Source organism: Toxotes jaculatrix, chromosome 12, assembly GCF_017976425.1.
Source record: "Toxotes jaculatrix isolate fToxJac2 chromosome 12, fToxJac2.pri, whole genome shotgun sequence".
Classification (NCBI taxonomy): domain Eukaryota; kingdom Metazoa; phylum Chordata; class Actinopteri; family Toxotidae; genus Toxotes; species Toxotes jaculatrix.
In genome coordinates this window covers 24,844,350-24,916,438 of record NC_054405.1, presented here as the reverse complement: position 1 = coordinate 24,916,438, position 72,089 = coordinate 24,844,350, and the positions used below count along the sequence as shown (strand labels likewise).

At 42.6% G+C, this 72,089-nt stretch overlaps 1 protein-coding gene and 1 non-coding gene across 2 annotated transcripts; one reads left to right on the top strand and one right to left on the bottom strand.

Moving 5' to 3' along the window:
* Positions 1–23,620: 23,620 nt before the first annotated feature.
* Positions 23,621–23,693, bottom strand: trnav-cac. The gene has a single exon. It is a non-coding gene; the product is annotated as a tRNA-Val (tRNA).
* Positions 23,694–25,844: 2,151 nt separating this feature from the next.
* On the top strand, positions 25,845–70,677 carry LOC121190762 (polypeptide N-acetylgalactosaminyltransferase 10-like). The gene is given in 15 exon segments (XM_041051752.1): positions 25,845–26,014; positions 26,377–26,399; positions 32,441–32,490; positions 37,135–37,143; positions 39,679–39,744; positions 41,761–41,899; positions 45,594–45,760; positions 59,230–59,415; positions 60,265–60,448; positions 62,656–62,773; positions 66,386–66,493; positions 68,613–68,834; positions 69,386–69,502; positions 69,751–69,900; positions 70,513–70,677. Coding segments are annotated over 15 exon segments (1,830 nt in total). The 5' UTR covers positions 25,845–25,888.
* Positions 70,678–72,089: the final 1,412 nt, after the last annotated feature.

Here is a 72,089-nt window from a genome sequence, read left to right as displayed (position 1 = left end):
TAGAACAGCTGCTTCAGGCGGCAGCTGATTAAATTATTACCTGCATGATCTGACCTGCCTGCTGCTTTGTAGTTTACCAGCTACTCGAGGTAAACAAATCCTGGAAAACAACCGCTGCTCCCACGACTCTGACGTGAGTTTCAGTTTGTGAGAAGAAAAAACGTGGGACAGAAATTACAATCATACAAAGAACAGAAATTTTTTGCCTGGTGGTTCTCAGTGTTTTTTTTTTTTTTTTTTGGATGGATTGTTATGTTACCCTAACGAATCATTAGTGAGCGTGTTGCACTGGTGATTTCTTACCAAAACACACTGTGCGTATCTTGAGTTTAACCAAAATACACAGCATCCATGCTGCTCTATGGGAAGCACTGTTATTTTGACTGGACTGTTGTTGTGATTATTAATTCATTCATCAGATTGTTAATGGGGTGAGAGGTAACACATTTGACGTGTTATTCACAACAGGCTATTATCACCAGAGTGAAAAGAGAAACAAACAGTCAAAGCCAGACAGATGCACCTCAGACTTCAACCTTGCACTTTGAAAACTAGTTTAAAGTTCAGCGATGAAACAGCTGTTCCATGTTAAAGTGTTTTCCTCCCTTCCAGCAGCGACGCTGATTACACTCGGAGGTGAGCAGTGGGCCTAGCTGCCGATACAACTCATTTAATAGCACACTCTATGCCTTCATGGTCCCATTTAGATGATTGATTCTGGGTATCTGAACCAGCTCAGCTATGCATTAGTGATGAATGGCGCTGTGATTTAATGTTCTCTTGTGGAGGCACTTGGCAATCAGCTAATTCTGTAAACAACACAACACCTGTGTTCTAGAAAAAAGAAACACTGAATGTCACAATTAACATGATTCCACAGAGGAATTAGTGCCGAGGTGTTTCAAATATTTTCTGAACATGAATCCTTCATATGTTTTTTTTTTTTTTTTGGCATCTGTCTCTCCCTCGTGGTTGAGCTCCTACTCACTTTGGAATCTCACACACTGGTTTGTTACGAAACATGAAATTTAGAGGTTTACATGGCTGGCTGTCACATGAAATATATTCGACGAAGTCTCTCTTCATGTAAGGTATTTGTGGGTTAAATGGCTGCATGCTTGGAGGAGATTTCTATAATCTCCTTTGATACAAATGGGATGCAGGATGAGCCACAGAGCCCTCGGGGCACAATGACATAAATCCCCTGTTGCCTCGGTCACAGCGCGCAGTTGTGTGATTTGTCGTTAAACCATCATAGAGGACATTGTGTTGCATGGATTGTCAACATTAGTATTTGTATCAACACACATCATTCCTTCAAGCATCAAGGACAAAAGAATGTGTCCTATTTTCTCCGTCTCCTGCACAGGCAGATGGATAAAGGCCCCCGGAGCAGGAATTCTGATGAAACTTGAGCTTAACACACTGTTCTAAATGAACTGGTTGAAATAGCATCTCCACACAAACTGGTGTGCAGAGCAGGCAGGTGTAACTGAGAAAAGAAAAAAAAAAAAACGTACAATTTTCAGTTTCTTGATTAACTTTAGTAACTCTCTGTATATTGTATCTATAAACCTTTGATAAACACCTCCGGCTGTCACTGTTTTGATTTAATAAATCTGACATTCTCCACCATTTAACTCTGGACTTAATGAAATGATTAGCACTGCGCTGATCCATTAACACCTGAGCTGTTACAATATTATTAGAAAACAGACTGAGATCGCTGATCCTTGCAAGACAAAGACCGGGAGCAAGGTCATTATCAAAGTTATGAGCCACATTTATTGCTGGTAATTAATACGACTTTTGAAGTGTTCTTCAGGCAAGAGCACATAAGGGCTCAATCTATTATCCAAGGGCATTTTAGGAATATATCAGCATATTAAGTGGCTGACATTACAATTTATCATCAGCGCTGATTAGCACCTGCATCTCACAATACATTTGGAAGTCACAAGAGATGTCATTAAACTACAATTTGAATTTTGAGGCAAAGAAAAAATACCAGGGAGGATGCAGCATTAACATTGACCTCTCCCAACAAATTACCTCTTATTTCTCCTGAAAGCCTCGTTATTCATATTTGAACTTCAATTGAAGGATTCTCTGCACCTCTGTAGACTAATACTACTGAAACGCCTCCAGGCTCAGCTAGTTGACTGGGAAATACACTGTCGGCATACTAAAAGCCAGACTGCGTGTTGCTAACGAGCTACCCTTCTGAATAATTTGGTTTGATGCTAGCATCAGGCTAACAATAACAATAACCGTTAGAGACCGACCTGCGAGCTAAACCGTGTGTTCAAAGACTGCGGCTGAATTTCGTGGCGCTTTAATCTGTTTGTTGCAAACTGAAAGTACAGCTGACGAGCAATGAAGGGGAAGGAAGTACTTCCTGGAGGCGGGGCCACAGCTACAGCTACAGTGTGTCACGGTTTTCATTAATATCATGAACATATTGTTATTATATCCAACAAATTTCCAAGAACTGGTCAAGTTAGTGTAGTTTTCTGATGTATAAAAGTTACATTAAGAATCTGCAGGTTAAACAAATGATCAAACATCATGCATGGAGGACTTTGGAGAGTAGATCCCCAGAGACACTGTAGTTTTATCCCTCTTAATCTCTAGGCCAACAGGTGTTAAGGTCTTATTTTGGCAAGTTTGTCTTAACAGCCAGTACGACTGCATCCTCATGCTTCACAGCATTTTTCTGTTACCATCATCATTATACATTTATCTGGACTTGGAGGAGTTAGATGAGATCACCATTCCTCACACCTACAAATCTCTAATTGGTTGTTTGTCCAAATGGGGATGATTTATCCAATCAGTTTAATTTTAGAAATCTAAACCTTTAAAACCAGGTCTGCAGCCTGTAAGAATCTGAGCAGCTGTATTTTCCGTTGTTTTGACTTTGTGTTTATCTCCAGCGTGTTGGATATGAAATGAACTGAGCTTAAAGGCATGAATTGAATTTCACTCAGCAACAGTACTCACTGGAGAAAGTCCTCACATGGCTGCGAGTGAGGGTGGGGGCGATGGTAAGCAGCAGGTGCATAAAGATCCAATGGGAATAACTGACAAAATTAGAATTATCTCCCTGCAAAATCTTTTTAATGTGCTTTTTATGTGACAACGGTGTGATGGATCATGGCCTTTAGGGTCTCTGTGGGAACAGGAGAAGTCTTGTTAAATCAAAGACTCAAAGCACATGGACCCGAGACTCTGCTGCATACAGTCAACCAGGCAGAATAACAAGGAGCAGAAGTAAACACATGATAACCACAGAGGAGATAATGGAGGGAGTAGGGAGTGAGAGAGGGAGCAGAGGACGCACTGGAAATGTCATTAGGGCAAAGACAAAGGTTTGCTTTAGAGCCGCATCTTGAAAATAAATGGACCTTCAAAGTCTGCACGGCTGAGGAGACTGTTTACACAATTTGCTTACGTGTAGCCAATATAATGACTCACAGCCTGAATCAACACCATCGTTTCTCACATGGGCAGAAGCCGCTGAGATTAAAGCCCTTTCTAATGACGAATGCTCTTTGTTTTAAATCGTACAGAATCAATAACTTGTGAGACATGAGCTAATTTTGTTGCTTCTTCATCTAAATTATCAACCAAGTCTGCCATCTGTGTTTCATTAGGCTCTATAAAAACCACTTCCACAGCAATATGTAAAAGATGAAAGGAAGCTTAATCAACATGTGGTCATGTGATGTGTAGAACAGAAAGCGGCTCTTTTCACGGTGGCTCTGGTTCACGGAGGCGTGGAAAGTGATTGGATTTGCCTTTCAGCGTGTTGTGGAAACAAAGCTGTCAGTTGCCTGGGGACGCACTGCGCTTTGTAACATAATTCAGTCACATACATGCACACGTGCTTTGATCCGGTGAACTCCAGCGCTGACGCTAACAAGACGACAGAACTCATCAGGTTGAATTAAAGAGAGAAACTAATGTATGGATGTGTGCAGCTTACATCTCCCAGAAGCCACTGGGAGATCTAAGTCCTCACGCGACTCGCACTTTACATGATTAAAACTCATGTGCAAAACTTTGGCTTTGGCAGAGCGTAAAAAGTACAGAGAGACAGAAAGATGTAAAGACTGTAGCGCTGAACTGTCCAAGGGCCCAAAGGATCGGAAGCCCCAGAATGTGGGCCCCGGTGGGAACTGTCCGACTGTGTCTACTGGACAATTGAATTTACATACAACTTAACTGCAACAGCAAATATGTTTTGTAGGAAACGTCACCTGTGGCCGGAACACGTACAGAGGCAACAAACTCGTTGAATGAATGAAGCTGCAGGTTTTTTCTAAAGCTGGTTGTCGGGGATGAGGATGAGAGCTGTTCAAAGCACAGACTGGGGCTCACATCCACAGTCCCATCCCTGGTAAATTAACAACATGTCCCAGTCATATTAATAGAGAATGTGATCTGGATGCAATTACTTTTCTTACAAAATGCTTTTTGTTGCTGTGGCAGTTCAGTTAAATGTACTTTCTGGGAGACAGAGTTTGTTACTGACATTTCTCATCGCAGGGTCAAACAGCTGAAATCTGCTGCCGCCTCAGCAGCCTTCACTCCTCTGGTTTCAGCCTTTCCACAAGATTTTGGGAACCTGGCTGCAGGGATTTGCTCCCATCTGCCCACAAGAGCATTAGCGAGGTCACCCGCCGACTGGCATGGCTCACAGTCGGAGTTCCAGTTCACCCTGAAGGTGTTGGATGGGGCTGAGTCTGCGGCTCTGTGCAGAACCGCCATGTTCCTCCACACCAAAATGGCCAAACTTTTTATGGACCTGACATTGTGCACGGGAGCATGACCACGCTCGAACAGGAAGGATCTTCTCAAAACTTTTGCCACAAAGTTGGAAGCACACTATTCTCTGTATTAACTGTATTAATGTCACAATATTCCTTTCATATTTGATCTAAATATATCCTGCAAAACAAAATGAACATTACAAATTAAGGGTGTGTGACAGAGTAAAGAGTCACTCACACCCACACTGTGTCTCTGCTGCTTTGGAAAAATCTTCGCTCACCTACGAAAATCAAAGATGAAGTCCCCGTTTTTAGCACCTGCACTCGTACAGTCGCACTCCACCACAATCACTGCTCACATCTCTGCCAATTTTCACTTCTGCTCGCTTCACTTTCCTCCCCCACACCAGCTATCTGTCCGTCTGTCTCCATGAAAGCAGCATCATCGCGAGCTCGGGCTGCCTCCAAATCTGTTGTGATGGAGCACTTCATCATCCCACACACACTAATGGAGGGAGAGAGAAAGAGACAGACAGGGACCAATTACCGTCTCGGTGCCAGACTTAAACCCCAGAGAGTCTGGGGTTGTCTCAGGTTTTTCATTATGCAGAAGATCTTGTTCTTTTCATCGAACTTGCTTCAGCTCAACTCGAGAACTCTCATAACTTCCTCTAAGAAAAGTAAAATCATGAGGAGAAAAACTGTAAATCAGCACCAAGTGGCGTGTGTTAAATCTATTTCCCCCCTGTATTAACAAGTGTAGTTGTTGTGTCAGAAATACACACCTAATTATACTGTCTAACACAACACTATTAAAGAATTCAGCTGTGAAGGCTGCAGCCTTTATTCCTTTTTTGTGTCTTTTTTTTTTGTGAGGCATTGAAATCTCTCGACTAAATAGTTCAATCAAAAGGAAGCAAAAAAACACAGGAGTTGTCAAACAGCATGAATCATTGTTGGAAACTTATTTTCAGCCCATGTTTCCTGCACAGGTAATTGTTTTGTCAAATTCTTGGGAAAAATCAACACAACATCAAAAAACATATTTCATTTTCCTGATGTATGGTGCACAAACATCAGTCGCACCATTAGAAACATCTGCTGTGCAAACATTTAAGGTTCTAATGTTTCTGTTAATTCTTCTAGAAAATAATTTTATAAAAAGAACAAAGCCTGGCAGGTAAACCATCTGAGCCGCAGCTGCTGACGATGTTCAGATAGAATTGTTGAAAAGGTTAGCGAGTTGTTTATCAGACACCCACTGACTGAAAAATAATCCACAGTCTTTCTCTCGCAGAAAACAAATGAGTGTGTGGTGAGAAGGGACACTCCAAACTCCCCTGCTGGATGAGTCCACCCCTGCAATCACACTGGCGTTCACACACTTGTTATCAGAGCCTTGTATTTAATGTCATGCAACTAAATTGACCAATCTATCAATCAGAGTTGTTATGTTGTGAGATGCTGCTCATTCACCGTGTGCTCTGTGTATAACTCAAAAAAATAAAAATAAATACATAAATAATCCACTTTTGTTTTTTCCAGCTCCGCTCAGTCGGGGTCTCGATTCACGTCCTGGGTTCCACATTTGGTCGGATCTTCAACATTATAACAAGAACACGAGCACGTTCCTCAAACTTGATCAATGCTTGGAGAGCCTTAAAAACAGCACAGAAAAAAAAAAAGTTGTTTTTGTGCCAAAATGATAAATGTTTTTTTTTTTCCCCAAATCTTTCTCAGCTTCTGATCAGAAACTGACTCGTAGAAATGATTTTTGTGATGGATTTTGGAAAACAACGACGTTCTCCTGTGTCAGATCACAAAACGTTGGTCGTTTTGGAAAAAAGTGACAAACATCACATTTAGTTTTTCAGTTTTGAAGAGTTGTTGACGTGAACACACATTACCTGTGATATATTTAAAACAAAGCATTCATCTTCAACCTGCTGTAATCCTGCGTCATGCTGTGATGATATTGTTTCTAAAACAGTAAAACTGAACAGCAGGTCACAGTCAGGCTTCCTTCAGTGTCGGCGTTTAGTTTGACAGTGGAGGCAGAATTAACTCTGCGGGCGGAAAAATAATAACAACTGTACAGAAAATTGGTATCAAACCTGTTGAACTCTCTGCTGCTTAACTGCACAAAATAATTGACAGATTACATCTGCAACAAGATCCGACATCCATCAGATAAACGACACCACACTGCCGGCAAACACGGCCCCAAAAGCGTTTCATTATCCTCTGATTTTCCTCCTAACTGTGAAAAGACAGGAGCCGAGTTTGTCAAAGACGGCATCAGAGCTAAAAATGGAACATGATTGACGTACATGTGCATATGGGTACGATAAGACGTAACCTCCACCACGAAGTGAACAGGAATCTAAACGAGAAAAATGAAATTTCCTCTGCCTGAACAGATGTTTCTCACAGGGCCTGTCTCCCTTTTTACCCTCAGAAATCTTCCTCTTCCTTCCTCTAACTTCCTCTCGCCTCTTCTATTCCATCACTCTCCTTCTTTCATTCATCTTTTGCACCCATTTCTCTCTCTCTCGCTCCCCTTCATTATCAGTCTCCTTGTCTTCTTGTCTTTCTTCCTCACTCACTACATTTGCTCCTCTCCCATCATTTCATCTATTGTCCTCATGCAAATGAATCTTTTTATACTTTCATACAGCATGTCTACACACTACATCACTTAGCTTCCTTTATTCTTTTGTCATGCATTTGTTTTATTATTGTGCACAGCTTCATAATTCAAAATATGTTTTCAACATGTTTAGTTAAAGAAAGATTTGTGGAACATTGGATACAGAGAGAGTTCACATGAGAGAGGACGCTCAGTGTTTAGAGTCAAACTTCTGAGAGCAAACACAAAAACCATGGTGAAACTGCAGAACTGTGCACACACTGTATGTACTGTACTGAAAACTTTATTTAAACCTTAGCTGTATGTGTGGGCGGCTCCCTTGGTAACGGCTGACTGACAATTGAGCCGACGTTGCTAGGAGACGTGCTGTCAGCTTCCGTGGTGTTTCACCGACTGGAGGAAGTCAAGTCTCTTTGCGATGCTTCAGCTCACAGCTCTCACTCTCTCACTTGTAAAAACTTAGGAGGTAAAATCGTAGAGAAGCTGGAAAAAAAAAATTTTTTGTCAGAGTTGGTGATTTGGTTAATGTGTGCTCACAAATTACAGAAATAAAAGCCGCTGGTCCACAACATACATATGTCCTGTGCACTTGAACCAACTGAAAGAAAAGCACCAGTTCTGCACCATCGGACGAGCTCAGCATAATCACACGCTTTGAAATATTTATGAGTCGGATGGCACCATCCATTTTGCACTTTTGGACTATTTTTGTGGCTGCACCTCTGCTCTGAAGTTTTTTTTTTTCTTTCTCTAAGTACAAGAAAGTAAAGATGTCAGTAAAGTAAGAGAGGGAATTCAACTTGACATTACAGCACCATCACAAAGCGACTCTTCGGGCTCTCTGACTGTAGTGAGCTCTTGAATTTTCAAAACGAACATTGTCATGACCTTCAAACTTTTCCTGCGTTTTTCTGCCGCTCTGAGCTGAGCAGTTTTTTCCTCATAATTCTTTTTAAACTTCTCTCACACATGATGTTGAGGACGCAGCTTCTCTTGTTGGGACTCTCTGTCACGCTGAAGCTTTTTTCCCCCGGAAAACAACTCGGTTATTTCTCTATGCATGCAGATATGAAGGTGACCGTGAAGTTCACTCCACATTTCCACGGCAGAGATGAGTTGCTTCTCTCGTCTCTCATCCGCAGCCATATAAGGAGACGGGACACACTGAAGATGTTCTATAAGCTGAATCTTTTTCCTGTCGACTCTGCTGATTGTATTTTCCCGTCAGTAAATATTCATCCACATTGCGATGAGCAGAGATTCTCAAATGGGTGAACCCGGAGCCCCCATCCCTCCCACTCTGCAACCAGCCCTTTGCTGTTGAGTATGATACATGCTGGATGAGCTCCAGTGCCCTCTATTTCTCTTCCTTCCACCCCCCAATCCTCCTCTTTCCCTCTCCCTCTCTCTGCCCCCACGTCCCCTCTCTCCATCTGTTAGTCAGATGAAAAATTGGAGAAACATTGTTCTCACCATTTCCCATAACCCAAAATAGACCTGGCCTACTAAAATGGCCCCTTCTTCACCTTCCCATCAGGATCAAGCCAAGAATATCTCCTCGGAAAAAAAAAAAAATCTTTCTTTCTCTATTTTTTTTTCTTATTAACTTTCCATCGTATAATTAAAAGACGTTTACTCAGTGGACAATGTTTAACAGTGGTAGTTACTTCGTTCTCTACCAGTAGAAATACTTAAAAAAAAAAAAAGTACATTCACTACATAAATGTATTACTGTGTCCAAACATGGATACTGAGGAAAAACAGTAAGATTACGCTTCACTCTGACAATCAGGAGGGTTCATGAAAGGTGTATATGTTGAGACACTGTCCAAATATTAATGTGCAGAATAAACAAAAAATGTATTTGTCTCTCCCTCAATTTGTCAGTCTTCCTGTATGACTATCCTGTCTCCCCCCAAACAAAATGTAACCACAACCAGAATGTCACAGCCCTCGAATTCAATTCCCATAACAGAGAAACACAGCAAGAATACAGAACAATACATTTTCTCCAGAAGCTTCACAAGTGACTCACGGGCTTTTTGTGCATTTAGCTTGCTCTGTCGTCTTGAGTAGAGAAAACCCAGCACTGAACCCGAGCAGTAAAACAAGACGAAACATAAACACGGGAAATAAACATTTCATTAATAAGCTACAGAAAGAAGAGTTCTGAGAATCAGAACTAAGTGTTTCCTTAAACCTTAACTATGTGAAACACACTGTAACCAAAGCTTCCTGACATGACCGCAGTCTAACCTGAAACCTTAACCACTTAAAAGCCATTCCACCACATCACAGCATGAAATAAAGAGAATGGAGGACAGATAAGAACATGATGCCTCACAAACTACATGAATTTTGATGTCAATAAAAGTTGAAGAAGAGTGCAAAAGAAGGATCCAAAAAAAAGAAAATAATGCAGAAAAAACAGCGTGTGAAAGAAATGTCGGATCTAAATCAAATTTCAGTGTTTGTTTGCAAACGTTCACCACAAAGTAAATTATTCAATAAATCCTCTGAAAGGCGGCAAAGTTGTCGTCTTTAAAAGTTAATTCCCTACACTGACAGACTCACACATATACATGCTCAGTCTGGCATATACTCATACATATTCACCACCTGCAGTCCTTGTATAGAAGCAGCGGACCTAATCTCTGCCACATACTGTTGGGTGTAACACGGCATGAAAGATGCATGCACGACATTTTGGAAAGAGGTTACACCCCAGGAGGGAATGACTTTCATTCTGTTTTGTTCTGATTGGATCGTTGTTCTTTTTTAAAAGTAGTAGATTCCTCTCTGCAGGGCCGCAGAGTCTGAATGTGAAGCGAAGGTCGTCCTGTTGGTCCAGAACTGAGTCTTGCACTGTTTTAAAATAATTGAGCTATATCAGCAGAGCTCTGATGGGTTTTAGTGTAGAGGGAAGGTTATTTTCTGGTTTCTAAATAGGTTTGCTGAGTAATGAAGGTCATTCTGTATCTTCTCTGTGACAAGGCGTGGAGTTTTATCTCTGAATTGCAAATGGGAATGATTGTGGAATTAAGGTCACCCTCTGGGTCCATAATAATGTGTTGTAATGTTAAAATAAATCGAGTGCTTCTCCCAGGGACCTGGATCTGTTTGGTGGTCGAATCGAATCCATTCGGTTGAAAATATCTAAATCAAATCAACATTTTTCTGTCCAAATGCATTATTGTGCTAAATTCTGCAGGAGGCAGAGAGAAAACCTGGGCTCAGGCTGTGTTTAACCGTGGGAATCACACGTATGTTTTGTCACATGCTCCACTGTGATGATTTATTCTTCCACAGTTATTAAGGCATGAAGATACTAAACCAAAGCTCCAGTTTATTTCAGCGACTGTTTTCATCCTGCAGACTTTTGATTGTCTGGCCATTAAAATGCAGATGGGAACGTCAGGCAGGGCTGGATTAAGCAGAGGGCCTGTGTGATTTCTACGACTTCGCCACAAAGCACACATTGCGTATGTATTATTTCATCTCATCGGAATTCAGCTTGGCGTTTTCAACAAGGTTCATCGAGTGATTTTGAACCTCCTACAATTTTAATGTCAACCGGGTAACGTGTATTAAAGGATAAGTCAAAAGAATCCCCACATGCCATTTGCACTGGTCACTGTAATCATTCCTCCTCTTCATACGGGCAGTGAAGAGATGCGTCTGTGGCACAGCTCTGCGGTTTGAAACGAGGAACAAACTCTGCAGCCCTCATTCAGTGCACTGACGCATACGAAATGTCAGCCGAATAAATCAGTATGTATAAAGCCAAGCTACTGGGCCGGACAAACCATGATTCTGGAGTGTGTGTGAGTGTCGAAACAGACCTTTAACAATTTGAATACATCATTTAAATCTTTTCTCCAAATTGCAAATGTTATTGTGAAGAACTAATGGCAACAGAACAACTTGAAAAATAAAACAGGGATGTAATAATATCACATTTCTACTGTACGAGAAACACAAACACAAAAGGCTGGCAAAAGTCAGCTGGAAACCCTCATAGAAGTGCGTTCTACACTATGTGGTGTACACTATGTATGTACTATTTAAGAGAACTTCAGTCTCTGTGTTGGAAAACTAGATTTTAATTTAGACATGTTTAAAACAGGTGAAAGAAATTTTAAACCTACTATAAGAGCTTCCCCTGAGCAGCCACATAATCACAACAGAACTAATATGTCATCACTGTTTTCTGAGCCCTTTTCGTTATGTTCTGATCTCTTTTGTGGACATTTGGACCTTTTCAGACTCAGTTAGTTAAGTTTTGTTTATAGTTTCTGTTTTATTTTGAAATATTGCCCTTGTGTATCTTGTCTTGTTCTACTTCTTGTCTTTGTCTTGTTTCCCGCCTTTGTGATTGTCTGCCCTGCCCTAATTGGTTTCACCTGTTGCCCATTGCCTTGTGTATTTAAGTCTCGTCGTTATTGTCAGTTCGTTTTTGTCTCTTGTCTCGTCTCTAGTCCAGTGATCTAGTGTGTTTTCATAAGTCATTGTGTCTCAAGTCAGGTTGCGTGTTATTTGTTACTTTGCTTCTTGTTCGTTTTTGGTTTCTCAGGTTGTCCAGTCTTTTTCCTCACAAGAGTCATTTTTGTTTTTGTGCCTTTTTCCCCTTTATGGGTGATCCTTGTTTAAACACTATGATTTTTGATTACGTCCGTGGGGTTGTGCGTTTGGGTCCAAGTCTTTGCTCTAGCCGTGACATAATATTAATATTCTCCTGTAGTTTCAGGAGAATATTGGGAAACACACTGAAGCTCTCTGTGTGGCAGCTTTGTGTGGATTCACCGGTCAGAGGCAGCGGATTGGAGGAATAAACTGAAGGCTCAGCAGTACATTGCTTTTGTGTCCATCAGTTAAGTGAACCTTTTTTTACATGGCAGCAAACATCAGCCAGAAAGTAGCAGCCACTTAAATACTGCAATCTGGTGACTCTGAAAAGATATGTCCATTTCATTATGGCAATGACCAATAGACATACACACCCACTCATACATCTCTCTATGATGGTCCAATTAACGTAATGCTCTCTGGCGTGATGTGCCGCCCTTGCTATATTGCAAAATGAAACAATAAAACAAGAATAATGTTTTTTGTCCCACACAAACAAATCTTTTGGCTTGGCTATAAACCGACACGGCGCAGCCAAATACTTGTCTGCCAGTGAATCTGTGGCTCGAAGGCCAGTGTGAACATAAAACAGAACCAGCCGGCTTGTAGCATTTACAGGCCACTACCCTGGCTCAAAAAAAAAAAAAAAAGAATTTAATGAATAATAAATTCTTGGACAGATGTAGTCTTCACACTAACCAAAGTCCCACGATTGGACTGGGAAAGCCATGATGGGCTTTCTTTCTTTCAGATGACATAAAGTTGATTCGGTGCATCATGCTTGTCCCTGCACCTCCTGACTCAGTGTTCGGCAGGTACAGGAGAAATTCAAGTTGGCCGACCAAATATGAAGCTAGCACACACAGTATTATCACAGAGGCTGGCTGCTCATCATTTTTACTGTATTGTCAGTGTAAAAGAAATATAGCTGAGACCTGCATGGGTCCAAGAATATGTATTTATAGCAGCGAACAGTGTCCATGGCAACAAGCGTCATCGTGCCCTCTTTCAATACGGCACTAATGACCTATCTAAACCGGTGTATGTATATATGTACATGTACAATGACAGCATGAAAGAGAAAGGGCTGCTACATCTGCCAGTACCAGAGAAAAGGGCACGGAAAGCTCAAGAAAACCATAAAGCACAAACGTTTAAACCTGAGACGCGTAGAATTTAAAATCTGGTGACTCTGATGTCAGTTGTTAGCATGCACAGCAACAGTGTTCCTCCTTCTAGTCCTGGTCCAGGACTCTCGAATGTGTCACAGCTTTCAAAGGGAACCTGAACATTTCAGTCACTCAGGCGTCAACTCATAGAGACGAGTCTTCATATCGATCCCCGCTGCCAAGTATGAGCTATGTAGTATGACCTGGATCATGTCAAGGTGCATACAGGACTTCTTCTACTTCATGTCATGCCACTGAACATAAGGTGTGGATTATAGGAAGATAAGATGGCAAACATTGGTTAGGTAACTAGCATTAGCTAGTTCTTCTTCCAGTGTAGCTGCTCGCTGAAGAAACACCAGAGAAAGACGCAATGTTTTTTTTAAGAGCTAATTTCAACAAAACTAAGTCTGAACACATCATAAAAGCTGCAGCGAGGTTGGTAGCTGTGCACACAGATGGGGAGTGTGTGGCCCATACACCCGCCCATCTGCGGATGCATCGTGTGCACCTTTCTCTTTGAATTTGTCGGCACATGAACACATTACTGCCGCCAGTGAACAGGAAAACTGTTGCATCAGTTACTCTTCCTCACATCAGAGCCTTCTCTTTGTGTTTTACTGTAGATGGTTACAGTTGCCGGTTGTGTTTGTGTTTACAGACATTTTAAAACTGTCTCTTCGGAGTGAGGCAATCTTGGATGTTCACCCTGCGCGGTCTGCATTCAGGGACCCATGAACACGCAGAATGAACCCATTTTCTTGGCAATCTGGTCGACTTTTTATGTCAGTGTACCATGCTATCGAAATTAATTAGACAATGTTGTCTTTAGTGCTCTACGTGTTGCAGTCTTCAACGTATCAAACACACATTTGCATAAATCCAGGACTCTGGAGAGAAGCTTGTTATTTACAGCCTCCATATCAATACATAATTACATACTCACAATGCAGTTTTTCTGATGCAACGCCAACCCAATCGCTGTCTGTCAATTACTTCTCCACTTTTACTTATTTCTCCCCTCAGTGGCTGTAGGTTGTGATTCGTCTCTCTGCTCTCTGAGCCCCGCTGGCTTCCAGCTATCAGTCATTTATTCTCTAATCTCTCCATCCAGGAGCAGCCTTGGTCTGGCTCCATGTGGCAGAGAGCTGAGGTGGCAGCTGGCCCTTTATCACAGCACAGAACCCGGCCAGGTTACACACCAACACACACACACACACAAGCAGTACAAAGCACACAGATACAGTGCAGAAGGCAGCAGCACCTGCACTGTTGCAGGCCCCGGCCAGATTACACACTGCGAGACAACCACACACATGCAGTTTAAAATGTACATGGAGGCTAACATGCACTGGAACAACAACACGGGTTGTCCAGGGCAAACACAAGCATTAGTGGACACACAGATTGTCAGAAGAAGTGGCACAAACAGTAGACACCAGTGCCGAACACAGACAAAAAAGGAATTAGAAGATGGACTGGGCTTTGAGCACAGTTTGGTGACAAATCTGTGAAGGAAGCACAAAACAAATCCAACCGTAATCAAGATATAAGTGGGAATGAGAAAACACACAAAGACAGAGTTTTACATTCTGAGCACAAAGTCCTGATTCTGAGTGCAGTCAGTTCAAAATCTGCCCTCACGTTTTTTTTTTTTTTCTGCAGCTCTGTCACCGTCCTCCTCCATCAAAGGTTTCCCTTTGCATTTTATTGAAGAGGGTACAGCTGTTGGAAGTTGAGTGCCTTCTATGGTTGGCCCCTCTGTCATTTTGAGCAGCTCCACATTGTTCATTCAGAGTGATGCAGTGCTCTTCATGTCTCGGTTAGAAGTCGCTTCCTCTGTCAGCTCTGCACAGCTCGCTGGAAATCCAACAAGCGACACATTCTTTGGCCTTGGTATCAACAATTTTTCATTATCAGATCAGTTTCAGAGTTTCATGATCTTCTGTGGGTTAATTGTTTATTTTTTAATTTGCACCTCAAACCAGTTTAAAAATGGTTTATATGGAAATACTTTGTAAATGAGCTGAAAGCAACAGCTAATTAATATTTTAGAAAATAATTAACGTTAACGTTTCTCATCATATTTACTTTCACTGGACAATAAAACCTATTCTTAAATCCATACAAGGATGATGTTACATTACTTTATTAACAGCTCTGAGATCTTGGCAAAGCATCTGTACATGTTTATGAAATGTTAGAGATAAAACGCCTCGTGACGGTGCATGACAGCAGGTAAAAGACGTCTGAGCAGAGCTGTTTTTACGTCCACATCCTCCTTGTAAATACCAAGAGGATGAATATTTTCTCTGACATGGACACGTTGGCTTGTTTTCAAAGTCAGTCGGTCCATTCATGAATCCAGCAGCCTGGTCCAGTCCAGTCTCACTGACTGCTCTGGATGGATGGGACAGAAGCTGGATCATCCAGCGGTCTAATGTATTATCAATTACTTGATTTCTGTCTGCTCTGGGTCAGATGCATTGATACAGTGTGGGCTGACAGTGAAAGCTCCATTGTCCAGCCTGTCGATGCAGCTCAGCTAGAAGCCAAGCTGGCATCAGTAATCTATGTAATGTATGTGGTGACTTGGGCCTGTGTAAGGGCAGCTCATTAATCAGGTCCAATAATCTACTGTGTTATCAATACGCTGTTGGCCAGTCTGAGCCAAATCTATTGATACAGCAGTGGTTTCTGCTCTAATATGTAATGAATGGGGAGTGTGTGAGTTGGAGGAAAGTAGACTGTAACGTGGATCCATAAAGGCCTCGTTTGTAACACTGTTCTCCATTTCTGCTTGAAGGTAATGATAAGATCATTTCCTCCTGCAGGCTGCTAGAAAAAAAAGTGATGTAAGTTAAAGCTACATTAATGGATTGTTCAGCCATTTGGGGAGAGAGAGGAACGCTGTAAACACAGTGACACCTTACAAAGTTATTATGGTGAATCTGTTGGCAAAACTGTTCTTCCTGCAGACACAGAGAAACACTATGATTCATCTGGAGTCATATTTCTGTCCACCTGAAAAATGTAAACACGATATTCATTCTCCTTTTATCAGTTTTGTTCTCCAACTACTGGAGGAAATGTTTTCCTCTTCAGCTGTTTGATGTTTCCCCAACTAGTCACAAACATTGTCTGCGCACATTGTTTAACACACAAACAGGAAACTGATTCATTGTCAACACAAAAGTATTGATTAGTGCGGCTTTAAAGAAGAAATCTAAGATGTAAGAATAGGAAAATGGTAGGAAAGTTATCCCTCCGTGTTTCACCAGTAGTTTTACTTTCTGGTTATCATTACAGCAATGCACACACAAATGTACATGAGGACACACACACACAGACGTATTTTACCACCGCATTAACACGTGCATTCATGTTTACATCAGAGTTAAATCCATAGAACTACACACACACACAGAAGGCATTGTGAAACTGCTTCCACTGATGGTATCTGTTGAAGCTGTGAGGATTCTTGTGTCTGCAGAATGAATTGCATGAACTTATTCAATCATTTCCGCCTATTTCACTGGAATAAGTAGTTAAAGCAGCAATCTGAAAATCAGTCCAGTCAATATGGAAACGATCGCTTTGCTCAGCTTTCATGAAGAAAAATCACGAGGGAAATAAAGGCAAAAAGAAGGAGATGGAACGGGAAAAATCCCTCATTTATGAATTCATTTTGACCATATCTCTGTGCGCCTGAGTAGTTCATATCTCTGCTTAATGTGGTTTCATTCAGACGAGGACTTGAAGCTGTTAAATGCAAAAGAAGCCTCACAATGACAGATACTGTGAGAGTCTTTCCTGGTCTCAGTCAGAAGGAAAAGGAGACTTAAGGAAATCTATAAAGACGGAACAAAGAAACAAAAAGCAATCGTGTGAAATGTTATCAAACTAAAACGTGCAAACTCTGATCCCTGATAATTACTGGAAACTGCCTGCAGATTTGGAAAATTCCACATATTTCAACAATGGATCAGGAAATCAATAAATGCAAATAACGGTAAAAAAGGGACGGAAATTCAATAAACAAATAACACATGTAATGATCATTTGATTAGACTGCACCAGAAACTACAGACTACAGGTCACATCAATGAAGGCGGGGAAGACAATCATAAAAGGAGGGAAACCACACAAAGATAGTAAAACAATAAAACTGAGTCCGAAGGATGCTATAAAGAGTTTAACAAAAAAGTCCAAAGAGTTCAAAAAGTCCATCAGGCTTTCTAAATGTCCACTAAGAGTTCAAAACATTGAAAACAGCCCCTTTAGCGTAAAACAGATTTATGTTTTACCACGGCTGGCTTTGACAAACTCAGCACTCCACTCAACATTAGCTGAATTAGCCACTTAGCCACCGTTTATTTCTGTCGATAACTGATTCCACTTGGCAAAACTGACAATGTTTTGTGGAAGAATGAAGGATTGACAGGTGTGGAGTTGATACAGTTTCTTATCCCTGGGATAAAACGTCCAAAACCATCCGCGTCGTCCTTTATTTATAGCCATTATCGTCCTTGAAGGTCAAATCTCTTTGAACGATTATTACTGCCTTCATCTCTCCATCTCAGGGAAATTCACGGTCCTCCAGTTGATGGATTGGCGGCACCATCTGCTAAACTCATTAAGGCTGCTGTTTGTATAGAGGCTGATGAAGGTATTAAGGTAGCGGTGGGGAGAAAATAAGTCAGAAAATGAGAGGAAAAGTGGATGGGCTGGCTGTGTTTACGGGAGAGAGCAAAGCTTTATGAAGGTGTTTGGATTGAGAGGAAATGAACATAGTTGGCCGGCTGCGTATGATCACCACTTAGAGTGGTTGATGGAGCATCAGAGGGAGATGGACCAAACCATGGCAGAGAGACCGACAAACAGAGGAAGATCAAAGTACTGGGTCATTTTTGTTTTGCTTTTATTGTGTGTGTATGTTTTGTAATTTTGAAAATGGGGATGGAGGATTTAGATAATAAACAGCCGAGAGAAACCGAGCTGCGGAGTGACTGCAGAACCGTATTGTTGGATGTAGATACTTTCACTTTTGTTCCTAATGGAATCAGACAAAGACGTTCACATCAAACTCAAGGTCTGCTATTGTCAGAGGTGACACTCAGACCCACACTGGTGCCTGTAGCAGTGAGTTAAAAGCAGGAAAAGCTCTCAGTATCACTGAGAACAGGTAATTACAAAGCTGTTTAAGTGAAGAGCTCTAAGACACCACTGTAAGGGAAACACCTGTTTGATGGCTGATGCATCGACGCTCTCATCTCCTGTCATATATTACTGTGAGGTGCAAAATTCAAACACTACAAAGGATGACGGTTTTTGAAGCAGACTATAGCTGTGATTACTGAAGTGTTTTAGGCCCATTACCTGGAGATCATAAATTCAGTACTGAAACGTATCTGATATTTAGATCATACATCACGGCATCTTTAACAGAGCAAAAATGCCAGAAGGTAAAGTAAACAAGTTTACGTGTAATATTAATCTCACAGCCACAGTACGGCTGCCATTCATTATCCTGACACGGAGAGAAAATGGCTGGCATGTCTTGAGATAAAAAGATGTGTGTTAAAAAATAAATGAAAATGAAATACAGCACCACAAAAACACGATTCCTTATCTGATGATTTTTAAATGATGAAAGTTGTAGCCCCTAAGATTTTCATTATGTCAAATCACATTAATGAATTTCTGAGCAGCAATACAAATGCAGTGCTTTCAGTGCATCCATCGCATGCTTTTGTTGCCTCTCCGTTTAACAGACAGTCTGCACTGATGATGAATTTCACAGTTTGTCAGACTGTGCTGCAAACAGAACAGCTAAATTAGCTGCTCGGGTGTTTATACTGTATGCTGCACTACGCAAACGCCATTTGTGCTGCCACCTGTAAGCATGGGTGATGCCAAAACAACCAGGACTGAAATCTAAAACATGCGACATCTAATTTTATGGCAAGCCATTAAAACAACATTGGCATTTTATCACCTTTTTTAGCTGATTTAGCCAAATTGTTCTGAAACAGTTACCTGTCTTAAAGAGGTGTCTTTTTCTTTGTGTAAGAGACAGAGAAGAGTCAAACAAACAAAGATCTGTATACAACCGGGCAGCAATGACAAAACATAAGGAGGGGTCATGAAAAACATGCCAAACTCCAAAGAAATAAAGAGCAAAACTGACAATAGGAATAAAACCGGTATCATATCCAACATTTTGGTGCATCGTCTGTAACAGAACATGCTTTGGAGAGACCGGCTGAGCCTTTGCTGCGCAGCAATGGGGACATAAAATAGAGTAAAAGGTGACTTCTGAAACACACACTCATGCAAGTAAACAACAAGTCTGCCAGAAACTGGAGGTTGGCAATTTCACATCACTGCAAGAGAGACGAGCGCATTATGAACCGCTCGGGGGTCGGAACTGACACATCAGAGACCAACAAAAACCAACAAGAGGCAAGAGAAGTCTGAAAATGGGCACAGCAGATTTTAAACTGGGATGATGGGGCCTATCTACTGTCCCACAGGTGGGATTTTATCCTGGACAAGCTTCGAGGTAACAACAGAAGATACTCTGGGAAAGATAGATATCACAGAAACTTCCAGGTAGCCATACACCTAAGGAATGCAGCTAAGCTACAGCCAAAGCTTTCAGCATAAATAAAATATGGAGAGAGAGTTAATTTAATGTAAGGGATGTAGAAAGTACTGCAGGACTGGAGGTGACAGATTTACAGAGGGCACTGGTCCAGGAACAGCTCTGGGAATGTAACAGCCTAATCTTTCTTTCTCTGCCAGTTACACCAAGAGTCTGTGGGAATACTGATTGTGTATAATTAACTTAAACACAAAGAGAGCAGGCTCCATTGTATTTAACACAGAAGGATCCCTGGATGGAAAATGTTTAATTTGGCAGGTACACACCACCAAACAGAGAGATGGTGTTTTTATAACAGAGTGATTTGAGTGACAAATATAATTTTAATCTGTGACATTCAGTGTATTCCAGCACTGATCAAAAGATGTAATGATGTTACTTTCATTCAACCTGCTTTCCTTCCTTTATCACAATGACTCCTGACAAAATTAATAAATAAAATAGAATAACAATAAATAAAACAACAAAAGACCCCAACACTGATTGTACCACAGTGATTTCATAGATGACTAATTACCAACAAGCACACAAATAAACCTTTGAGACTCAGTTCAGTGACTCACTGTCAGTGTGGCTTTCCAATCTGACCTGGGTATGTATTCAAAACATTAACGGGGCTAAGAGTTTATAGCCAAAGCCCCTTTAAGATGGTTCAGCATGTTAGCATGCTAACGTTTGCTAATTAGCTATAATACTAAATTTCTTGGCAATCCATCCAACTGTTGTCAGTATATTTCACGATATACCACACGTGTCGATCTAGTGCTGGCACGAGATGAAAAGTCAGAGGTTTGTCAAAGTTGGTCGATATCCAATAGTTATTTGAAATTTGAGTCTGGACGGATTCTCAGACTGACAGACCACTTTGAAAGACGAAAGTAGTTTGTTCCCTTGTCAAACAGATTCCAGATATGGTGACAACATTTTTGGTTGACCTTTGGCCTCAGTTCAAAATGGACATGAACAGAAAACCAATTTCACATGAAGTTGTCCGTTTAAAGCAGGTAGAGCTTTTATGGCTTCCTCTGTGGAATGAATCTCCTTCCTAAACTCTCCTGTGTTTACCCACATGATAGATTGCTGTTCTACAGTTTCAGCCAGAAAAGCAGAGCAATTATATAGAAAGCATCAGATGAGAAGGGTAAAGTGGAACCATAAAATAATTCTGCTTCAGTTCCACTCCTCCACTCAGCACACCAGTCATGATGGGTATTATTTCCCTCAGTCTTTCCATGTGCAATGATAATTTCTCTGGTGAATTACCACTTCTTGACCTTTCATGGCATTAAGAAAGGGCACTTTCAGACATAAATTGTGTATGGAGTGTGCCTCCAGCCTCTTTATCGCCAACAGAAAGTAAGCAAAGGCAGCAGGAGTTTCACGATGGGAGTTTTTTTTTCCGAGTCATGTCGGCTGTTTTTCCCCCTCTGCCTTGGATTTGCTTACCACCAACTGTAATACAGCATTTTAATAATAAAGCATTTGTCACTGACATTCATTAAAACATAACTGATTAGACACAACACTGAGACTGATAACCGAAGCGCATCCTGACTCAGAGGGAGTTTTTCCACTTTTTAAATTTTAAATCTAAAATAATTTGTCATTTTCCAGTGTTTAATATATATATACATATACATATATTCCCTAATTCTCTTCAAGCAAGTGATGTTATGCTTCACTGTAAAAAAGAAAAAAAAAGTTTCCTGTTGTGTTGTGTCCAGTTCCTAAATGATACCCAGATGTCTGCACTGTACACCAACAGTGTGTTTTTACACTCTATTGGCCCTTCATGCTCAGTTTTGTATTCACATGTGTTTGTGCTCGAGGCACCAAAGCCTGACCGGTGGTGAGGTCTGAGAGGTCGCCGAGGCCAAAGCATCATTCGGCTTCACTCGCTCAGTTCAAAGGTGAAAATTCATGCATTCAAGTGAGGCAAATGAAATTTTGTAAAAGTAATTTTCACCCACTTTGTTTGCAAAGTCTGACTGTCACTCACGGCAAGGAAAATGCCGACCTCCCCTCCTTGACCTCAGACTGCTCCGTGATTCATTACTGTTTCATGTGGCAGCTGATTTTCCTTTTTTTTCTGTAACCTCTGACACACACAATGAACAAATCCTAATTTCTAAACCAGTCAAGCATCACCCTAATCTCCTGTAACCCTTGTATTTGACAGGCATGCATACACAGAGCAGAATGAATGAGTGTGGGTTAACTGAAGATTAGCCACATTGTTTAACAGAGTGGACTTGAACCCGGGATGGGCTGGACTCTCTCCCCCTGCTAATCCTGCTCTTTCTATTCCTGCTCTGGACGCTGAGAGAGAGAGCGACAGAGCACAGCTCATTCCTCTCTCGGTCCCTCCATCTGTACCAGCCCGAGTTGTGACAATTCAATCTGTTCAGCGTCCTCCTGCATGAATTATGGATAAACCCTGCAACCTCTGAATGTGGCGGGGATTTACGCTTTATAACTCCTCCTGCTCGTGTCACAGCCTCGGTGTGCATTTGAAAAGGGGTTGGAAAAAAATCAAGGTAATTCGTGGAGCACAGAGCAGAGGAAATGCCAGTATTATTATCATCTGATGGCAGACCACTGATTGACTCTTCTGTGCTGAAAGCCATTAGCGCAGCTCATTCAGAGGGGGCCAGGCCTTCACTTCCCTGATAAGCAATTACTGAACCGTCATTCTGTCCCAATGAGCCGAGCTGCAAAATCTGCTCCGTCAGGTCAAATGAACAGAAAGACGTCGCCCGAAAAAAAAACGAACAGCGGAAGTGTACACCTGCAAAAAAATAAACACGGGAGCTGAGTTTGAAAGGAACACCATGCGTTTGGCCATGAGCCGGTGTCAAGGGCGACGCGAATATAAAGCGAACACGCGTGCGCGAAGGGTCAAAACGTTTCAACCTGGCGCGAAAACGTCGCGTGACGCTGTGTCGCAAAAGCCTATCCGCGTCGAGATTTCCCCTGACGTCACCAAAAAAAAAAAAAAAAAAAATGGAGGTTAAACTTTATCGTCGCCGTCTGTGGAAATCCCGAACTGGACTTAATTTACACACAGAGCAAACAAGGAGAGGGTTTGGAGAACAATCGGCGAGGCATGTAGGACGGCCAGGTAAGTTCACCTGTATGTGTTACCTGATTCCAGCTACTGGTTGTACTTACCCACGAGCCAAGTTAGGACCAGCTGCTAGCTTCTTTTCCCAGTTAGCAAACATTAGCACAGCAGTGTTTCCGGAAATAAATGCTGCTATGGTGCGTGTGGTTTGTATGGAGACAATATCCTATCTTCCGAAAGCAGCACTCCCAGTGGTTAGCGTAGTAAGCCCAGTGGTTATTGTTAGCCGTGAACATTTGCGTATTGCGAACAGTGCAGCAGCCATGTTGGCGCCTTGAGGCTAATATTCGCGGCAGTGAGCTCTGAACGCACCATAAGGCTCTCTTTTTTTTTTTTTTTTTTTTAATCATTGAACTCCAAAATGGCGAACATCAGGCAAATACTGCACTCAGTAACAAGTAATCATATTAATAAATATGGAATCAAGTAATGAACTTTGCAATAATTTTATAAATCGTAAAAATTAATTTGTAAAGATTTCGCTGTGTATGAGGAACAAAGAGAAAGAAAACCATTAATTAAAGAAATCATTTTGCTCCACAGTGCTGTCCAGTAATTTCGTTAGAAGTTGTTCACTTTATTCATCCCTAATGGAAATTCACATAATATTGTTTCCGCCCGGTTTCGAACCGGGGACCTTTCGCGTGTGAGGCGAACGTGATAACCACTACACTACGGAAACGGCTATAACTGAAAATCGTGCATGCAAAATATCATAACACGTGTGTAATTTGGCATGTGGTGTATGCTATGAAAATTATTGGGCTAAAAATAAGTGATCCAAATAAGGTAGAGAAACAGTCTATCTTGTACTCAGCCATCCAGCTTTCAGCTGTAATAATATTCAGTAAAAGCTCTTATTCAGATTCTAGACTGAAGCGTCAGTGGTGTTATTTAAGCAAGAAGCGAGGAACACAGTGACAGTCTGCTTTATAATGAAGTAATTATGTTTACTGTCTCTGCCTGCAAGTGTAGCCTTGAGAAAGTCTGCATGAGAGAGGGAGGCAGTGGAGACGGGCTGGGATTAAACGAGGACGGTGACACACATTGGAACAACGGTAACAAAATGACACAAAACAACTGTCACTACTGGTCTGTTTAGTTTCCCTTTAAAGACTAACTCAACACCAAGCTGAATATCAGTGCTTTGCTGCCCTCTCTGGTTCAAAGTTTCCTGTTTGTCTGATCTTTGTTGGTTTTAGTCAGAAGTCTGCTCGAGTGTGTTTGTAACCACAGCTGTCAGCATCGTGTCGTGGAGTACACCTGTACGTCACTGCAGCACAGGTGAAAGACTTTCAGCTGCTGTTAAGTGGCACTTTACTGGTCTTTGTTGCATGTTTCAGCCTATTTACAATGAATGATTAATATTTACTGACATTCGCAGCATGTTTTAGACTTTTCATTGTGATTTGTGGTTTTGATTAATTAAAAAAATATGAAATTAGTCATGATGGATCATCTTAAGGCTTTTCGTTTAGACTGTGGTTGATTTTCACATCACATGGAAATTTATGGAAATCTGCTATCTGGATGGTACTGCATGGAAATAGCAGCATGCTTTGGAAAGAGGTCATCAGTAATTGTGTCCACATCTGTTCTGTCGGGATGATCAGAAATAGTTTACAACTCTCCAAGCAGAAAGCGCCACTTGTGAACTTGAAGCCTCTCAGTGTCATTCTTTCAGTCCCATTGTGCATAGAGCTGCTGCATGGTTTGGTTACTGTGTCACACCTTCACTCAGCAGGTATCTGAACGTGTTTTGGATTTTAGTAACGCAGCAGGACCACAGCAGCAGGAGGACACAATTTTCCAGTTTATGAAAGCACTTCATTCAGCAACTGTCAGACGTGACATCGTCGCTGTTATCCCGCCAAGTCTGCTTTCAAAATGATAAACTGTGTCAAGCTGCTGTAGAGAAAATCTGAAAACCACAAGAGGATAGCTGTTTTACCCTTCAAAACAAAAGCATCAGTTCTGTCATTGGCAAAACACTCAAGTGAGAAACTGAAAATAGAAACTGGAACAGAATGTGAGCTTTGCAGAACCTTCTCTCCTTCCAAATTGCAGGGCAGAAATCTTCTTGGTGACTTCCCACAGCTTAATTACTCACAGTGCACAGGATGTGTTCACACTGTATAATCTGAAGGATTATCTAAGCTCCCATTTTACAGCCTTTTAGAATAATCATGGTTAAGCTTAAGCTTTAAATAGACCTTTTACAGAGAGTAGACATTTTCAAGAGTATTTTAGTTATTTACATTTTTTTTAAATTTATAATTTTGAGTCAATTTTTCAATGAAATATGCTACTTTTATCTCTCATGACAGGATCCTACCTTTTCTACTTCTCTAAGACAAAACGTATTGAATGTTTGCGTGTGTGATTTGGTTTCTGTTTTCTCATCCTGATAAATGTTGGTCGACCGTGAAAACACTAGGATCATTGGCTTTGCATACAGGCAGTTTCACTTGATTTCAAATCATGTAACTGACTTAAACGTGGCTGTGAATGTGAAGAACTAAATCCTGAATGTTGGGCATATTTTGCATGTATTTGTATATATGCATGTTTATATACGTATGTCATTTCATGAGGATTTTGTGAAAATTTAAACGTCTCTTTGATTGTAAATCTGGAAGCTACATAATGGAGTTTTTTTTTTTAATTGAACTTTATAATTGTTAAAGGAACTTGTGAGTCTAAGGGATCTTATTTTGAAAGTTCTGACCGGACGTCGCTCATGTGTGGCTATTCCCTCCAGCTCGAATGCAGTCCGTCCCCCCCAGTCAGAGTGAAAGTTGTCTCCGCTAAGAAAAGCTGGGAGCCTGGACTCGTCAGTTTCCACCGCCGCTGCTTCGCACGCTTTCTCCCGCAGAGATGAGGCGGAAGGAGAAGAGGCTGCTGCAGTTCGCCGGGCTGCTCATAGCGGCTCTTCTTTTCCTCCCAAACGTCGGGCTGTGGTCTTTGTACAGGGACCGAGTGTTCGACAACTCGCCCGACACGGTGGACGGTCCGGGCGGCGTTCCCCCGATACAGGTAAGGGGAGCTCGGTTATTTTACTTCTCAAGTATTGTTTCTCAGTCGGGGGTCCTGGGACCTGCAGGGGGTCTTAGGAAACCGTAGGTGTGCCATATTTTTGTTCGTGGTTTTCTCGTTTTCTTTCGAATTCAAGAGACTCCCGAGGTGGAGTGGGGCACTAATAGACTTTGCTCAGTACAATCAGAAACAAAGATGAATGAAATTCTTCATTCAGACTTCAGAAGCGACAGTAATTACAGCGGAAATCGGTTCAGATCGGTAGATGTAAATGTATTTTACGCGGATTCTTCCGCACGTCGACCGCATCCACAGTACGGGGCGCAGAGTCAGGACCGCGGAGAGCGCCTTCGTACTTTGAGCACTGCCCGGGATCAGCACCACGGAGAGCGCCGAGGCGTCTCGGTCTGAAAAAGTGCAGAGCTGAAGCGTGGAAATGTGTTTTCGACACAGCTTCATATTTTATTGCCTCAATCTGTGCGTGGTGCAATTTTTTTTAGGTGTACAGCGATGGAAGAGGCTGTAGATGCACTGAAAGGGAAGAAGTTAGGCGTTCAGGTCAGCTCCAGTGGAATCATTTGTGGTGTTAGCTTTGTTTGCTGCTCGGCAGTTTAATTCTCTGCTCCAAACAGGGGATTTTTGCCTTTGATTTATTGTATTCAGCAATGTAATTTCTTTTCTTTATGTTAAGCAATGGTAGATTTAGTGATCATGCTTTAATTGATCTTAGAGCCCTGCAGTATTTGGGTTGTAGCTGTTGCCATGGGGAACAACTAAGGCTGCCACTGGCAATTTGCATTAGCGGTAAATGTAAAGATACACCTGTTATTTTAGAGTGTGAAATGTCAAAAATAATGAGAAACAAACAAACAAACAGTTATCAGCTCATAAAGTGATGTCAAGCTGTTTATTTTATCTGAGCAACTAAAAACAAGCTGCAACCTGGAGTAATTTATTGTAATTGTAGTTAATTAATTAACTAAAAATGACATTACAACTGTGCTATGTAACTAGAAATGTATTTTACAGCTAACTATCCAGTCCGCATCAAATAGTCACAAAGTACTTTGTGTCTTTGTCAGTGGTGTTTACACTTGATGTCTCCGGCATCTCCCTTCAGCAGCACAGTGCTTTGAAACCACTCGTGGTAATCATTTGTCTACTGAATCAATGACATCGCACCAAGCTGTCGTCAGGTGTCTGGCGAGGAAAAGCCACCCTGAACTCCAAATCTGATTTGTAGTCAAAGCATGAAACAAACACTTTTCCACTTTAAATGAGCTCAGAATGATAAAGATTTCAATTTGTCTGAGGGATTAAACACAGATTCAACAGCCTGGTTATTAAAGGCAGGTCATTTAGTGTGATTTATGCACAAATTCATGCGTTTCCAGTCTTATTACATTCAAATGGTGATTCACCATCACAAATATGACAAAGCAGCAGGTTCATACAAAGGTTCCCTATCACGAATTTCCTCTTAGAAGACCGACTGGCCATCAGATTTACTGAGTGATGTAAAACAGGTCTTTTTTGACCTCAGATGAAAACATGGAAACGGTTTGATTCACCTGTTTATGTCTGTTGTTCTCCTTGTTGGGGAAAACAGTCCTCACTGTCGCTCTGAAAATCGGTTACACTGACGATTAGTTTTAGCCTTTCAATTGATTTTTACTCCATTTTCTGCAATTAGAGTCCTCAGTCATTTGTCCCTAAGAGCCCCTTCATGGCACAGCGTTATGTTTTGAAGAAAATCAAAACAGATTGCTTCTGTACAGTAACTCTCAGATGTTTTTTGACGTGGAACAAATTTCTCTTGATTTCATCCTGAGAGAGTATTTTGCATAGAATGCCCTTAATGTCCCTCAAGCTTTCAACAACAACATAAGAGCTAGTTATATACAGTTTATCAGTGCAACTCTGACTCCTGGAAATTATACTGCCATGCACCTATTATGTTCAGAGGCAACATTTTTTAAAATGAATGAAACAGAACATTTATTAACAGGAGCAGAGTCGACAGGAGGTGGGTGGGGTGGATTTCTGACTTGCAAAGCACACGACTGTCACACCAGAGACCAGGTTTTGCTTTTTTTGTATAAAGTTTTACAAATTGAACCATTTGGAACAATCCAAGTCATAAGACGTAAAGTAGGAAATTGGAATTTTACTCCCACATGATATTAGCATGCCATTATTTCAGTATCATGCAGGTACAGACGGGTCTCTCCGTGTGCACTGGGTGAAAAGCAGTGAAACACCTTGGAGAGGCGGTCTGTCGTTAGCCGGCGCGAACATTTGTCTTATTTTAGCTTCTAATATGACACAGGAGCCATTTTACACTGCGGGAAACTGGCTGCAAGCTTTCATCTTTTCTTCAGCTTCTTTCTTGTAAACTTTTATTAGTGAAAGACAAATGGAACAAAGGACAAATGAGGAGAAAGGAAGGAACAATATTTGTGACTGTGTTCTGTGTTTGAGTGCTCCCTGTGGGCAGTTATGGCTTCACTGAAGTAGATAAAAATCAATACCCTAATCCTATTCAGCCTTTTCCCACATAAGTCTTGTTAGAGACGTTTGTAGCAGATTTTTTCTTCCCCTTGTTGGTTTCTGTCTGTTCCACTTGTAGAAGACACAGTTCTTAAACCATCAGAATAAGATCAGAGCGGATTAAATACAAGCAGTATGATCTGCAGTCTCATTCATACACAGTCTCTCCCACTGATGTGTTAGATAAGATAGAATATAAATGAATAACATTCATACATGTTGTTATTTAAAAATTCATTTACCCAGGGAGGAAGGCGAGAAGGCTCTTCTTCAACAGCCTCCTTGTTTACATTTATTTGGTTGCACGTGTTCACAACCAGATTCTGCCCCGGGGCATTTTAGTTCCACGAATTTGCGGTTCTTTTTACTGAGTACTGATCGTTAAACAAACACCAGACAGACACGCTGAAGGGATTCTGATCTTATTCTTATTGGTCAAAAACCTCCATGTAGCATACATCAGTGATTCCCGTCTCCAAAGTCCTCTGAAGCCTTTTTCCCAGGCGCAGAGATGGGAGGATGAATAATTAGCTGAATGAAAAGCACTCATTGTTGAGCCTGTTGAACTTCAGGCCACACGCTCCAATCAGTGAAATGAAACCAGGTGTTTTCGAATGTCTGTCTGTCTGTGGCCACTGATTAAGTTGTGGTCTGAAGTGGAAAATGGTTTGAGGTTTGAGCCCAGGCAGAGCCGAGCGACAGCACTTTATGTGTCCTGTGTGACTCAGAGCTGAGTCTCCACCGTTACCTCACGGTAAATGTCTGATATTTACAAATTTTGCGGTGAAACGGGGCAAAAAGGGACGAAGCAAAAAGCTGGCTTTGCTCCCTTTTATCTAAAAATAAAATGGCCTTGGGGTAAGTCGCCCGGCAGCTTGCACACCAGTGTGGCTAAATGCCTTTCAGCAGCACACTGACAGTTCTTTGTGTTAAATCAATGGATTTGATCCTCTTAACCATATTGAGAATTGATCGCCGTAGTAGAGGGAAGGAGCCACCTGTCTCATCAACCACAGTGTGAATCAGGCCCAGCAGAGCAGGGCGAGTCTGTTTTAGATGGGCTCTTGTACAGTATGGAGGGATGCTGGGAGGAGGGGGGGGGGGGGGGCAGTGAAAGCCACATCTGTCCCTTAGTAGTCCCACGTCGAACGGAGCCAAGCTCAGAAGCAACAAGCAGAGACAAGTCACTCATCTGTGGTCTGAATTCTGCTGACAGAGAAACACTCACACTGCAGGGCTGCTGCTGCTGCTTCTGCCGGCCATGTGACCATAGAGGTTCATCTGTGGCTCTAAAACAAAGAGATGCGGTTTGTTGGTGGCCTTCGTCTTTGCGACAGGCTCTTTGTCTCGACTCGGTTTGGAATTCTGTTGCGTGTCCATGTTGTCTAAGTTATTTCATAATGTATTTTTTTTTTATTAAAATAATTATTGTTATTTTAACAGTAGAAATACTGCTGCTCCTCATAATGTGAAGTCAAGCACCAGATCCTCATACCTAAACCACAAAATCGGTCCCTTGGCAGTGTCCTCCAAAACAAACCATGTGACTCAGATTAGTGTTTTCTGATCTTCTGCCTCTGTGGTTACGTTTTAGGAAACTGCAATACTTGGTTAAAGTTAGAGAAATGTTTTTGTCATAGTTACAGGAAACCAGGAGACAGCATCTTAACCAGGCCTCCACTGTAAAGTCAGGCGCCCCAGCCTCTCTTAGATATTTTGCCGTGGTAAACTGTCAGGCTACTTCCACACTTGCTGCTTAGAGAGTATAGAAATTACACTCGCAGTTGCAAGAGGTCACTTGTCAGTAAAACATAAACATAAATTAATTTAAGTTTTTGAACAAATGACAAATGCTTTTGTTTTTCTGGTGTCTCACTGACTTCAATGATGCTTTTTTTCCATTTTCACTTCCTTTTAACTTCATTTAATTAACCAGAACAGTTTTATTGTAAAATTGAATTATTGCCCAGTTCCATATGTAATGTGAAGAATATGATGTTGATTTTTTTTTTCTCCCTTCAGCTTAAAGCTCAGTGCACCTCTGAGCTTTGAAGCTGGTTTGTGCAGAGCAGTGAATCAGGGACTGACAGCGGCGCCTGTCTGTCAGCTTTGCCTTTAGCTGGGATGGGACAGGAAGCTGCTCTTTGTACTGGTGGCACCACAACTCAGCACTTAATGGTCATCATACAGTATTACTGTGCCGTTACTCCCCTGGTTTCCTCTCCCTCAGACATGATAATAAGCAGCTTATTTGAAGAGCTCAGATGGGTTTGGACTGGAGCCAGTGGAGGCTGTGATTCCTGCAGCTCCAGCGCAGATGTAAATTAGCACTGAAACCCCCAGCAGGTCCATCACAGTATGCTTATAGCTCACAACGTGTTGTGTTCCTTTGTTAGCAAATCAGAATGCTGCCCGAGAGTCCTTAAAAGCTTCTTTTTTTTTTCTTTTTTCACCTTCAGGGTTTGTTCACCCGAATACAAAAACATATTTTCTATCTTACCTCTAGTCCTGTCTGGCCCCACAGAAATGTTTGGTTCTGTGTGCTGAGGTTTTGAGATAAACACCTCTACCACAACCCCAATACAATGAAGGTGAATGGAATTTAGTATGTGTCCTTCAAAATGGCCCTTTGAAAAAAAAAAAAGAGGAGATCCTGGTTTCTCTGAATAACCCACAGATCAGTGTCAGCAGTTTTCATAAAGGGACTGTTTGGTAGAAAGCAGGCAGGACAGTCACATGGTGTAAGTGTGCATCTCAGCCCTTCTGCAAATTAAAGAGGACTGAAGTTTGCCTTGACTGCACCTGAGACACTTCAGAGAACAACAACAACAAAAAAAAACACAAAAAGCAAAGAAACAAACCAAAAACCCTGCAGCACTGAGTTTGATCACCGTGTTTCGTGGTGATTACAGCGGGAGGAAGGGAGCTCTGAAGCGTTTTGTCAGCCTCGTTTTATGTACTTAACAGGCTTTTAAAAACAAAACAAACTCTCAGTTAGCAGCAGTGTGTGCGTATGTATTAAAGTATTCAGTAGCAGTAATGTGAGTTTAAATTCCGATATCTGCATGTTTCCCAGCCGTATCTGTCAAGAGTTTTTATTAATATCCTTTAGCTGTTTGGGAGTCTCTGCAGTCGGCTGTTGCAGGGTGATAGCAGGATTGCTTTTAGCTGGAGGTGTGTTTGTGTACAGTTGTGCGGCTTGCCCTCCTTAGTGTGTGTGTCAGCGATGTGTTCTCTGTTTATTTGTGCACATATACAGCTGCAAGTGTGTGTGTCTGTCCTGGCAGTGTGTTCTTCTCAGTGTGTACTTTTACTTGTTAGTTTTTGTGTTTGTTTGTTTAAGATGTGTGCGTGCGTGTGTGTACATGCAGATCAGAGCACCGCAGAGAGAAAGGATAAATACACGACATAATCATGATAATCAAAAACATGTCGACACATTAGCATTACATTAGCAGATTTGTCTTTGGTTTCAGACTCTCCGCAGGATTTTGGAACCTGGCTGCAGAGACACATGAGCATCAGTGAGTTTGGTCACTAAGGCCTGACTCACACTCGGTATTCCAGTCCATCCCACAGGTGCATGAACAGCTCAGGGCTCCAGCCTGTACCAGGGAAAACAGTTCTTTATGGTTAATAAATATCGAGTAGAATGCAGTGTTTGAATAGGAGCTGTAACTAAGCACACCTCGCCATACGTACCATACACATGCACATGTAGCTGGATGGTACGTGACTGACTGGATGAGGAAAAGATGCTGATGCCAGAACATCCACTGGATGCTGTGCCTTTTAGAACAGCAGCTGCACTTTGAGTCCCTCGTGACTTTTCATTGCTCTCAGTGCAGTTAGGGGAAAAAACTAAAACACACACACAAAGAAAAAAAAACACTGTGTGTGAAAACAAAATCCATCCCACAAACTTTCCTTCTCCAAAATGAAAAAGGAGTGTGAGCCTTCATCTGGATTCATGTTCTCTGCCAGTTGCATGAGAACAGCAGGTGGGCTACACATTTTGTAAGATGCTCATATCACAGTTCATCAATATCAGGGGCAGAAAGCCTGGGACCGCAGGAGGCAGAGGACTCCACGAGTCCTGTGGCTGTGCTCCCTGTCTCAGCAGGACTCTGGATAATGACTCCTTTTGGGAGATAATGGACTGTGCCATGGTCTTGCTGAGCTCCTCTTTGTGGGGAGTTTGGAGGGCCTCACCGCAGGGGACTTCATCTGGAGGTCCTCTGCCTCAAACTCATGTCTGGCTCAGACAGGATGGAGAGGGGACGCCCGGAGGGATTTGCATGTGTATCACAACAGGGCTGCTGAGCCTGTAAGAGTGTTTGAACATTTGCAGCTTCGCTGACGTGGTAGAAAGTTAAAACTGACGCCTTCTCAGTTCATTGATCGTGTTTGTGTCTGCTCATTATGTTACTAAAAAAGTGTTCACTGCCATGTTTGCTGCAGCAGCTTTAACAGGTGATATGTCCGGGGCGTATGTTTATAAGCTTTTTGTGGAGTTCTGACCAAAAAAATTAATAAAATAAAATAGAAATACAGTGAATGCAGCCTGCACATCCTCTCTGTGCATCCATGATGCTGATACCTGTATTAGCACTTCTGAAAGGACAATAATAGGACTTTTTCATCTCTCTCTGTCCTGGCCTCTCACTGAGGTAGGAGTAGGTCAGTTAGTGCATGCAAAAGTTTTGTGTTCTTAGAGGAGGGAGCGGCGGGACTCCAGCACAGATTCACTTGTCTGTGAAGTGGCTGGAGGTGGAGGTGGAGGAGCAGAGGGTGAGGTAGAATAGGAAAGGTAATTGTGTCTCTGGGGGTCGAGGTGGATCTGTCTGTGATCTGCGAGGGGAAAAAAAGAACTGAAAAGCTTCCTCTTCTCACTCCGAGCTGCTGTCGACTCTCAGCAGGAGGAGAGGAAACAGAAAAGGGAAGTATTGACCCAAGGTGGTCTGATTCATCCTCCTCAGAGAACGAATGTGAAGCTCTGCTCTTATCAGACTTACTCTGCTGCTAACACCAGCTCTTCCTTGATGCCAAACGAAAGCAGTCCGGTGGTACTCCTCTAACTCCCCTAACTCCTCTGTCTCTCCTTGTTCGCTCCGCCTCTTTGTTCAGCTCAACAGATCTGAGAGCAGCTGAAAATTAGCAAAGCATCAGGAAAGTGACGACCAGTCTTTGGTGCAGGACGACAAACACAAACGTGCAATAACCAAATTAACTATTTTATTATTTTATTATTTATAAATGCTGTCTATGTACACGTGTGTATGTAAATGTTCCTACAGTGCAGCTGACATATCATCCCTTTGCTCTCTCACAAATGAAAATACAAATTGTGTGCAGTGTTGTGATTCGATGCTTATTCTTGCAGAGAAACACTTTGATCAGATCCAGCTGTGAGCCCGGTTCTCCGTTAAAAGCGAGTTTTTCCTTCTGCCAGGTGCTGGCTCGTGGGGCAATGTTGGGTGAAGAGTAAAGTCTACACCTGCTCTGTATGAAAAGTGCCCTGAGATCTGCGAACTTTGGGATTTGGCTCTATATAAACAAAACTTGACTCATCAGTGTAAATATTATTTGCGAACTGTTGACTTGGCAGGTTGGTTATACTCTTGGGGACGCCCCTCGCTGCAGTCACACAGCGTGACAGCCTGGAACACATGGCAGTATGGTAAATAACATACTGGAGGCAATGCAAACAATACCCCCGTGTTTCTTCATTAAACACCTACAGGTGTGCTTTCAAACTGAGAACACAAAGCATTTGGAGGCCGAGACGCAACGACCGTGTTCTGTGATAAAAACCTGACATTCTAAATTCTTGGGCTTAACTTTTTCTCTGCAAAGTTTTTCACTGCGCTTTAATAGGAAGTTTAGAAGCAACAGGCGAGACCTCAAAGGTCACTGCTGTTTTGTTGTGGTTTCTCCCTTGTTCCATATTACATCCACTGAAGAATAAAGCCACTGCCACAAAGCATGATGAGGTAACTCTTTGTAGAAAAGGTGATGCCTCAGAGGTTAGCATGGCATTTTCATTTCACTGTGGTCGTTTTTTTTTTTTGTGGCGTCGAAGACCTTTTCAAGTCTGGTCAGGTGCGACGTGGAAGACATTTTCCGAAACTAGCGGGAGATGGTACAAAATGTTCTTCAGAACCACCTCTGTGGTGATTCCTGCTGAAGTAGGCAATATCCACATTTTGCCATGACACACACACACACACACACACACACACCCACCCATAAAGAGTCTACAAAGTGGAACTCATAATGTTTATCCCCACCTAGGGACAGATCCTTTGTAAGCAGCAAACATTAGATGAATAGATGAACAGCCCATTAAAAGGCTACATGAAAGGTAATTAGTGATCACTCATGCAGGTGAAATTGGCCATTTCCATATCTCCCTCTCTTTCCAGCCTCCGTCTCTCTGAACATTTTGCTCGATAAAATATGAATTTCCACTGTAGCCTGTCACTTATCGGACACAGTGCTTTGTAATTAAAGATTGAGCAGTCGATGGAGGTAAAACATGGCCTGCGTGGCTGGTGGTGCAGCTCCTCTGATGCCCTGTTAGCTTGTTTATGTTGCGCCTTGAATATTGATTGAGTAGAAATGTGCCCAAAGCAGACATTTGTTTGTGGCAGCGTGAAGTCCCGTCCCTGTGATGATGGCCGTTAGGAAGGTGGCAGCAGAGCACACAGCAGGGAGCCAGAGAAAGTACCACAAATACCACAAAGAGCAGAATACCAATGACTGTTCTTCTTTTTTTTTCTTCCTTTCTTTCTTTTGTCCGACGTGATCGCCACTTACACCGGCTTTTATGAAGTGGGTATTGGAGATGTGTTGATACTACACAATACAAGTCCACAGCAGTGTAGATCCTCTCCTTTATTTGAAATCTTACACCACCTGCCTTGGCAGTGGAATTGGATCTTTTTCGAGTGTTGGAGCAGGTGAGATGGGGTCAGGCGGCCGTGCGGGTTTTGTTTAGTGAGGCAGCTGCAGGTGAAGCACTGTGAGACATAAGAGAAACGATGGTTTGGGTTTGCTGTGAGGTTTGTTTGTATCTTCTGAACAATAGCTTGAGTGATTTCTGTATGTTTGGAATTAAATTCTTGGTGTTATGTTGAAATCAGTACAGCACTGAGAACAAAACTGTGATCAATGTACATGGTGTACATTGCTTTGTAACTGGAGGTCAGATGCTGCCCAGGTCTGGGAAAGAGGTATTCCCGTTGGGGGCAGAAAAAAAAAAAAACCCAAACAAGCTGCTGGAAATGCTTGTGTCCGACTGGTGAACGTACATGTAACTCCGTTTATTCTTCACCAGTTAGTCTCTAACTGTGTCAGTCTCCTGTTTGGCAACAACTTTTCCAACCTAAACAACTATAAAAGGTTGTTTGTCCGAACCCTCAGGTGCGACCCATGGGAGCGTACCACCAGCAGGCGTACGCGACCTTAACTAATAAGCGTGTGGCTATGCTAATGGAACCATCACAGTTCATAGAGGTAATAAGACTGACTTCATCTGAAGCGGGTGATGAACAGTGGCCTCCTGTTTTATGTTCATCCATTCATCCACCTCTTTGTGTGGACTTTGTCGCTCTTACTTTACTACGTCACCTGACTTCCTGTTTCAATCTCGTCATAATTACTGCTTGCAGAAATGCCGGTTATTTCGAGGACAGTCTGCTCAGGTGTGGAAAACAGAACCTTCTGGTTCACAGACTGTCGCCTTATTTTATCCTTATCTCTCGCAGTTGTCAGTATTCTGTATTCTGTGTATAGTTTAAGAACATTTTCTTTTACTGTGTTATTGTTATAGCTTTCTTCATAAAAGAATCCCTTGTAGGAAAATAAAAAGAAGAACTGATGGACAGCGTTTTCCCAGCTGATGGAGAATGTGAATCGCAGTGTGCTGTTGTTGGTCGACCTCACTGTGGGTGTAGAAATTAATCTATGACTCCTCTGCTGTGGACGGCGCCTTGTGTGACTGTTGAACCTTGTTTAGAAAAACTGGATCTAAAAGGAACTTTTAGCTCTTCGGGTTCTGAGGGACTGACACCGAATGACACTGAATTTTGCAGAATCTGAAGCATCACTGCAGCTGTTGACCTCGGACGTTTGAACTGCTGCTTATGTTGAAACTTTTTGTGAATGGATTTTTGTACTGTATCTTGCTGTTGTCCATGGGCTCTGGTTTATTAGTTTAGCGAGACGCAGGCTCGACAGAAAAGGTGCTCCCTTTATCTGTGCGCTGGTGCGATGCAGGATGACAGTAAATTCAAATGGAACTGAACTGAATTTAGTTGAGCTGAAATGAAGTGAATGAAAATGAATGCGCGTCTACGGTGGGGAGGAAATGGAAGGTCCATCAGAATGCTGGGTTAATGTGGTGTCCAGTTCCATTTCCAGCGTGTTAGTGCCGAGTGATTACGACAGCTGTGTGTGTGTGTGTGTGTGTGTGTGTGTACGTGTGTGTGTGTGTGTGTGTGCGTGATAGAAGGATGGAGGAAGGGGAGGAAGAGTTTTCTTGTGTGTCTTCATGTCCTTTTTTCTCACATCTTCCCCATCCTGCTTATCTCAATTGGACGTTTTCCGTTCTGATCAATTTTTCTCAGCCTCTGTATAAACACACACACACACACACACACACACACACACACACACACACACACACACACACACACACACACAAAAAACACATAAAGAATAACACCTAAACAAAGGCACACCAAAATACTCACACTGACTGATGTTGCCAAAGTTTTTCTTTCCCCTTGTCTCTTGTTTTTCAAGGTCTTGTTAGAGCAGAAAGTCCCAGTGGAAAATCACGGTGACGTGTGCTGAAAATTTAATCAAAGGAAATGGGCGGGACAGTGTCGCTTCCTTTTATTTGGAAACACACAGATGGAATCTCCTTGCATGTCAGGTCTCGGCATGACACGTTCAGAGGAAGTATGAGACTAAAAAGGAGGAGAGAGAGATGAAGCGTCGAGATAACTTTACTGGTATTCTCCTTAAATAATGTAAAGAAAAACAAAACAGTTTTAAGAGAAACAGAGAAGGATGGAAAGTCTTGGGCTGAATCTAGACATCAAAGTTTTTTCTTTTAGATCAAAATCAATGCTAAATAAATCTCTGTGATGCCTGCAGGATGGTGTCAGTGGCTGTTTCAGTTCAATGACCTCCTCATACAGATCATTCATAATTGACCGCACCACTAACACCATCAATCAGAACAATTAGCCACTAATTATTTCCTAAAGAGGTGGCGCAGAACAATTGTGATGCTGATTTTCCACAATCAGTTCATTAAAGTTAAATGACTGTGGTGTTGAAGCTTTGTTTCAGATGCCGGCTGTCGTTCATCGGAGATCAGTCACTGTCAGTCAGAGCTCTGTCCAACCATCCGCTGCCTCCCAAACTCAGCTGTAGCTCTTTTCAGGTGCATTGTGGTTCGCTTTTTTTTTTTCTCTGCTCTACACACACTGATTTCATGAGGAAAAAGGCTCATTTGAGTCAAGTTGTATTTGTAAAATGCAACGGAGCCACTGACGATGCATTTTATTATATTAATATATTACACTGAGGAACAGCTGATGAAGTATTGTAGTATCCATCAAGTTGAGGAACTCACAAGGCCTTTATGTAAATGCAGGCAGTTGCCACCGCTTGGTAAAAGCCAACATCTGTCAAACTCCGCTCGCCCTCAGGAGCAAACCGATCTTGCGTGTGAGTGGTGACCGTTAGATTGAAGGTATTTCAAAATTTAATGGACAAAGTTACATGAAACCAGTAGATGGTCACGGGTACCTCCTGTGACCCTTACGAAAATAATCTGTATAGATAACGGATGGATGGATTTATCACGCTGCCTACGGTGAGAATGTGGTTTGGCGTATTGGGACATTGTTCTGGTCTTGTTTCGTACAGTATCTGCCACCTTGGCTGATTGGCTTGGCTGTCGCTGAAATGTCAAACCGACTGGAAGCAAACGGAAAAATAGAACAGCTGCTGTAGGCACTTTACACTCACATGAACACACACACACACACACACACACTCCCATTGCTCGCCACAGTGGTTTGTTTGACGTTGCTGTGGTGTCAGCTAACGGCCTGGTTAATGGTATTCCTTGCAGTCAGACGCGTCGCTTGTATTAACAACATTTCACTAATTGCATCCTCCCATGGAACTAATTAATTTACCATTGTGCTGTGATCCTGTAATATCTTGAGTTACTGAAAGTCATTTCTAAAGCAGAGAATTTCATAAATGGCTGCTTTTGCATTTTAATGCTGAGTAGAGAATAATAGCTCATGGTGATGAGTGCGTGCGTGTGTGTGTGTGCGTGCGTGTGCGTGTGCATGTGCATGTGCGTGTGCGTGTGTGTGTGTGTGTGTCTCCAATGGCAGTGAAATGAATGTGATTTCTGGATTTTTTTTTTTTTTTTTTTTTGTCTGAACACAGCTGTCAGCAGCACACTTTAGGAAACAAAATAAAACCCATGCAGGCTTTGGCTGACTGCCAGGAGGAAGATTGAAGTGAGTTTAAAGCCTGGGTTTCTTCTACACACGTGTGTGTATGAGTGTGTGTGTGTGTACGCTAATAGCTGTATCTTTCATTCAAGCATTTTACAGCACCAGTTCTATTTGTGAATAAACTATATCGTTGATTCAAGTCTACATTATTTAGAACCACAAGGTCTCTTCTTTTGATTTTCTCTGTCTTTTCATACCAGCTGACACCACTCACTATTTCATTGTTTCTGTTTCCGAGGAAACATCTCATAACTCTGATATAAAGCAAAATTTCCCTTACTGTCATGGCAATGATAGGTAAGATCGTCAGGGTTTTTATTAATGGTGCCCATGATCTTCTTGAATAGACTGAATTTGAAGTGTGACCCAAATAAAACTTTGCACCATTTATTGGTCGATGTATTTCCATAAACTGACAAAAGACTAAGCAGCTTATGAGGCGCGATGAACGTATTAAGGGTTTGTGTTTTTTTTCCTGTGGGCTCCTGCAGGACATGAACCAGATGAGGAGGGTTGCTCAGGTGGGAGCCGATGGTGTGCGGCGGACGGACTGGCACGACTACGAAGCCATGAGGAGGGATGCTGCTCGCATCGGTAGGTCCAGACTCTTTGCTGATGCTGGTGTTTTGCTGAGTCATGTTTGCTGAGAACATCTGCTCTGTTTTAGCACGCGACCACACACACACACACACTGCAGCACTACAGTTGAACTGTCTTTTTTCTTCTCTTAATTCCCTCTGAGTGGATTTCTCTCTCAGATGCAGTCTAAATCAATGCTGCGAGGAAAGTTCTGAGTTCATAATTAAACACAGTTAATCTTCTACAATAAGCATTGATTCAGCCTCAGGCCTTCAGTGGGAAACATACCTTTGGCTTTTTATTACAAACGTAACAGATTTAACTGCCTTTTATTTGGCATTAGCAGACGCTAAGGTGGCAAATTAGCCGACTTTGCGAGAGAACATCAAGAGGTTTGAGGCTCTGAAGAGATCATACGGTAGATTTTGTGAACAAAACCATGGTTTGGAGAACCAGGATCCATGAGCGTGACTTTATCCCTCCCCTTCCCTGAAAAACAAAGCATTTAATGATTTATGAAAAAACACTGTCCTGTAGTTCACTAAGGCTACTTTGTGTTTGCTCCAAATTTTCTGATTTAGAGTGTGAACATGTGGCACTTTCTATGAGTATTTGTGTTCAGTTAAATCTGAGCAAAGAAGAGCTACTGGGTTTGAATGTGTCAGCACCGTGGGGAGAGTCACATCCAGAGACTGTGGAGTTGCACTGTGGGGGGAGCTATTTTGGGAACCCCTTGGTTCTGGGAGTAAAAGTCCCATTCATTTTCTCCATGTAGACAAAGTCAGGCGTTGAACAGCTGGAGCTCGCTCACAGTTTGGAAACTCTCCTGGTTGAATCATCAGTACAAAAGATAAACATCTGTGTGAGGAAATATCTGGTTCATTAAATACATAAGAAGTGAAGGAGGATAAAAACAACTGCGACTCCCAAGGTGCGTTTAAACATGCGTAATAAACATCCCATAACAGTGCTCAGCTAACACTGTGCAGAACACTGAAGATTTCAAAAGAAAACTCTGAGAAGGGAAAAATACTAAAGCAATCAGTGTGGCCTCTCACCGAGGAGCTCCAGAGCTGTGTCCCGCTCCGACCAAACAGGATGTTATACTTTCCCTTTGGACGTCAATCAAACTCAGTTCGTCAAGTGGACTTTACTAACAGACATCACCACCACAGAACATGAGCGAGACAGAAAGATAACATTAAGAATGTAAGTGTCCGTTGCCCTGCTGAGACATTACTGAGATGCTGAGACATTACTGAGATTCTGACTCATAACTAAATCACTGGGAAAAAAATATATATATTGGTGACTCGGCTAAAAATAATCTTATAAGTGAATTTTCTAAATATTTCTCGGAGTTCAGTTTTGCCTCAGGACAGCCGGAAGACACAATTTAAGTGATCTGCGTATGGAACAAGTTTATTACACAGGCAAAAGTAGAACGTTAAGTAGAACAGTTTATCTCTGAAACGAGGCATTAAAGTGAGGAGTTACTTAGAACAGTTATTACCTTAAGGAATACAGACATATCATTTCTGCCTAATGGAATGAGGAGGCTCGTTTTAATTTGATGCCCTCCTCCGACTATAGATCAGCCTGCATGCATGCGTTGGTGTGTGTTTGTGTAGGGTGCATTGATGAGTGGTTAATAAAACACGCAGCACTCTTGAAATGAGCTCAGATTTTATAACGTTTGCACGTGGAAAATGGTTGTTAGCGAGTGATTAGGTACGTACTGGATATGTGAAGTGTGATATACTGTATAGGTACTAAATTGAAAGTCCCACTGTGTCGAACTGTACACAATTAGTCAACTAATTGATTGGCAAAAAAATGTGTTGGCAAATATTTTGAGAAGCGATTAAGTCATTTTTTCTTGCCGGTTCCAGACTCTCACATGTGAGAGTCTGGAACCGGCAGACTTCTGTAAATCCAACATGAACCATAACACAGGTGTGTTTTCAGGAGTGTTTTCTTCACTGACATGTATGTATGACACAAGTGTGTGTGTGTGTGTGTTTGATGCAGGTAACGGTGAACAGGGGAAGCCGTTCCCTCTGACAGAAATCGACCAGGTGGACCAGGCCTACAGGGAGAACGGCTTCAACATTTACGTCAGCGACCGGATCTCGCTCAACCGCTCCCTGCCTGACATCCGTCATCCAAAGTGAGTCCTGTATATATGTGTGTGTGTGTGTATGTGTGTGTGTGTGTGTGTGTGTGTGTGTGTGTGTGTGTGTGTGTGTGTGTGTGTGTGTGTGTTTCACTCATTCATTATGAGTGAAATCCTCTGACATGACCCATAGGAGAACGTCCTGAGATAGTGCCCTCCCACAGCGCCACGCGTACCGGCCCCTTTGTCGTCGTGGTTACCATAGTAAACATGCAGCATGCTGGCAGCGATGTGCTGGACCTTCCAGTTTGTTTAGGTTTGGGTTAAAATAAATACTTTGTTAAGGTTAAGGGACCTTTGTTGTCATGGTTACAATAATAAACACACGGTTAAGGTTGTGGAACAATAAAGGATTTAAAGAAAAAAAAGGAAAACAGCACTGACTATCAGTTTAACACAGGGAACAAACAGCAGACTCTTGTGTGAAAGTCCTGTGTCCTGTGTCCTGTGTCCATTCCCAACCTCCTACAGTCACAATTACTGCAGCCACCTAACGATAAAATATAACTGTGGGTTGTAATAAGCTGTTTGCACAGACGACCTCCGGGGTCATTTCTCTGCAGGTGAATGGTCCCTTCAGATGAACTGCCGTGCTCTTTGTTCACACGTAAATATGTGAAAGTTTATCAGGTCCCTGGAATCCACCTGTGTGTTCATCTCCATGGGAACAGCACATGGTGGAGAGGAAGTTTGGTGCAGTGTTGGTCCAGAATTACTACAGGAACTTTGCTGCATCAGGATATAGTGAAAAAAAAAAACCTTCAGAATCTCTTTTTAAAGTTTTAGAATTTCTCTCTAAGAAACCTGTCCAGACTCTGACCCGTGTGCTCCCGTTCTATCCCACAATGGCTTTGTGAAAGGCCTTTAATCACAGCTTTTCTTTTGCCTGACAAGAAGTTTCCTCTGACACTTGACCCTCCCTCGTCTTTCATGTGGAAAGCAGCTTTGAACGCTGCTTCTCTGCCAGTTTCCCCAGGAGGACTGGTTCCTTTAATCTGTGTTTAGACACAGCCTTACCTTGACCCTGTACATCTCTTGCCATGACCTGTGTGTGCTGTCAGCTGCTCAGAATAAATGCAGTATCTCTAAACATTCAACCACAGATAACCAGATTTTTGTATGAACCTTCAATTTAGCTCTAAATCTGACGGATGCAGCTGAATGAAAAATGTGTGCACTCATTTTGAAAACTCATACATGCAGATGACAGAGCTGTTCTGACCTTTTGGACATGTCTTCATTGTCTGATCGCAAGTCAAGATTTTTCAGCACCTTTGTCAGTGCTGTTTTTACAGAGTCCTTTCAATACAGAGGCCTAAATATTCAAGGTGTGCAGCAACGCATTTATTTTTAAGGTTCCACAATTTTAACAGGTCAAAAGTTAATACTTCAATTATTGTGTTTATCCTGTGGGGGCGTCCTGGAGGAGTGGAGCCTGTCCCAGGAAGAGAAACAGGGCAGACCTTAGAAAAATGGCCAGTCTGATATATAGGGCGAACGCATTTACACAAGTAATCTGTCTCCAAAACAGCTATCCTGCGTGCCTTTAAACATTAGAAAGAAACTGTCTGGATACTTTTTGTTATTTCTAACCAAAACTATAATCTAAATCCATCTCTAACCTTCTGTGAGCAGCATAATATCGTGCTGCTGTGAGCGGCTGCTTGGAGGAGAAACTAATTAAACAAATTTTTGGTCAGTGTTTTGGAAACCTTGCATTTAGTGGTGTTGTACTTCTAATATTTCTAATATTCTGCCACTCTAATGAATGTAATTGGGGAAAAACAGAAACACCTCTTAATATAACGCAGTCCAGTGAGTGTGGGGGTGTGTTGGCGTGCAGTGCAACAGGTCCTCCGGACTAAATCCCAGAATACATTGCTTGTCAGCGCGTTCCAAAACCACCCGTATTAGCATATTGTCTGCTCTGGAGCCCCAGTGGTCTGGACAACATCCTCTACATATGACTGCTGCACAAATTATTACTGTGACTACACCCTTATCTGCCACCGCCATATTTAAGGTGTGTTGAGGACAACAGACAGGCAGCTGTCATGTAAACATCAAGTGTTTACATGACAGCAGCTGTAATCAGACGCTGTAATGTGGTTGTAATTGAATTATTAGCATGTAAATGTGTTAAACGACTGGATGCTGTTGAGAACTGATGTTGCCCCCCCCCCCGCCCCCCTCCCCGGCTGCCAGACCCTCATCATTCTCCTGTGACCAATCAGATGGACACACCTGCTCTCCCCCATCAGGCAGTGGCTGCCTCCCTGCCCCCCCTGCCCCCCACCCCTCACCTCATCTGCCCTGTAGGCAGCGTCTGCCTCTTGGTGATTGGCGTGTTGTCTGTGCCTGAGAGGCACCCAGTCGCAGACCTGCGACTGACACATTCGATTTCTGCACGCTGACAAGATTTAATTGAAGCACACACTCACTGACGCACACATACACACACCTCCATCCCCTGTGGACTTGGACAGGGTTTGTTAAGATTCACCGGCCGGCTGCCTGTCGATCACTCCGCCTGCCTGTCTCCTTGTGTTCGTATTTGAATGAATAACACGCAGGCTGATGTTCAACACAGACATTGATCGACTGACACAGTTCACTATACACTTTCCCTCGCTCTCCATCAGTGAGGGAGCATAACTCTCTTCCCATGATTAGCTCCTCTGCAGGGGTCCTGCTGCTTGCTGTGATGAGCGTGTACGAGGTGATCGCTGTAGCCCGTCATTGGAGCTCATGTTGGCGGCTGATAACAGCTGTATGCGCTAAAAATAATAAAATTAGAGCCATCTGTGATGCAGGAGGAACATGTCACTGGCATCACTGCAGAGCCAGCCGCGCCGCGCCGCGCCGCGCCGAGCCGCACCGAGCTTCGCCGAGCTGCTTGTCTGAGGGTCTTTGCGTTGCTAAAAGTCAGACTGTTGTTGTCTTTGACCCAGTTTCATAGTTTCACATACTTTATCAGAAATTATCTGAAATCATTTTTTTGTGTTTTAGTTTTTAATAATAACACAACTCTCAGAGTTCAGTGAATCACCCTTTCACCTGGTAGCCTTTCATGATCTGGTCAGAGGACAGAGGTCTCTTAACAAATTAAAATATGCTGATTGCACAAATTATCTAGGTGGTATTGTTTTTTTGACAAGTCCAATTTTATACCTAACCATTTACCATTAGCTCCAGAGAGGTCTTTGCTCAAAAATAAATATTTTTGTCCAACTCATTTTTTTAAATTCTATATTTTAATAACCAACATGCCAGGAAAAAATCCTTGGAATTGTTTTTTTTTCCCTTTACTGTTCTCTGAGAAGAAAGCACATACAATTTTCACTGAAACAGCAAATGATAGAAAATAGATTGAATAGTGGTTTCGAAGGAGATTGCACCTGGATCTGAGCTGCTGTCCGCCACCCTGCTCAAACACATTCGTTTGAGCATTGAATCCACATGTCACCTGAGTGACCTGCGATCTGCTGTGGAGGCAGGAGTGTAACCAGGAGAAAGGCTGCTGGATGAGGGATGCGAATGAGATGTTCTTTTCCCTCCTTCAACGAGAGAGAAAAAGAAAAACAATTACAGAATTGTAAAATGGCCACCATCCAGCTCTTAACTGTTATATTTCCATATTCACTCTGTGTGTGTGTGTGTGTGTGTGTGTGTGTGTCTGTGTGTGTAGCTGTAAACAGAAGCTGTACGCGGAGAAGCTGCCCAACACCAGCATCATCATCCCGTTCCATAACGAGGGCTGGTCGTCGCTGCTGAGGACCGTTCACAGCGTGCTCAACCGCTCTCCGCCGCGGCTCATCGCGGAGGTCATCCTGGTGGACGACTTCAGCGACAAAGGTACGGAGGACACACACCCATCGCTCATCAGAAAACACACACCCGCACCTCCTCAGAGATTTCTGGTTTCAGAAATCAAACCAGGAAAACATTCAGCTTAGCGGCAGGTCACTTGGTAGTTGAGGGCTGCGGTAATTAATGATGGCCGCCCGTTTTCCACAGGAATGATGACAGTATAATCATGTCTAACGAAACAGAACATCGTTACGGCAGCTTGTACCAGTCTGGTCCACTCTGTTCAGCGTGTTCATGTATGTGTGACTGTGTTTGTGCATAGCTGCTGCTGCTCTTCAGCTCCTCAGCATACATCTCTTTTCCATTGTTACATAGTTGTGTATGTTTGTGTGTCTGTGTGTGTGCATGCATGTGTCTGTGCATTAGTTTCTCTCTCACTCTCCCTCAACCAGCTCTCTTAAGAAAGAGCTTAATTCCTTGTTAATTAGTGTTCTTTGTCACCGTCCCTCATTGAAGGATGTGTTTACTTCTCGTCTCCACGGTAATGAGATGTTTCGCTGCCTGAGACTCATTTAGAGGTTAACACCCATCAGAGCTCAGAGGCAACGCTCTGCCTCTGCTGCTGCCTCGTAGAGCAGAAACAGGACTGTGTGCAGATGTCTGAAGTTATGTATGTCTCAATGTATTTTTCAAAATCACGGTTGTAAGACCAGTTTGGATTTTGTTTAAGAACAAAGTTCCCACCAGACGATTCCAAACAAAATCAAGATGTTCTTGTAAATAATTCACATTGCATGTGGTTAGCAACAGAGCATAGCTGTGCTGTTGCCGGGACACCAGAACTCCCGAAAAGTCTGAGGAGAAACCAGGAACCTGAGTCTCTCCGTGTTCAGATCAAAAAACGAGCATGAAGTTTTTGTCATGTGAATTACATTCGTGTGCAACACTGCAACTAATTTGCAATAGAGATGTAGTTGCAGTTTTGTCATTGTGCTCCAGCTAATATTCTCGGAGCAGAGTAAAACATTGCAGGGAGGAGGTTGGATGAACAGATGGCTGGGGTTTGCATCCCATACCTCAAATCATCACTGACGGTTTCATTACTTTAAAAATACTACAGTCTTTCCCCAGACTTGAAGGCCTTGCACGCTCACACAGGTGTTTCCAATTATTTTGGTAATTTGGCCTCTGTGCAGGTTATGGTTGAACAGACTTATGTGCTAGAATTACACGCAGGATGTCACCAAACTGCATGAAAAAAAAAAAATAGGAAAACAGGAAACCTTCTTTTCCTACATCATCACTTCCCCTGACACGTCCCTGTGGGTAGGAAGCAAAGAACAACTCAGTTATGTGAAAATGGCCTGGGATGGGTCTGGGCCCTCTGTCGTCAGGATGGATGGGAGAACATTACACAGCTGCAGGGAAGGGATTTAACCTCTGTAGGCCATCTGCTCTAACATTCCCTCTCACCATCACTTTCCTTTGATAAGAAATGAGTTGGGCTGTAATTAAGGCTTAAGAGACACAAGGACAAAGTGAACTTCAATCGGTTCTGGTCTCTGGTTGAGTAGTTGGCGTTACAGCGTTGGGGAGAATAATCCCGTACAGTTCCTGTGCAGAATACCACAAATCAATGCGCGGCTTTGAACCCTTGCATAATAAATTAAGGAGCCAAGTGCATGATAGAGGAGGAAAGAAAAAGTGATTCATTATAAAGTGTGGCTCAGACTTACAGTGTGGTGCTTCATTTCTGGTTCACACATTAATTCACCAGGATGAGATGTCACTTTCTGTAATAATGTAGATAGAGGTGGAAGAATCAGGCTGATGATACAAATGTACTGTTACACTGTCAGAGTGAGTAACTGCTTTGTTTTTTTTATTATTATTTTAAAGCCCATCCGTTTGTAGTTTGTAGTTTCTATTCACATCAGGTGTTTTATTGAGTGGGAGCACAGATATTAACCTCATCCCCACATTGTCAAACAAGCTGAACTATGTCCAATCACCAGTTTAACAGGTTAAAGGAAGAATGCCAGAAAATGAAAGGAACCTAGGTAGGAAGCTAGCATTTAACCAGATAGTAAACTAGCTAACAACCCTGGTAAACCACCATAGCTGTTCGAAGCACAGACATAAAGACATGCATACGCACGATAATGCACACCTAACACAACCATTTCTTCTCTTCTCTACAGAGGACGTCTCAGAGACGTCCTCTGTACTTAGAGCTGAAATAACAGATAATTCTTCTCTAGCAGCTAATGATCTAATAGTCATTCAAAAACAGACACAGTCTACGTGGATCCTTAAGGTTTCAGCCCACCCTGACAAAGGTACCGCTCCTTTCATAACACCCACACGGAGGGTAAGAAACCCTCCCAGTCAGTTCTGCTGACGCTGAGTTGCCTCACTCAGCTGAACAGCAGCCACAGAGCCTGGAGTCATACTAATGCCGTGTTATATTTATAACGCTTCATTATTCACCAGAACTGCTGTAACAGTTTGTCCTGAGGCGAAATGAATCATGAGGAGACAGTTTTTCAACAATGTGAAGTTTGCCTGTGAGGTGAGTAAGATTACACATGTTGTAATTATGAAAATGACCTCCAGTTTTATTAATGCGGTCGCTGAAGGATCCCTCACGACTTGGTGAAAGTTAGCCTCATTTAGTCCATGTGTGCTCAGGCAGTGCGTTTTTTTTGGTTGAAACCAAAAGATGTGGAAAAAAAAAAACTGATTTTTTTTTTTCTTTTTTGTTTTCAGAATCAAAACCACAAAATTGGTTTCGGTGTTTTCAAATTCCTTATTTCATTTTTCCTCGTTGAATTCAAATCAGCAGATCGCTAAAGAATGTCGTCAAACATCCATGTGCCTCTCAGGAGACATGTACTGACTCCAGGTTTAGCTGCCGCCTGTATCACAATAAGTTGCAGATGACAAATGCTATTTGTCATGTGGCAGCGGTGTTGGAGAGGTATCATAGCAACAACAGCCCCAGAGGCACGGTGGGAAAACCTCTTGTCCTTTCATTCATTCATTCATCTCTCTATTCACACCTGTGACTGTTTTTGTTTCGGTCTGAAAAACAGTGCACCAGTATCAAACTGGGTTGAGATGACCATGTTTATAGAGTCTGAATAAATATCCCACTCTGTTAGTGTTGACTTTAAACTTGTTACACGTGACTCTGGCGCAGGCTAAGGACTTATGCAACATCTGTCAGCATCTGTCTCTGCCGTCAGCTGTCAGCTGTGGTTTCTCACCAGTTTCATGGATTCCCCCCCCCCCAGTAAACTATTTGGTGGAGGTGGTGAGCGATGATGAGACAGCTATGTCATTATCATTGCACAGAATTATACGTTACAGGAGCCACACTGATGGTAACCAAAACGTTAGATCAGACAGAATGTACAGGCAATCAAGTTCCATCTTTTTATTCACCTCCATCTTGTGTTTCAAAGCCACTTCGTGTCCTTGGTTGTGAACAGATTCTTAAACCATTTCCCGGACTGGAAATTGGCTCGTTGCATTTATTTGGTGCTGTCAGAATTTAAAAAAAAGATGCTACTCTCGCCTTTGCAAATTTCCACAACTTAAAATGTCTTCCACTAAAAGGAAGTTGTCCATGAAATTACCCCCTGCTGTCAAATAACAGTGGAAACATCAGGAGGCAGGGTCTTCATTTTCTTTTTATTCTCTTAATTTCCACCCTGTGGCAGATGGAAAATTTGGTACTAAAGCATCTGTCCTTCCGCTCCAACATGTCATGTCCTTTCATTCCCGTTAAAAACTGCCTCGTCTTCTACTGAACGTTACACTTTCTTCATATTTTGTTTAATTGCAGGTTTCAGTTGAGGGCAGTTCACCGTGTCAGGGGTGAGACACCCCCGGCATTCAGCCTCTGCCTCTCTGTTTATCTCTCGCCCTCACTCTGATACCACGTCTGACCAGCAGGCAGCTCTGATTTACAGCCAGCACTCAGGCGTGACACAGAGCTACAGAGTGAGCAAGTGTAGCTATCAGAGCTAACGGCGGCTCTCTTACATCTCCGCTTTTTTTCTTCCCTCATTTCTTTACCTCTCTGTTGCGTAGTGTAGATATTGTGAAATAACTAAATTTAAAATCAGAGAGAAAGATCTGACCGCACGTGCAAACTGGTTCATTGAAGGTCAGAGAAGCACCTTTGCCATTGCCTTCATATGTGTGTGTCCGTTGTCGCTCAGGATGTTAGAACTGCCTCGGGTTTGTCTGCACTCTTCTCACTGAAACTGTCTTTACAGTACTCTCAGAACGTATTTCACAGCTAATTTAACAGGTTGGGTTAGACTAACAGGTGGAGAGAAGCTCTTTCAGTCCTGTAAATACCGATGGCCCTCTTCTGCTTTTTCTCCTCTAGATGATTTTGTCATTAGTAACCACCAACTACAGTAACTACCCTGTAAACAGGTTAACACACCCAAACTGCACTGATCCTGAGTCAGGATTACTGTAATATGATTATGTCGACGCTGCCTCACTCTGCTACAGTGATTATGACAATAGAGTGATTCCCACCTCTCCTCTCCGCTGTGTAAAGATGGTCACACTGGGTAAATGGTTGCATGTGTGTCTGGCAGCTTAGCGTTTGTGGCAGAGCGTGAGCGATGAATACCGCTGCCGGAGCACAAGTCATTTCACGGATTTATGGCCAGATGGGGCCGAGGAAGTCGCTGTAACTTACAGAGACAGAAAAGAAAGAAAGCTGCCTCCTTCCTCTCCGCGTCCGCTCAAAGAGCTTTAACCTACATTCACACACACACACACACACACCTGCATGCCTCCACACACTGGTGGCAGTCTGATGGTAGACTGGAGGAGCCAGGGACTGAACCGCTGACCTTCCAATTAGTAGACAACTGCATAATTATAAATTGTATCTCAACCTACAGTTGACCCAAAACCACGTGAATGAACTGAACGTTAGATTTCAGCGAGCTGAAACTAGCAAAGCTAATCAGGAAACATTTGAACTTAATTAACCAACAAACATTAATTATATAGAACTGAACTAATCAGTTAGTCTTAATTGGACAGCCTGATCTGGAGGGCTGGCTCTGAGAGTTCTATCTATATATCTATCCATCTATCTATCCATCTATCCATCTATCCATCTATCTGTATATCTATCCATCTATCTATCCATCTATCTATCCATCCATCTATCCATCCATCTATCCATCTATCTGTCTCAGAGCATTTGGGGGCTGAAAGCTTTGTTTGGGGTTTCAAAGGGCTGAGCTGAGTTGACGAGTAGTTGGTTCGTTATTGTGTTAAGTCAAGTCACAGCAATTCTCTGGAAACTATGGAGTGATATTCCTAGCCAGATAAACCCTGTAATAAGTCTGTGTGTATGTATTTAAAGTGAAACACACTTGTGCCATGTAATCACAGGTAGTAACCGAGCCTGTATTTATTCAGTGGGACCACAGCGGCACGCTGCACTTTCAGCTTCTCTGTGATGGAAGCCTGCCATTGGCAGATTGGTCATCCAATTACTTTCCCCCGTGTCTGTCCCCTGATGGGATCAGTTGAGCAAATGGCTGCAGTACTTCATTTCAAATAAGGAGTGGCCTGTGAGCTGCTCTTATGCAGAGTGTCTTTTGATGTATATCCAGTTAGATGCAGCGGCGGTTTGGCGGTCGGACAGCGCGGCTCACAGCAGGCGTCAGCGCGACTTCCAACCTGGAGGCTAACCACAGAGCTCTCTGTAAGAGGTCTGATGCTAAATGTACAGAAATGCGTCTCACATTTCGGTGGAAAACGGATTTTCATTGTGTTCAGAAGAAAAACATTTCAGACCTTTGCCAGTGTGGGTGCACAGTGCTGCCAAGCTGCACAGCTGTTTGTGGAATGTAGCCACAAACAATTTTTGCACCTGCTCTTCTTAAAGTGAGAATTAAGTGTTTAAAAAAAAAAAAAAGGAGGGAGAAAAATAGATATTTTCAGAATAAAATGTTGAAAATGAAAAGTTAAACAGCGCTGCTTTCTGTCATAGTGTCTGTATTGATCTTGATTGTGGATGTGATCATAAGGTTTTGATCAAACACAAACTTATTTGACTAAAATAAACAATCTGCAGTACAGTATAATGATTATTTGGCTAAGCTATGAACCTTAAGTGGCAGTGAAATGTAAAGGGGTTCATCTTCTGTGGAGCAGAAACATATGCAGATAATTTCATGGCAAACTGTCCGACAGATTTGGAAATTTTGCGTGTAAATACTGAATATTTTGGCTGGATGTTTGCCCTCGAACTTACTGAACTGATTCAGTTTCAGGACAGTTTCATTAATGATTTAGTTGCTTTGGCTGCCAGAGAAAGCTGCTGTCAGCGGTGTGGAGCTACTTTGAACAGTCTTATCAACACACACAGCCTCACCATCTGCATGATGGAGAGGTGAGGAGAGGAAGCAGCGGCGATGAGGAGATAGGAGACAGGCAGGGGTGGATGCGAATACGAAGGGAGAGAGAGGCAGCAAAGCAGAAAGACTGAACAAAGTTCAGCATGTTTATTCATTCATGTCAGTGTGTGTGTGTGTGTTTGTGTATGAGACTGAGGGTGTAGGGAGATAATGGGGTAATGGTGCTCAGTGAAGTGTGACGGAGAGACAAGGGAGAGAGTGATATGAAGAGGGAGGTTGAGAGGGAGACAGGCGACAGAGGACAAAAGGAGCTAATTGAGTGTTGCCATTTAGAGATGTAGAGCCATCAGTGGGAGCTGATCGATTCAAACGTCTTTCTGAAGAGGAGAGGACCAGATGAGTCACGTTTACTCTGTGAGGACAAAGTAAATGGCATCTCCTGTAGCTTTGGCGATGTGTAATTGGCCTCGGCATTAAGTTGTAACCTAGAAAATGTAGTTCAGAGATTCATTTAAAAGCCACTTAGCAAATTCATTTCTCTTTGATCTGGCCTTCAGGGTCTGACGGCTACTAAAATCCCTCCTTAGCTGCTGTGTTCTGTGCTGTTTCCTTGAGAATTTGAATACATGTGATATTTCCTCCATTTTCTAGCTCCTGCATTCTGTAGAGGGGTAGTGGGGTTTTGTAAGTCCACTCCCTGGATGAAGGTGTAAGGGGATGGAATGGGATCAAGCTGTGGGGAGAACAGCCTGTCCTGTGGATAGAGATGTGGATAATGTACACACTGCGGCTGACACACAGGCTCCCCATTCCTGCGTTAACCGAGACGGTGAAGACAATCGGAGGGTGCTGATTTTCTAAGCGTGACATAATTATCAGTGCTCCCAAGAGATCATGTTAATGTTTACATTTTACTCAGACTACTTTACCACACCCAAAGCAAACAGACATAACCCAGCTCATTTCTGACCTCCCCCTCTCCTCAGTCTGTTTGGTTTGCCCCAACAAGGCTGACTCGCAGGCTGATAAATACAACACTGGCAGTGTTACCGGATTTAACATGAAAGTATGCTGAAGTGTGACACCTCTGTCTTGTCATGTGTCTCTCTAATCTACTTGTGTTTCCTGCCTCTAAGAGTGCAGCAAACACTGACCTACAACTTGCTCAGTCACTCCCTCGAGAATCCGTTTTTTATCGATAGCAGCAAAAATTCAAGCTGGCACAGGAAAAAAAAAAAAAAACACAGAGTGTAATGGAGTTCACGAGGGCATTGGAATATTTTGCCGAGGGAATAAGTGAGCAGCTCCAGTCTTTGGCAGTGTGGAGCATCTGGGGATTAATCCACCACCCTGGAAACAGAGCTCAGCGGGCCGTGTTGGATCCACTGTGTCGCAAAGCTAATTGAATTTTTAAAAAAAATGCATCAGGGAGGATGTTGCTCGTGGTGTTTGAGGTGAAAATGAATGTGTGTTCATTTAATGCAGGAAACAGCTTATATCACAGACATCATTTAATATGGTTTGTATCAGGTAATAAAAAAAAAGGAAAATATATTTATGTACATAGCTGTTAGAGGTTAACAGATGAATAGTGTTTACAAACTTCTTGTGTTTGTCTAAATAAAAGTAACTTGCCATTGTTACAGCACCACAGAACCGTTTAGGGAGGAGGTAGGACTGGATGGTTTGTGTGAGCTAGCACTGATTTAACAAGGAGGATAATCTTTCTCTTACTTTAACCAAGTAGTTATAGTTACTTGAATCTAACCAACCTTTAAGTGTAAGTGTGTCTGAAAAGAATGTGAATTATTTCACTCATTGTAGAAGATTTGTATGTTAATTAATTCCAGAAACACACATAGATTCCTCTCAGTGGTGTCTTCATTCAGCTCAACCATTTGCTTCAGGAAACTTATCTTACATGATATATTTGTCTGCCGCGGCTCAGGAGGCACAGCGGGTCGTTCGCTAACGGGAGGGTCAGTGGTTTGATCCCCTCCCCCTCCTCCAGTTGTCATGCTGAAGTGTCCTTGGGCAAATTACTGAATTCCACGTTGCCCCTGCTGGCGGTGCCATCAGCGTGTTTGTGAATGGGTGGTATGAATGTGTCTGTGTGAATGGGTGAGTGCGGCACGTAAAGAGTTCTGAGTGGTTGATAAGTCTCAAAAAGAGAAATATAAGTGCAGCGCATTTACCATTTAGAACTCAGTACAAGTATAGTATAACTGACACGCTGGGACATTTTACAGTTAAGATGTTTAATTTGGTAAAAGACCTGAAGTGACTAACTGCCCCTTAAACACTCCGGTCTGCGGGTGTGGTTTTAGTCATTGAAGTGAGACCAGCACAGCACATGTACATTTTATCAGTGACATATTAAATGCACACAGACACTTTGACAAGAGCCCGAGGCCAACTGCCATTCCTTTCATCTGCTAACCGCTAATTCGTGTTCGAGTACGGCCCCATGTGAGCAGATGAAAGAGGCCTGGGCAGCTCCAGCACCGTCCACAGGAGAAATAAGTGAGTGATAGACTGCAGGGAGGTAGACAAACAGAAAGGGATGGATGGAGTGGTGGGAGTTCGGGTGGAGCCTGGGCTGAATAAATGGCCCGGACTTCTGTCACCAACCTGGTGCGTGGGTAATTCATCCCTCTGCTCCACGCTGTGAAATGACCCCGACATCCATGACACTTCAGCCCTCCAATCTCCTCTGCCTCACATTCTAATAAAGACTAATGTGTTTGCCGACATCAGCTCGCTCTCATTAGCGTGATTAATTGCCTCCTTGCTTTCGGTAAACAGTATGAGCTGTATTCCAATTTATTCAGGGAAAATTAACCAATCATAATTAAACACTCTGATCTTTCTCTCCCCGTACAAGTTCTCTTCACACGTGGGGCAAATGTTCGTTGATTAATTTTTCCTCGCTTCCTTAGTCGTTAGCGGGATGATGTAAGTGTCGCTTTGTGTAGAGTGAGCCTTCATAAAGAGCCGGTCAGCCTCGTAATGCTGAGTTTTTAATGGGTTGATTTATTGTCGAGGCGTGCAGGGAGGACAGCTCGCCTTTTCCTCACAGTTTGGCGCTGACCTCCCAGAGCCCTTCTGCCCTTGTTGCAATGTCATACTTTACAGAGTGTAGGTCAGCTGCCGTGGAACACAATAAACAGCAACGGAAAATAAATACGGTCGACCTTCGCTGGAGTCAGAGGGAAACTGGAATCAAGAGGCAAAAACTGCACACTGGAAAGCAAGGATGGAGAGATGGGGGATTAGTTTTTGATGGAGTGATATAGAGACAGAGACTGTGGCTGTAAACTGCATCACATACACTCAGCTTTGAGGGATGAGGCCGAGGATGGCGGTTGGTTACTTGCAGAATTGATTGCTTTATTAAGGCCTTGTTCCAGTGTCCGGCACTAAGTCCTCACACAGCACAGTGGACGGCGATTACAAACAGTGGGTGTGTAAGAGAGAAAACAGCAGCTACGCGTCTCTACAAAGCATCACCCTGTTTACTTCAGAGGACTCACACTGCACCTGAACACTGAACATCAAACACATCACACCTTGTGATAGCACGTGTTCTTCCAATGTCCAAAAATTGGAGAAAGTGCCTCCTCAGGGTTTGATTCTCAGTCAATTGATTTTTTTTTCTGCACATCCATGGCTACTGTGCATCTGTGTGCTTTTAAAGTTTCAGACATGCAGTCAACTCAACAACTGTGCATCAACAATGTCTCAGGCCAAGTTAAGACATGACGCAGCATAAGCTTTGAAACAAAGGGAGAGAAAACCCAACAAAACAACTTCTGTAACAAGGTGGTGCAGAGGTTATCGCCCCCCACTGACAAGGTGTTCTACTGCCCATCAGGTGGGTTTCCTCAAGCATCAGTTTTCCTCCACAGTCCAAAAACCATGCTAGGTTAGGTGAAAGGTTGTTGATCTATATTATGTTCCAGCAAACTCCAGTCCCCGGTGCACATAATAAGCAGGTGTAGAGGATGAATAGATGGATGCAGGTTGTTTCCATTAGTAAACCAATGCTACTTGTCTGGTTAATTCAGGCCAACCAGAGAGGAGCGAATACAAATGTACATCTGAGAGAAAAGCACAATGTCCATAAATGCAAGAGGAAGCCTTACAGAGCACCACTGGCAAACAGTGGTGATAACGCAGAGAAGTATTGAGGTCAGAGTGAGTGATTCCTGTTACTTTCTCCCTGTTGCACTTGTATGTGAGATTTATTCTTTGCCCCTTTATGTTTCTCTAAAACATAAAGTACAGTTTTATTCCTAACGGGCTGAGACAGAAGAAACAGAAAGGACAGATGGGACTGAGGCGACCAGGATGGATGGAAGGATGAAAGCAGGAAGACCTGGCGCCCATTTCCATTCTTCCCTATAATTTTTGGCATTGCTCTCTTCAACCCTCCCTCCCTCACAATATCATAAAAAGAACCATTAACGGTTATATTTCCTCGTGCTGCAGGTCGTCTGCATGTTTTTAAAATGCCCCCTTTCAGAGCACTTTATCTGTTTCTAACTCTCTGTCAGCTTTGGCTCAGTTAGATCTGCAATTGGCAGGAAAGTAAATCGTTTCCAAAGCATGAAGTTTAAAGGTCAACATTTCAGCTTCTCTTAGTCTCTCTCTGGCTCTCTCTCTGCTCCTGTTGACAGACAGTATTGTGGCTTTTTGTAAAGAAGCTGTCACAGTTATATTTCATGTTTTGACTGCCTCGGGAAAGATTTCTATTCAAGCCACTGATAGCATTCAGGGCTCGCGCTCTTATCCTCGAGAATGACAATGTTTAAAAATAAAAAAAATAAAAAACCCACAGAGTCTCCATCATCCTCCCTAATTGAGGAGGTAGGTTAGCACCACTCAATGTGTTTTGAGTTCAGACACACAATTCTGCTGTCAAACATGTCTTTTAAAGACACTGTCCTTCATCCAAATCTTTGGTATCATGGCAGTCTACTGTGTGCCCAGCCCACAGGGACAAACAATCTGTACCAAGTATTTGTCAGAAAATGAGAGACATAAAAAAAGATCTTTGTCTCTTTTATCAGAGGTGTTAAATGGGGCTTCTGAACTAGTGAACCCAGGTGCAGACACAGACGAGGGGCTGGCATAAAAGTAGGTTAGAAAATTATTTATTGGAGATGGTGATGATGAAGAGGGGACTGTGGGTGAAGGTGGAGACCATCTTAGGACAGAGATGTCCAAACTGTTCCACAAAGGGCCGTGTGGTTGCAGGCTTTTGTTCCAAACAAGCAGCAGCACACCAGACTTGACTCATTTAATCAACTGATCTCAGTCTTCAGACGGTTGATTGGTCAAACTCTGTGCTCTTCGTTGGTTGGAACGAAAACCTGCAGCCACACGGCCCTTTGTGGAACAGTTTGGACACCACTGGCTTAGGGGAGAGCAGATGCAGACAACACTGCATGGGAGCAGAGACAAGGGTCAGGATACAGGTAACAGGCTAAACAGAATAGCAGCTTGCAAACACACTCGCCACGTGCACTGACCGAGGCGGAGACTACACAGTCTGGCAGGGTGGTTGTGACAGAGCTGGGTATTCGTGGAGGACTTGATTACGGTGATGAGGTGCAGCTGGTGTGGTCCGCTCTGACTCCAGCACACCTGCTTCCACTCAGACAATCACCGACACAGAGAGAGCCACGGGGAAGTGACGGCAGGTTAGGGAATGAGGGTTGGAGAGGGTGTCAAGGAAAGTTGCTGAGGCAGATTTGACAAAAGGCTACAGAAATCTGCCACACGAAAACTCCCTTCCAAAAATATAACTCAGGTCTTTTATACTCACCCAAACAAATGTCAGCAGAGATGAAGGGCGCTCGAACTACAGCCTCCGAATCATACAAAGCATGGGGAAGTAAAACGTGAAATGGTGAAACTCTTCAGTCTCATCTAAATCACATAACAAAGCCTTACTTTTTCAGAGACCATTAAACCAACCTGCTTCTCTGACTAATGATAGCTGAACTTTTCAAATAGAGATATTTGACTTGATTGCAGTGATGGATGGGATTTGCTTATAGTGCCAGTCAGAGGGCACATGGCTGTCCTACAAAATAAAACCCATCCACCTGGCAGTGCTGGTAGATCCGACCACCCTTTGGGATATAATGTGCTGGAGCCTGCAGCATTTACTGGGAATGTTAGATTCACTGTGATCATTTTAGACTGTTATGAGAATTACCCTGTGAGGGTGGGAATTTGTTACAAGCACGAGCAAACACCGTTCAGGAAAAAGGTTCGTGTATATAACCACACCATGAATAATCGGCTGGTTGTGAGTGCCTCACTCAGGAGATTCAGGTTTGTGTGATCCACAGTGTTTGCCAGGTGTTGGTCATTTTCTGCTCTCCGTCATTAAATGAACACACGTCCACCTCAGCAACTCAACGAGCTTTGGGCTGTTTAGACTGTGAACTGATGCGAGATCGCTTTCGTTCATTCTTTCATTTGGAAACGTTTGTGCTGCATCAGTAAAGTAACCTTTCTTACAGTTTGTGAGCCTGATTCGGTGCCTGTGTGGTTTAATGTTCTGTCTAATGTCTGAACTGAAAATGTGAAAATCCCAGAGGCAGAAAACTGAAGGAAAGTTGTGCGTTTCCTCGTCAGTATGAATGAGGTTTCTGATTTTGTGGCATTGTACACGGTACGACCTTCACTTCTACTGCAGCAAACATCCATCTCTTTTCTGTGGGGTCACAGGGGGCCGGAGCCTGTCCCATTGGTCAGCACACACTGGGCACGGGGAAAGGAACGCCCTGGACTGTTTGCCAGTCTATGACAGGATACCGCAGTAACCACTGCAGTGTGACCTCTATGCTGTAAATGCAAGTGGACAGACTTATTTAAAGGAAAAGTTCACACAATGAATGTTGCCTCAAAGAAGCGACGTCAGTGACGAAGACAGGATGTGTGTTCATATGTTTGTGAAAGTCTTTTGTTTGCTGTTTGTTTGTTGGTTGCCATGCTTATGTCCATTCATGGTTGTTAAAAGACATTTTGTGAAAATAAGGAGATTAAACTTTTCCTTCATATTTTCTCGCCCACCCCTTCCCCTTGGCGCAGAGCACCTAAAGGTTCCACTAGAGCAGTACATGATGAGGATGCCGAAGGTTCACATCTTGAGGACCAAGAAGAGGGAGGGTCTGATCAGGACTCGCTTGCTGGGAGCCGCTGCTGCAAAAGGAGAAGTCATCACCTTCCTGGACTCTCACTGCGAGGCTAACGTCAACTGGCTGCCCCCACTGCTGGGTGAGAAACACACACACACACATCAAACTAAATTTTATCATCATACAGAAACATGAAGAACAATGGCTAAAATGTTCTCAGGTTCTCACTCATTTTCAGAAACATCCTCACTTTTCCAAAAAAGTTTTCTTTTTCCAAAGTCCTCACTCGCTCCTCACCTGGTGAAAGTTCCACAGCCTGAAGGTCCTCTCAAAGATTGAAGAAGGGCAGAGCACAAAGTCTAGATACTGCTGTCAGATCACTTTCTCAAATACACAACCAATCACTCACACGCACACACACACACACCACCCCCACTGTGAGACTGAGTGCCTCCTTTTCGAGCTGATGGACTTGCTCACCACGAGTCTCACTTTCTCAATTACCCTTTTTCCATTAAGGACTCGTGTTTAGCTCTGTCTCTCAGCATGGCTCCATCCCACATGGAACTGTTTCACAACAAACCTTATGACCCATATTACCTTATTATCAAGCTGTTTACACAGTGCGTGTGAACAGAATACGTGTCTGCCAGTGCGTAACAGGAACAGGCGGTCACTGTGTTCCTTACATCCCGCTGTTGCAATTAGAATATTAATCATGTGTGGAGGTTGTGTGCGACCAAATTAAGAATAAACTTTTTTTTTTTTTTTTTGCATGTTTACACCATGTGTGGCACATAAATGAAAATAATATAACAGCTTATAATAAAAAATACAAAATCTGAATGCCATTCAGTCAAAGTCTGAATCCTGAATCACGAGTTTCTTGTCAACATTTATACTTTGTGCGAGCTGAGGAATCAGGCTTCCTGTAATAAATGAATTAACATTAACAAAGATGAAGCTGTACATCCTCTCTGTCCCTCAGACCGAATCGCCCAGAACAGGAAGACCATTGTGTGTCCGATGATCGACGTGATCGACCACGACAACTTCGGCTACGACACGCAGGCGGGGGACGCCATGCGAGGAGCGTTTGACTGGGAAATGTACTACAAACGAATCCCCATCCCCCCCGAGCTGCAGAGGGACGACCCCAGTGAACCCTTTGAGTGAGTTACAGTACACTTCGCTAAGCTGCGGCAAATCTAAACAAAGATGGAATCTACACTTTGTAAAGTTGAAATTTTGAAGTGAAAATTAAATTGTGAAGGTAGTTTGCCAACTCTGAGTAGAATGATGACGATGATGATGATGATGATTCAACATAAAATCATGACCTCAGCCCTGTCCAACACCTTTCGGGGTGAACTGGAACACTGACTGTGAGCTGGATGGGATAAAATGCCTGCAGCAGGTTTCAGACATCAGGAGTGGAGGTTAAGTGGAGATTAATACCCACGGCTTTGGAAAGACATGTTCATCGGTTACACATCAGCCATCTAGTGTACGTTTTTCTTTTATCCGCAGAGTATAAAACATTTCAGTGTCATCGCTTGTTATTGCTTCAGGCTGTTGTTAAGATGAAAACAAAGTGATAGAGGTTATTTGAAATGTATTAAACAAAAAACGAGAGTTGGAGACAAGAACTGCTAATTTCATTTCATCTTTTTCACCCTTGGAGAAGGAAAAGCGCAGAAACCTGGCTCTTATCACCATGGGAATGGTATCGGTGCTCACTGCTCACGAGGCGTGGGAAGCCCCAGAGTGTTTCTCACTGCTGACAGTACAGCAGCGGCCCTGTTTCCCTTTAATTGATCCTCCTCCTGGACGACTTTGGTGAGAGCAAACTACCTGCTGGCTGCCTGCCTCCAACTTCTGCCTGATGAAAAGCTCGTAACTATGACAACTGGGTGTACCTAAAAGTGTGTGTGTGTGTGTGTGTGTGTGTGTGCTGGGATATTTCTGCACTGAAGAGGACCGCATTTCTTTGGGAGATGAAAACATGAGAAAGATCCACTCGTTTTGATTGATTGTCAAGATCATTATTGCATTAACTGGGTTACAGTACGGCATGAGGTGGAGAGAGTTGGGGTTGAGGATCGGATCTCGCTGACAAAGTTCCCCACAAAAAAAAAAAAATCTAATAAAAATCTGAGTGTTTGCACCTGCTGCCCCAATTTTTCAGCCTCAGGTGTGCAGCCGCTACAATCAAGTACAGCAACAATACGACAGCTAACAAGCCCTGCACTCAGCAGCACTGAGCTTGTCACAGCAGACAGTACTCTGTAGTGGGTTAATTGCTTCTGCATTGTTCAGAGCATCTTCATTATCTGGAGAGAAACAGTAACACCACAGTTGTTGTTTTTACGCTACGACAGCTGCAGTTAGCGGTTGCAGTGGATGCAGCAGAGACCCAGAGTCACAGAAAGAGAACGTACACCTCTCGGCATGTTCGGTATGTTTCAGCCAGTCGTCACTATCGCCGATACGTGGCTGCTTCCAGTGAAGCGATTAGGATGAAGCAGGGATGCGACACACACTGGACACACACTGGACACACACTGAATACCTGTGACGTTCTTCTGCCACAGCAGCGTACGGACCTGCTTTACTGTGAAGAGCATTAACTGAACATGAATAAATCCTTTTCTTTTTTTTGTTCATTGTTAAAGACACAGACAAAAAAAAGTTTGGATTCGAATCATGTGTCCCTGTGTTAAATGTCTTCCCATATTCACTGAGCCACACCCATTTTCTAGTGATCCAATCAGAGATCGGAGGGATTTAATCAATCAATCAATCAGTTCTATCTTATAATGTTACCTACATATTCCACTCGGGAATACATCACATTATGGAAGATAAAGATGACATTATACTGAAGATTTTAAGAACATAAATATCAGTAGAAATATCATACTTTAGTTTACACTTGTATGATATTTCACATCACATTTAACCTTATAAAACTTCTTCTCTTGTAGAGATACACTATACATCGATATTGTTGATGTCGTATTCTCATTCATTCCCTTCACGATCAATAAAAAGTAGCTGTAGACATTTTGACATTTCAGTTGTTAAAGATGATGAACTGTGGTTGCGTTTCATGCTGTGTCTCTTCTTCCATCTTTTTTTTTCCCCTTCTATCTGATAAAGCGATGAGCCGAAGAATCTCAGTTTGTTTGTTGCAATTATTTGTGAACAGAGTAAGCGAATAAGTCTTTCATCTGTTTAGATGTTTTCTCTGACAGATGAGAAGTGTGTGGGGAAAACCAATCCTTTGTATGTAAATGTGATGGCTCTGAGCACAGCTGCTGTATGTAAACGAGCTGCAGAGGTGCTGACTGTGCGCTGTAATTTGTGTGTCCTGCAGGTCGCCGGTGATGGCAGGTGGACTGTTTGCTGTGGACAGGAAGTGGTTCTGGGAGCTGGGAGGATATGACACGGGTCTGGAGATCTGGGGCGGAGAGCAGTATGAGATCTCCTTCAAGGTAAAAATCCAATGTTTATATTATGCGGTTTTAGCCGCTAATTTAAAAGCATTTGAAGGCACATGAGATTTCTGCCCCTCCTGTAACCAGCCATTCTGTCACCTCTTTAGCCCTTAGCCATTGCATCAGGGTCAAACACATAATAAAAGATGTTCCCTTGGAAATTATGTCATTGTCCCCAGACAATGTCTTTTGTCAATTGTCTTTTGGCTCCATGCACATCTAAAGTTTTAAGTATCTGCTCTCTCAGGACTTTATTTGTTTAAAAAGAACAAGGACATTTGTCCTTGACATTTGTTTTGTCTTTGAGTGTCCTTCTTTATTTCTAATGTTCCCCTTTAGATTCATTAGAATTTCCCTCTGACCGCCTCTCGTCCACTTCTTAACTGTCCCAGACAGCATTAAAACATAGGCAATGGTTATTCCCATTTATGTCCATGTTCAGTGTCAGTGCCGTTGACAGATGGGGCAGTTTGAGGAAATGGAAGCAGGATGTCCATGGAACCCTTCTCATTTTCTCCTCATTTCTTATTCAGTAAAATATATCTGTGCTCATGTTCTCTCCACCAGCCAGAATCAATTACTCGGCTGGAAGAAGAAGAAAATGCATGAAAAACCGATTCGAGTACACAGAACAGCCCTTTTTGGAGATTGGCATTGTTCCCATTCCACACCAACTTCAAACTTCTTTTCACCGTGACCAACCACATTTCTCTAACCTTAACGTTTTCATGTCTTAATGAAACCATCAGCCAACATCAGATCGTTTTAGCAGCTCTTGGAAGCATCAAATCAGAGAATGCTCTCATTAGCAGGGACGAATGACGCGCTTTGTCGTTGCGGTTTTAGTAATTGTACCGATGCCCGAGGTGATTTCTGACAGTACAGATTATATCCGATAAGAAAGAGGAAGACTCCGTGGCCTTCTTACGTAACATATTTTGTGATCTTGCACGATCATTTCCAACACAATTTCCTTGGGCTACACAATGAAAGCACTACACACTGATAATGTATATCTGACTAGTGTTGCTGTGGTGAACGATAAATCAGTTCCTACACCAGCGGCACCTGTGACTGGACGGCCGTGCACTGTGATTCAGAAGTATAATTCCACCTTAACCTTGAAATGTTACGGTGAACCACGCTGTTGATCGTTTTTTTTTTTTAAGCTTTGAGCAAAAGGTGAGGATTTCTCACATTTAAATCTGTCAGTGTGAAATGAATGATGGGCCTTGACTAACACCAGTCGTGACCCCAGAGCTGAGCCTGGTGCGAAAAGCTCTTATGTTTTAATACTGTTTTGAAGCTTTTCATCTTATTTAAGTAATTACTGAGATAATATCCCAAACCAAGGTTATTATTTCGGCCAAGATTATCGCACTATTAAATTTTGCTATCAGTACATGCCTAGCTGTGCCTCTTAAGTCTACTTTATGCGCTCAGATATTCAATTTGGTTTCCTTTTTATTAAGATCCCCATTAGCTGATACAGTGCAGACAGCCAGTCTCCTGAGGTGAGAAGATTAACAGGCTCTCACACTAATCCTTACAACCAAACTGCTGCTCACATGTGAAACACAATCACTTCATTCGGTGCTACAGTTAATCTAAAGCTCCATCCTGGTGACACTGGTGTGGGAACACTGAGCATTTCCAGCTCGCACAGTGAGATAATGTCAGAGCCCACAACCCCACGGAGCACAGAGGAAACACGACCTTACACGCAGAGCGAGATGACAGCGCATGGCATAAAACCGACGGTGGATCCTTTATATCGCTCCGGCAGATCGGAGTTTCAGTTATGCAAACATTTCCCAGAGACAGAGCTGCTCTGCAGGCAGAAATAATTAAACCCCCATGGATGGAGCTAAAAAAAAGTATTTATTCAGTGTAAAAGTTAGCTAACTGGCAAACAGTTGGCACAAGAAAACTTTTCTAAAAGCATACATTTAAAAAATAAATGACATCTTTTTTTTTTCATGGCCATAGCATTCAGATTTTTGGAAGGATGGGCAACTGACAGAAGCCTGGCCAGAGGAAAATAACTTTATGGTTAAAGACTCAGAATTTCTTGCGTCCTGCCCATTACCAGCTTTCTGTATTGTCCTTATAACCACATCAGGCTGAACCAAAAAAAAAATCACATGTAAACCATGTCGTGTTTCAAAAACACAGGGTCAGTCCGTTCAGATTGTCAGTGGGAGCGAGCACTGACCTTGAAACAGTGGAAATAGTGGAAGCAAACACACGACCAGAGCCGCTGAAACACAGTATATACGCCGCATGTTTTATATTAATGCTTTATTTATTCTTAGACGCCGATACAGACAACTTACGTTTTTTATTTTTTATTTATTTTTTTTCTCTTTAAGTAAATTCTGGATTCGTCAGCAGCAGTGGCCAATGTTTTATTCATCAGCTGGAGTGAATTCTGTTGTTCTGTAGATTGTCACTATCAGCTGAGCCGTGTCTCGTCGTGTGATTCGGGCTGGTTCGTCGGTGGTGCAGGATACGATGTGAGGCCTTTCATGCCTTTAACACGACGGACTTGATGTTGCTGTATATTTGCCATAGGCTGCACAGTTAATACTGTGGGTAGGAAAATACATTCGCACCTGAAATCAGGTCATGGCAGGTGGACAGGTGGTCCACTGCCTTTACAGCCCTGTTGAACTCTGTGTCATACACCATGAAGTCATATGTAAAACATTCGTATTTCATGTTCCATCATTTCTGCCCATGTTCTCGAGCTCCCCACAGCTTCAACCTGCCTCAAACCTTCAAACAGCATAAATCCCATTTACATATTAAAGGCCTCCACTCAGCAGAAACAATTTGGAAGCGCTGCGCCTCTCTCTGCCCATACTTTCCTTGTTTGTTGTCATGTTTAAATCCAGCTTTTCATTTTCCCAAGTTTCATTTTGCTATTGTCTGGAAAACAAAACCCCTTTTCTGTATCGCCTGCTGTTTCTAAGTCTTTTGCTTCATTCTTCTTCAGCCTCTTCATCGTCCCTCTTTCTTTCTCAGGGTTTGTTTTCAGCATTGCCAGCCAAGAAAAAGAATCATCACTGTTGTATTCATTATAGTTGCAGGATTAAAATGAGGAGCCACTGCTGGGTGTCTCTGTTATATGAGATAGACAAGCAAAGGAGAGGAAATGGGGGAAATTGCTGTAAAAGGGAGGTTTGTTTTTACTTGAGACGAGCACATTAGGGTGCTTAAAACATTAAAACCTCACTGTGCAATTTCACCGATTTTTCAGAGGCCGCGTGCTGCGGTTTCCTGAAAAGCTTCTGCAGTTGCCATTTTGATGTTTCTCCAAGACCAACAAAGTTTAAACACTGTCACGCGATACTGTACCAATGGCTTAACCCAGCAGCTCAGTCTTCCTCCATCTTCATCTGACCCTGAGGCTCGGGTGAATTCAGATCGCTATCACATCATAATTTGGTTTTGTTATCTCCTCGGCCATCCTGTTCATTCACCTTCCTTTAACTTTCCACAGTTTTCCATCTTTGGATCTTAAGATGGAAAACACGTCTAAACACAAGAGAGATCCAGCTGAGGAAAGTGTTCTCTCTCTCTGTGTCTCTCTCTGTGTCTCTGAAGGTGTGGATGTGTGGTGGTCGGATGGAGGACATCCCTTGCTCCAGGGTAGGACATATCTATAGGAAGTACGTCCCCTACAAGGTCCCTGGTGGGATCAGCTTAGCCAAGGTAATTCTTCAGACTGTGTGTCTCCACGGTTCATGACCAAATACAATACAGCAGATCAGCAACTGATTTTATATAAGATATATTTTATATATTCTATAAACAGGCTTCAGTGTCTGTTACATCACCTCAGTTAAATCCAAGTCACAACACAACAGTGGATTGTATTATATTGTATGTATAGTTAATCTGTAAGATTAATAAAAGGGCTAATCAAAGCATATTGGATTTGTATTAGCTTTTTAAAAGCAGATCCATTCTGGGCCTTTGTACATATGTAGGGTGCAGATGTACAAACGCCCAGAATGGGCTCAGGTTACATAAAGCCATGCACATACCACCTGTCCAACAGGTTTAGCTCTGGGTGTTTACTGTTTACTATCAAATGTTTTCCCAGGCTTAGAACTAACTCTGACTAATGGACTGATTTCATTTGTAAAATGAGTGGAGTTCCCCTTTTATAAACGCTTTCCAGTGAGTGGACACTGTGAAGCTGAACTATGTCACTCTTGACTCAGAAGACAGACAGTGTCAGCTGATGTTACATTATTTAAATCTGGAGTAAGATGAACTCATTAGAGAATGTTTCCGTAGGTTTGTCCTTCCTTTGTACTGATGTCAAACGCTGTTCTTTCAAAGCAGGGCTACTGGTTCATATTAATATTTTCAATTCAAAGCTCTTTGACAGCAGCAATCCAGTGTCTCGCTCTGCTTATAACAGTCCATTTATATTAGTCGTTCCTCTTACATTTATTGCATCTCTTTGTTTGCTCTCAGGTCTCTTGAAAAAGCTCTTATCAATAAGGCTTCTCGATTAAATAAACAATAAATGAAGCAAAATCCAATTATACTCTGGCAACAAAGTGATACCTTATCAGTAAAACTGATTTTAACTGAATCAGTATTCTACAGTGTTCACACACACACACTCACACACATTCAGTACAAACACTGTAAAAAAAAAACATCTGTGTCCCTGAACTTCAGCAAACAGCGAAACTCAAGAAAAATATGTGTAACTGAATACATCAGCCAACAAGATGGAATAAATAAACCTTCTAATTACGCTAAAATCCCCAAATAAACAGACACATAAACATACATGAACACTGCTCATATGCAAACACATGCTGTGCACATAAACACACATCGCCCCAGTGTGAGCGAGTCTTTTAGTGATGCTAACAAATGGCAGCGTTTTTGTTTCCTACGTCCTCTGCTAAGTATTCTCGTCTTTCTCCTCCATGTATGAGAGCACTTTGTAGTCTCAGCTCAGCATCCACTAACAAAAGACCACCAGATGAGAAGCAGCAGCGTGCAGTGTGTGTCTGCTATCTGCGACTTATAGCCTTTGCAGGTGCTACTGTGAAAAATGAGCTTAAGGTTCTTTGTTGCTTGTATTCTTCAAAGCACCTACACAGAAAGGGAAACTGTCTAAAAGCTCTAAATCATCTGGGGTGTAGCCGAACATCATTCATTATGTATGCCTGAAACTTGGCTCGGTTTGGCTCGGCATGCCACTGAAATGCACTGGCCTTTGTTTTGTTTTTTTTGTTTTTTATTCTGACCAATAGTCTTTGAACTGGACCTCAGTGGAATGCTGATGGCCCTCAGCCTAACCCGCCACATCAAGGAGAACATTTACATAGCGACGATTACAAAAACCCAACTCTCTGCACAGATTCGAGACCCCTGTGTCATTATCCAGGGTTACCTACACCTCTTCATTTTCTCTCCTTTTTCAAAGTTTTTCTATTTCATTGATGTGCTTCAGTACTCAAACTAAAACTGCATTCATGGGGAACAACAGGTAAGGTCAGCTTGAATACAGCTGGCTCTGAGTGAACGGCAGTAGGAAAAAGTTACGTAGAAAAACGTTGCTGTGATGTTCGGTCAGAGTCAAGAATGGATGCCACAGTCAAGGCAGGCTCCCCGAGGCCAGTCTGCAGCAGAACCAGTTCACAAAACAGTCCACTGTGGTTCCACAAGATCATCCTCACTGCAAGGGATTGTGGGATTTTGAGTTTATTTGTAGGAGGCTCTTAGACACTCGGTGAGATTTGAGGACAGTTGGCTGTTTCGTGAATGAATCTGTCCACCTGACTCTCTGGTTTGATTTCAGAACCTAAAACGTGTGGCGGAGGTGTGGATGGACGAGTACACCGAGTACGTCTACCAGCGCCGGCCCGAGTACCGCCACCTGTCGGCAGGAGACATGACTGCACAGAAGGAACTGAGGAACCGGCTCAGCTGCAAGAGCTTCAAGTGGTTCATGAGCGAGGTGGCCTGGGATCTGCCCAAACACTACCCACCGGTGGAGCCTCCTGCTGCCGCCTGGGGAGAAGTAAGAGCAGCTCCACTGGATTAGTTGATGAAAGTGGAGACACCATAGCATAGAGTTTTATTTACTGGTGTGTATGAGGATTGGCTTTGACTGTGGAATAATCTGCGTGCATGGTGCTATAAAGTGTACTGGATACAAAAGCTATCATCACGAGGCACAAATCATGTTCAATTCAACACAGGGTTTTTGAATTATAAACAACAAAATACTGGTGGGAATTTTCCGAGTTGAAAGCAGAGGGATGAGCATCAAGCTGCAGATAGCGATAAAAAAAAAATTCAGAGTGGTAACAGCAGACAAGAAACAGTGATGTAACATGTTTGCAATAACACACAAATTTTTCCTCCTCCTCCTGTAAAACTCAAACTACCTGGGGCAAACATGCCTCTGGGCCTGTGAAAGAAAAGTGCACAAAAAAAACAAAACACAAAAAAAAAGATGATTGATTGCATCCAATCCAGGGATTGACGGATATGTAAATTGATTATTTTCTTCTTACAGTGTCTTATTAGTCTACTTGACTCTGTGCTCGTGCATGTGTGTGTTTTTAGATACGAAACGTAGGGAGCGACATGTGTATGGAGATCAAACACTTTGTGTCGGGGAGCCCCATCCGCCTGGAGAGCTGCGTGAAAGGGCGGGGCGAGGTGGGCTGGAGTCACGGACAGGTGAGGGTCACTCATTACACTTTCTCTTGTAAACAGCTTGACTGTCTAATGAGGTTTTCTTTTCCTGTCTCTTGAGAGTTTAGAGTACACATACACACTACAGTGGATCTGGACATACTTTAAGAGAATGAAATAAAAAACATCAACACTAAAAATCCCTTCAACAGGAAAAACAAACTGGTAGAAATGTAGCAGAGGAGGACAGAGACGGTCAGATCGTGGTGACAGCTGAGATCTGTTCCCTGCAGGTGTTGACATTTGGTTGGAGGGAGGATATTCGAGTGGGTGACCCCATGCACACAAGGAAGGTTTGCTTCGATGCAGTTTCCCACAACAGCCCCGTCACCCTGTACGACTGTCACGGCATGAAGGGCAACCAGCTGTGGCGCTACAGAAAGGTACGAGTGGGCCAAGTGGAGACTGAGGGTTTGGAGTTCACTACATGTAGAAAATGGTTTTTCTTTTTCTTTATCCTCTTTCAGGTTAAAGTTAATGAAACGTAGAACGTAGAAACCATAGTTTGTGACAAGTTTACACAATAGACAGTGGTGAGTTAAAGATGTCTGCACCACATATTTTTTTGCTTTTCTGGATAATTATTTTTCCAAAATTAAACATGAAGGTCAGTTTACAGTGGTTTCATGAAAAGATGTGTCCTTCTGTGCCTCGTTTCTTGGAAAGGTTTATTTTTGTACGCAGCGATGAGCGTGACTCATGAAAACACAGAAATATTGAGGTTTTTTTTAGTTATTTTATTTTGAGTATTTAAATATGAGTTTACCACAGGAATAAACAAATAAATATTTGCAGTAGAAAGGCTGGCACTCTGGAGTCAGAAAAATATCTGTAAAAATAAGACAAAGTATTGTGGGTAAAAAAAAAAAAAAAAGAAAGAAAAGAAACGACAGCAGTTAACCCCAAAAACCACGTCAGGAAGGAAATAAATGCCGTGTGAAAATGTTTTCTTATATATGAGTAAGGCTGTTCTCTTTGTGACTGTCCTCCCTCAGGATAAGAGTCTGTATCACCCCGTCAGTAACAGCTGTATCGACAGCAGCCCGAGCGAGCGGCGAGTCTTCATGAACACGTGCGACCCCTCCTCCCTCAGCCAGCAGTGGCTGTTTGAGAGAACCAACGCCACCGTGCTGGAACACTTCAACCGGGGCACCGACTGAGGACACTGGACAGTGAGATGAGGCGTCTTCCAAAGAAAAAGATCACAGAATGGTGATCGCGTTTGATCAGGTGAGTAAAACGATAACAGCTTTTGTTTTATTCAGCTTTGTAATGAACACAGTTTCACTCATCCATTTTAAAATGAATCATTTTGTACTTGCATTTTACTTTGTTGTTGTTTGTTGTTACTTTGTAGTGTATTTTCTTTTGTTTTTTTTTTTCCCCCAATCAGGGCTCAACTCCCGGAGGCCTTTTTAGAATATGTTTCTGCATACAATATGAAGGTATGTTGAATAGTGGTCTAGATAATTAGTGGATGCCAATAGGATCAAGTCTCACTACGGAGGGAGAATGTGCCTTAAAAAGAATAATGCTGGTGATAGTTTACATTTTTCTTATCTTCAACAAATCCCATCTAAAGATCAAAACAAGCAAACAAAATGAATTTGATTCTGCTGAAGCCTGGGATATTCCTCTGAGCCATAAAGTTCCATTAATGTCAGACAATATGAAACTATTATAATGCACTGGTGCTCCTTTATTAACATGAACACACACATATATATTTTTTTTTATTAATGAAAATTCAACTGGATATTTGTTTACGTCTTTGGTAGGAACCAGTGGACTTTGAGGCAGAGCCACAAACTGGACACTGTAAAGTTCTGAGAGACTCATTGTGAGAGACTCACAGTTGGATTTGGCCTTTTTGTGGGATTTGTTGACAATGAGAAAAAAACTAGATAACTAGTTATATGCACTTACTCCACTGGTCAAACGTTTTAGAACCTCTTAATTTTTCCACGAGAAATTTAAGCATGGAACAATTAAACAATTGGAGATTAAAAAAAAAAAAAGAATCTAGTTCAACTAAATTTGATCAATTTTTTTTCCTTTCAGCAGCTGAACTCACTTGTGATGTTCTTTCTACAGTGGAAATCAAATACTGTTGAGTTTGCTTTGTCTTCACTTCCTGTGCAGTTCATCCAAACCAGCTCCATGGGCTTCTCAAAACTTTTGACCGGTCGTGTACGTACCTCAGCCTGTTGGCTTTTCCAAACAACAAACTGCCTGAGCGGCTGCAAGCTCATCATTTTGCCTCTTTTTCACTTTTGCACAGATGAGAATGGAAGCTACAACTGAACAACATGCTTCTTTAGAAACATTCCCCGTGGTGAAGCACTGATCCACTGCACCGGAGAGCTCAGAGTGCCGGGCGGACCACACACACAGCAACAGCAGCAGCAGCAGCAGCAGCAGCAGCAGCAGCAGCAACAACATCCAGAATCCAATCATACAGCACGAGCTTGTGATGAGGAAGGAGGTAAAAGAAAGACACGCATCCCTGAGCAAGATGCCCCCAACAGTCAGTCTGTTGTCAACAGGAATTTTACTTACTCAAAAATACAGC